The 66,587-nt window shown below is 33.8% G+C and overlaps 1 protein-coding gene and 1 pseudogene across 1 annotated transcript; both read right to left on the bottom strand.

The window, feature by feature from the left end:
- Positions 1 to 17,348: 17,348 nt before the first annotated feature.
- Positions 17,349 to 21,396, bottom strand: LOC120201046 (putative protein FAR1-RELATED SEQUENCE 10). Its single transcript, XM_039201737.1, has 5 exons — positions 21,303 to 21,396; positions 21,091 to 21,196; positions 18,745 to 19,832; positions 18,224 to 18,667; positions 17,349 to 18,137 (listed from the first exon to the last, which is right to left on the bottom strand). Exons 3-5 carry the CDS (start codon positions 19,771 to 19,773, stop codon positions 17,532 to 17,534), a joined length of 2,079 nt encoding a protein of 692 aa, XP_039057668.1. The 5' UTR covers positions 19,774 to 19,832; positions 21,091 to 21,196; positions 21,303 to 21,396; the 3' UTR covers positions 17,349 to 17,531.
- A 21,171-nt stretch (positions 21,397 to 42,567) lies between these two features.
- Positions 42,568 to 43,322, bottom strand: LOC120201017 (annotated as a pseudogene).
- Between the last annotated feature and the right edge of the window lie 23,265 nt (positions 43,323 to 66,587).

Raw genomic sequence — 66,587 nt, forward strand, 5'->3', positions numbered from 1 at the left:
AATTGCTTTCTTGAACACTCTCTGATCTTGAAACAGTTCTCTTAACAAACTTCTAGTATCCTTCACAAACTCTCATAGGATTAAAACCGGTTATCCATAATTTCCAAATAAAACTAACATTTCTTATACACATCAATATTTTTATCAGATCAATATGTCTGTAAAATCCTCTTATCTAACTTCCATATTCAAATATTGTCTTTTTATAACATAAGGGTATTTTCATAATTTTACCCTACAGGAGTATTCTCATAATTTCCCATCCAATTACCTTTAACATTTAACCTTTGATGAAATAAATTATAAGTTATAGATACAGGGCTGATTTCTTTATCACTAATCACAAACTTGTAATTTAATCTCACAATTCCTTAATCTCTTATATTAGTCATTCGATCCGTAATTAGTTATAGAATTTCTACCACATCATATCGAGTGTATAAATTATTCAACTCCACCAAAGTGACCAATATTATCTTGTTCATGCATTTATCAATATAAACATGTTCCATAAAGCATAAAAAGGTAGTAAAGTATTACCTCGATTTCCGTGCAATACTGATCGACCATAAAAATTCCATTCGAACGCCTTTGATCTTCAATTCAACTTCCAATAATTCCTTAGATACATATCAACATAAATTATATCAGAAACGGAGCTTAATTGCGATAAACGGATCGAATCGGGTGATAAATCAGTGAAAATAGCTTACCATGTTCGAATTTGGCGAAACGGACTTCGGATTCAGATTCAGGACGTCGAAAGCATAAAATATGACTTTTCGAAAATTTGGAATTTTTGGTCAAAATCAAAGTCAACGGGTTTGACCAGTAATTTCGAGGCCTTCGAGTTCGAATTTCGAAAAAAATACAGAGGAATCGGATTTGGAACGTCGAAAAATGTCAGGATAGGTATACTCGGTCGAAGTCAAAGGTCGTTTAATGCCCGGTCAAAGCCGGTCAAAGTTTTGGTCAACACCGGTCAACGGTCAACGGGTCGGGTAAACGGGTCGGGTCGGGTTATGACCAGTCAAACCGGTCAACTATGCACCAAAACCGGTCAAACCGGTCATTTTTTCTTCCTCACGCGCAGTGGCGGTGCGTGGGGGCGTGTGAACAGTGCCCTGATATCGGAAAATTCCCGGAAAAATTCCTAAAAATTATTTTTTGAACGGAGGAGAGCTCGATTTCAACGAATCGAAAACTTCGACCGCTTCACCTCCACACGGGCCGCCGCCGCCGGAGAAAAGGGAGGACACCGGTGGACTCGGAATGGCACAAGGAACATGATGGTGCGGGAGGTGTCGTAAACGGATGACCCGATCGTCGTGAATCGATGAAAAACCAACTAAAACCGAGTTATTACCGATGATACTTCCGACTGAAATTCACGACGAACGGCGATGATTCACGACGAAAGGTTTGAGGGGTTTTGTTCCTCGCTCGACAACGAACACGATGGTGGTTTCGGCTCATCGATCGGAGGTCGGACGGCGAGTAGATCGGAGTTGAAAGTTGGTTGATCGGAGAGGGAAAATCTGGAAAATTTTCCAGAAAACATACGGGAATGGGGGATTTATAATTCAACTCATAATAAAAATGGGTAAACTATGAGTCTAGTCACTGAACTTCCTGCACTTCTTAAAACGGTCTGGCAACTTTGAAATGTTACAATTTAATCCCTAATTCCTTCCAAAAATACCAATTAAATTCACCACTTTATAATTTCTTAAATTTAACCCCCTAAATTGGAGTGTTACAACAAAACTCTAATTAGGATGAACCCTTTAGATTTCCCTATGACAAGAGTAAAAACAATAAGGGTAAATTATACGTTTAATATCTAAATTATCAGTTTTAATTCGTTTTAGTATATTAATTTTTAATTTTTTAAAATTTATGCCTAACATTTAGTGTTTGTTTCATTTTACTACCTCAACGTTAAAAACTTAACGTGTTTAATACATAAAATATCAGTTTTAGTCTGTTTTAACACCTAAACTTTTGATTTTTCTCAAAAATTAGCGTTTAGTTTTTAACATGGTACTAAAATAAAATAAAAATTAAACATTAGTTATGATTTTCAAAAAATTGAAAGCTTAGGTATTAAAACGGATCAAAATTGATAGTTTAGGTATTAAACTCGTAATTTACCCAAAAAATTAATTAAATTAAATCATAGGGTTTATTTATAGTTTATAATTTTAATGTTTATATTTATTATAATTAAATTTATTTATAATTAGAATTTATTTATCGTAATGCAAAAATATTTTTTCACTTTAAATAATAAAAAATAATTTAAATTATTTTAAAAATATTTATTTTTTATTTATTTTTAAAATAATATTATTTATAGTTTTACCAGATAAATTTAAAAATTAATATTCAAAATAAATAATTAAATCGAAAAAAGTAGATTGAAAAAAATGTAAAATATTCAAAAAAAATCTGAATCTATATAAATTTAAGATAAAATGTATGGTTTCCAAGTACATACATCATTTCCATTTTTTTCACTAAAACTGTTTTATAAAATTAAAAAAAGGATTTTTAACTTAATAAATTGAGTATATTTTGAATCAATATAAAATGTAATAATATTGTTTTTCAAAATTAATTAGATATTTAAAATCTTTACCCTAATCTAAATTTATATAAATTTAATATTTTTTTATTTTATTTTTTCTTTATAGATTTTTAAGAGGTAATTCCATTCGACAATGTCGGTTTCATGCAAATTAGAATCAATGAACTTTGGGAAATAACTCCTATCTTTTGAGTATTTTCTTTGTTTATCATGGCTATTGACATGCTGAGGATGTAGACCCATGACTAAGTTGTAAATGAGTAGAGTCAAGTTTAAGTATTGTTAAGTTTGACTCGTTTTGAACATTTTAAATTTAAGTTCGATTTGATTCGAAAATTCGTAAGCTTAAATTCTTTAAGCTCTAAGCTCGACCTGAATTTAAAATAAGATATTGAAGCTCGTCTTGACTTGAAAGTTTACAAGCTTAAAATTTTTAAACTCCATTCGAAATAAAAAATTGAAGCTCAGATCTAAGCCTTAAGTACATGAAAGTCTTATATTGTATTTTTTTTAAATAAGTATAAATATTAATAATTTACTTTAAAAAATCTAAATTTTTAATATATTATTTTTTTAATTGTTCTTAAGATTTTCAAGTCAAGTCTATTTAATTCGAGTGTTGATTTAACTTTGACTGAATCGATCTCGAATACCTTACGATCTATCTCGTCTCATTTATAACCCCTACCCAAAACTTAGATATGATAAAGCATGTACGAATGTATTAAGTTATGGAGGGAAATAATTACATATATATTATTTTAAAGAAATTATTAAATTAAATTTTATATATTAAGAAGACGAACAAAAATAATATATATATATAACCATTTTTATATTTTTTTAAAGTTTTAAACTCTACTTTTAGGAAAATTCTACAACACATGTCGTACGATGTAATATACCATTAAAGTGACATATCAAAACATGCCACTAGAAAAATTATTCTTATTATTAAATATTAAAAAGTATAATAGTTTATTTAAAATTATTTATTTATTTTAATAAAATTATAATTGAATTATAATTTTTTTAAAAATAATAATTAATTTAAGAAGTTTGATTTATTTAAAATTAAAATTTCTAATTATATAAAATTAGGGTTCATGCCAAATTAACCAGCAACTGTCATCATTTATCGCTGACGATTATTGTGTCTAGCCGAAAAATCATTTTCTACAACAATCATAGTTATCGGAGAGTCATGTCAACCCAGTAAAATGAAACAACCCATTGAAATGAAAAACATATATATTTTTTATCTGACTGATTTTCTTTTTCAGAAAAAAACTGTGAAGGAGATGGTGTTTGCGGTGACGAAGAAGATGATCGAAAAAAAAATAAGCATGGGGTTTGCACGCAGGTGAGGAAGAAAAGCATATTATTAAAAAAGGTAAATTAAAATTTTATCTCTAAACTACTTTAAATTTAGAAGAAGACCTGTAATTAGTAGTTATATTAAAGTTCAGAGATTAAAATAAAAGTTAAACCATTATACTTATTAATATTTAATTACAATTATGTAAAAACTAAACTTTATATTATATGCTTATATACTTTAGTCTTTATAGTTATACTTTATATATATATAATATATACTTATATTTTATATTATTATATATGTACATACACTTTATACTAAAACTTTATATATATGTATATATACTTTATATTTAATACTTATATATTTTATATTATATACTTTATATTTTATGCTTATATACTTTAGTCTTTATAATTATACTTTATATATATATAATATACTCATACTTTATATTAATATATATGTTTATATACTTTATACTAAAACTTTATATATATATGTATACACTTTATAATTTATATATATACTTTTACTTTATAGTTTATATATATATATATATATATATATATATATATATATACTTATACTTTATAAGTATACTTATATACTTATATACTTTAGTCTTTATAATTATGCTTTATATGTATAATTACTTATATATATATTATATATGTATATAACTTTATATGTATACATATAATATAGTTTATATATATTGATACTATATTTATATATAAACTATATAATTTATATAATACATATAATTTATAGTTTATATTAATAACTATATAATTATACATAGTATATAATTTGTAATTATACATAATATATAATATAAGTTGTATATATTTAATATATTATATATAAACTATACAATTTATATTAATAAACTATATAGTTCATATAGTTCATATATAAAATCTATAGTTTATACATGGTTATATAGTTTATACATAATATATATCGTTTATATATATATTATGTATAAACTATATATACCATGTATAAACTATAGATTTTATATATTATATATATAGTTTATTAATATAATATATATACCTTATATATACGCTATATAGTTTATATTAATAAATTATATAGTTTATACATAATATATATAGTTTATATATAATTTATATATATTATATATATATACTATATATAGTTTATATATATATATAATAATTGTTTTAATTTTGTTATAATGAATGCAATTTATTTCATTTTACAAATTTTCTTCACATTTTATAATTATTTTGATTTGATCTCTTCGTGTTGTTTAATTTATTTAAATTTTTTTAATTTTAATTTCATATTTGTTCAATTTAGTTCTTAAAATTATATTTGCATCTTAAATTGACTCATACTTATTATTTATTTATATTTTTAAATTGACTCATAACTTTTTAAATGGGTATAATTTATGACTTATATTAATTTCAACCTCATATTTTAAAATTATTTTGATTTGGTCCCTCATCAATGCGTGTTGTTTAATTTATTTAAATTTTTAGTTGTAATTTTATATTTGTTCAATTTAGTCCTTAATTTTATAATTTTCATAAAATTTATCCATGATTATTTATATTCTTAGTAATTTACTCTAAATCATATACAATTACAAATTGCAATTCAACGTTCGCGAAAGACGAAAATAATTAATCCAAAAATAAAAATTAACCTGATTTGAACTCGATCTGTATCTGATAAAGATCCGACCTGAATTTTATCTGCCAATGATGTCACCTGATCTGAACGAGATCCGCCTGAAGTCCATCCAAACCTCAATTAACCTGGTCTTTATCTGCTCCGGACCTGAACTGACATCGATCCGAACTGAAAGTAACCCGACCTGAACCCGAAATGTACCTTGTGTCAAATCAACCTGAAAATGATTCGAACTGATTTGACCTGGACCCGACCTGATATGAGTCGAAGCATCAAATTTACCTGATTTGACCTGTATCCGATTTTACCTAACCTGACAGGATCCGACTAAAACTTGAACGATTACCCGATTTTACATCCTTAGTTTTGATGTGTAGTAGTGTAATGTGATGTGTGACTAGACATGCACAGAAGCCGGATTTCAATCCGATCCGGATCGGTTTTATCCGATCCGGTTTTTTCCCATAGACAACAAACCGGTTTATAAAATAACCGGTTCGATTCTAACCGGTTTGGAGGGCCGGATATCCTAACCGGTGTAACCGGTTTCGGTGTGAAAAAAACTGGTTTTTTAAAAAAACTAGTTATAAAAAACCGATTATAATATTATTAAAATTACATCGTCATCAATTGCAACAAAGTTTACGATAATTGAAATACTTAAATACTTCCAAGTTCGATAAATTCAAATACTTAAAAACTTCCAAGTTCGATAAATTCAAATACCTAAAAACTTCCAAGTTCGATAATTGAAACAAAGTTTACGATAATTGAAATAAAGTTTAAAAATAAACTACATTGCCATCTCTTCTTCATCATCTTCGCCTTCTTCGTTTGGAGGGGATATTCCAAGTTCGACTTCTTCAATGTGTAAGTTTGCTTCCAAATCGGCATCAATTGCATCTTCTAGGGTGGTGATATGTTGCTTCCGGGCCGCTCCATCCAAATAGTCCTTCAAACAAATGCATATTTCCACCGACTCGGGACTTAGTCTTGATCTCCGTTGCGATATAACCCTGCCACTAACAGAAAAAGCAACTTTAGACAAAGTTTACAACGCGCCCTCCTCGAGCCATTTGACATCTTGTTAAAAAACATTTTTGATATTTCGATATAACAAATTAAGTTAAATGAATTTTAAGATTTTTACAAATGATTTTACAATTTATATTCGATTCAATTTATCGATTATCAAATTATTACTCCAAGTCTTTGAAGATCAATTTTAATCCTTACTAAATGTGTAAAATTGTGATTTGTACTTAAACTATTTTTGAAACAATTTTCACAAAGTATTTTGAACCAAAATCAAGCCTTAAAACAATTATTCAAGGTGATGCACCGATGCATCAAACCATGCATCGATGCACCTATGATTTAATTGAACATCGAATGCATTTCATGCACTGATGCACTCTCCATGCATCGATGCACTCGGAATATTTTCAAACATCGAATGCATTTTATGCATCGATGCATCCTTAGTGCACCGATGCACTAAGTGTCCCAACGGTCAAAATATTTGAATTTTACACTGATGCACCGATGCATCCTTGATCATGCATCGATGCATGAGACGCTCCCACCCAGAAAATTAATTATTTTCACACAATAACGGCTCTATTGACTCCACTAATTATCACCAACGTTCAGAATTGATTCAAGGAGTATTTAAACAAGTTTAGAAGCCATTGATCAACAACAAGAAACATCAAGCAATTAGAATCAAGAGAGAATCAAAGAGAAAGCATCAAACCTCAAGTTTGAGCATTTCAAGCCTATTTTTCATTCAATATTCATTTTGCTTTCAAGAACACTTATTGTGCTCAATTGTATTTATTCTTGAGTGTTCTTTCTTTGTTCTAGAATTGTGCAAACACATTTGCCTTGTGAGGTTTTTCTTGTAAGTTTGCAAATTTGTATTTCTCTTTGAGAAAAGAGTGTTCTCAAGAATTGGGGTATATTCTTGAGGGAGTTGTAAGGTTATCTCTTTGGCCTCAAAAGAAAGAAAAAAATTAGTGAATTTGTTGGAAAATCCTTAGTGTGGATAGCTAAGGTAGTGGACGTAGACTTTGGTTGATAAATTCGAACCACTCTAAATCGCTGTGCAATTTCTTTCAATTTTCTGCAAAAGCTTCCACCAAAATTTTTATTGCAATTCACCCCCCTCTTAGCCGATTCAGTCAATCGATTAACTCAATAATTGGTATCAGATCCTAACTCATTTGAAGGTTTAATCACCTCTTGAGTCGATTCGGGAAGAGTTATATCGATAATCAAAGTCATCAATGGCCTCCGCTTCAAACTTCGACTCCGGTCTCGACTCGATGCCCGTCAATAAGCCTCCTTTCTTCAATGGAGCTAACTATGCCTATTGGAAGAATAGAATGATGTACTTCATTCAAGCAAGTGACATGGGAGCATGGAATGCTGTAGAAGAAGGATACATCAAACCTCTCACTCATCCAAGGTTGTGGAGTGAATGAGAGACAAGAATGTTCCAGCTCAACTCCAAAGCCATCCATATCATTTTTTGTGCTCTTGGACCAGATGAATACAGAAGAGTTTCATCGTGTACAACCGCTAAAGAAATATGGGACAAACTCCAAGTCACTCATGAAGGTACCGATGAGGTAAAGAAATCTAAAATTAGTATTCTAACGCATAGCTATGAAAATTTCAGGATGAAACCAAATGAAGATATCAAAGCTATGACGGATAGATTTTCAACGATTGTCAATGGTCTCAAATCATATGGAGAGATCATTTCAAATGAAAATCTTGGGAGGGAGTAGACTAAGGAAGTTAGTCTACTCCCTCCCAAAATTGTGGCAATCAAAGAAGAGACGGCAATCATCGAGTCTAAGGACTTAACGTCCTTAACTCTTGAAGAGCTAATTGGGTCACTCCTCACTCATGAAATGATGCTCGAAGATGAGGTGGACCTCGACAAGATTGACGAGACACCAAAGGAGAAGGAGAAGAAGAAAAACATTGGAGTTGCTCTCAAATCCACAAAAGATGAGAGTGATTCGAATAACGATGACGATGACGAGGAAATGGCATTGTTTGCCAAATGGTTCAGAAAAATGATGAGACATTATCGAGGAAGAAAATTCAAACGAAATGAAGGCCTCAAAAATGAACCGAAAGAGAATGACCCAATCATTTGATACGAATGCAAAAAAGCCAGGGCATGTCAAATATAATTGCCCACAATTGAAGAAAAAGGGTCAATCAAAGAATAAGCACAAGGATCATGTGGCTACATGGAGCGATGAAGAAAGTTCCGATGAAGAGGAACAAGAAGTAGCTAACTTGTGCTTGATGGCATTTGGGGAAGATTCCAAGGTAACCTCTAACTCATCCGATTTTGATGATTTATCCTATGATGAGTTATTAGAGGAATATAATGGGTTGGCTTCGGATTATGAGAAATTATTTTTAAAATATAAAAATGATGTTTCAAAATTGAAAAATGAAAACAAACTTATATCCAAAACCAACAACGATCTTGAAAGTAAAATCAAATATTTGCAAATCAAACTAGAAGAGTTTGAAAAGAAAAATTTAGATTTGCAAAATTTACTTTCAAAGATCAATGATGATCATCAAAAGAAAATTGATGATCTTAAAACTTCTTTTGATAAAGTTGGAACAAAACATTTTGAAAAAGGTGGAAATTCAAAATCCAACTTTGTTAGAAAAAGTTTTAGAAACTATAATCATAGAGGTCCCCAAAGAACCTCTAATAGAAAAATCGTTAGAAGTATGTGGGTTCCTAAAGAACTCATTACTACTAAAGATAAAAAATATCCTACACAAATGGATACCTAAGGGGACTAGGATTTTGGAAACTAATGAATATGGACCCAAAAGAATTTGGGTACCAAAAATCAAAAATTAATTTATGTTTGTAGGGAAAGGAGCATTGCTACAAGGCACGGGAAACAAATTCAAATTCATGGTACCTTGATAGTGGATGCTCAAGACACATGACCGGAGACAAAAGCCGATTCATTGAGCTTAACGCCAAAAATGGAGGAGAAGTGACTTTTGGAGACAATTCAAAATGTCACATTAAAGGTATTGGTACAATAGATAATACCTCTTCCATACAAATTAAAAATGTTTTATATGTGAATGGATTAAAGCATAATCTATTGAGTATTAGTCAATTATGAGATAAAGGATTCAATGTCTTATTTGAAATTAATGGTTGTAAAGTCATTGACATTGCATCTAATCGGATTATGCTTGTTGGCCATAGAATAGGAAACATATACATGGTGCATTTAGATTTTTTTGATATGACTAATTTATGCCTAGTTGCTAAGGATGAACATGATAGTTGGTTATGGCATAGGAGACTAGGACATGCTAGTATGAGTGTTTTGCAACGGTTAATTCAAGGAGACCTAGTAAGAGGGTTGCCTAAGCTTAAATTTGATAATGATAAAATCTGTGATGCTTGTGCTAAAGGAAAACAAAAGCGAGTTTCTTTTAAATCCATTAATGATGTATCAACTAGTATAGTTTTACAATTGATCCATTTAGATCTTTTTGGGCCAACTAGAACTACTAGCTTGGGTGGAAAACAATATGCATTTGTCTTGGTAGATGACTATTCTAGATATACTTGGGTTCTATTTTTAAATACTAAAGATGAAGCATTACAACAATTCATCACGTTTTCAAAAGTAATCCAAAATGAAAAAGGTTACTCTATAACTAGTGTTAGGAGTGATCATGGAACTGAATTTGAAAATCTTGGATTTACTGAATTTTGTAACTCTAACGGTATTAGCCATAATTTTTCAGCACCTAGAACCCCTCAACAAAATGGAGTTGTTGAGAGGAAAAATCGAACTTTAGAAGAAATGGTTAGAACCATGCTTTGTGAAAATAATTTGCCAAAATATTTTTGGGCGGAAGCCACAAATACCGCTTGTTATGTTGTAAATCGAGTAATGATTAGGCCAATTTTAAAGAAAACTCCATATGAAATTTTCAAAATAAAAGCCTAACATTAGTTATTTTCATCCTTTTGGATGTAAATGTTTTGTTTTAAACAACGGTAAAGAAAACCTTGGCAAATTTGATGCTAAAAGTGATGAAGGAATTTTTCTGGGTTATTCCTTAAATTCTAAAGCCTATCGTGTATTTAATAAAAGAACTTTAGTTGTAGAAGAGTCTATACATGTTGTTTTCGATGATAATCTCCTTCCGAGGAAGGATTCTTGTGTGAATGATGATGTAGGTGTTATAAATACAAATGAAGTTAGACATGACGTTGGAGAACCATCATCAAAGAAAGAAACGAAAAATGAGGAAACTCATGATCCTCTTGAGAATCCAACCATTGAAGAAAGGGAAGTATCTTATCCAAGAGAGTACAACTATGTCAAGGATGGTGAAATTATAGGTGATCCATCAAAAGGGGTAACAACTCGATCTTCTCTTAGAAATATTTGTAATTATGTTGCATTTATCTCATGCATAGAGCCTAAGAATATTAAAGAAGCATTAAATGATGAAAATTGGATTATGGCTATGCAAAAAGAGTTAAATCAATTTGAGAGAAGTAAAGTATGGACATTAGTTGAAAGGCCTAGTAATAAATCTACTATAGGTACTAGATGGGTATTTAGGAATAAGCTTGATGAGAGTGGTAATATAGTGAGAAACAAGGCTAGACTTGTTGCTCAAGGGTATACTCAGAAGAGGCATATATGATGAAACATACGCTCCGTAGCTAGGATGGAAGCAATTAGAATGTTATTAGCATTTGCATGTTTCAATGAATTTAAATTATATCAAATGGATGTTAAAAGTGCATTTTAAATGGTTTTATAAAAGAAGAAGTATATGTGGAACAACCTCCAGGTTTTGAAGATTCAAATTTTTCGGATCATGTTTTAAAATTGACAAAAGCTCTTTATGGTTTGAAGCAAGCTCCTAGAGCTTGGTATGAAAGATTGTCAAATTTTTTAATTGAAAAAGGTTTTTCAAAAGGGAAGGTTGACACTACATTGTTTTTGAAGCATAAAGGTAAAGATTTTAGTAGTTCAATTTATGTTGATGATATATATTTGGTTCTACTAATGATGTTCTTTGCCAAGAATTTTCTAAGCTAATGCAAAGTGAGTTTGAGATGAGCATGATGGGGGAGCTCTCATTTTTCTTGGGACTCCAAATCAAGCAAAGAAAAGATGACATCTTCATCAATCAAGCTAAATACGTCAAAGATATGCTCAAGAAGTTTAGACTGGAAAATGGGAAACCTCATGACACTCCAATGAGCTCTTCAACAAAGCTTGACTTAGATGAAGGAGGTAAATGTGTAGATGTTAAATTATATAGGTCAATGATTGGATCTCTACTTTATCTAACTGCAAGTAGACCGGACATTATGTTTAGTGTTTGCTTATGTGCTAGATTTCAATCATGTCCTAAGGAATCACATTTACTAGATGTTAAGAGAATCTTTAGATACCTTAAAGACACTCCTAGTTTAGGACTTTGGTATCCTAGAGACTCTAGCTTTAGCTTGCATGCTTTTTCTGATGCAGATTATGGAGGATGCAAATTAGATAGGAAAAGCACCTCCGGTACTTGCCAATTCCTTGGAAATATACTGATTTCTTGGTTTTCAAAGAAACAAAATTGTGTTGCATTATCTACTACTGAAGCCGAATACATTTCAGCTGGTAGTTGCTGTGCACAAGTTTTATGGATGAAACAACAACTTTTTGATTATGGAATTGAAGTTGGTACCATTCCTATCAAGTGTGACAATACTAGTGCTATTTGTCTCACTAAAAATCCCATCCAACACTCTAGAACTAAGCACATTGAAATAAGACATCACTTCATTAGAGACCATGTCACTAAGGAAGATGTAGTTCTAGAATTTGTTGATACTTTGCATGCGGATATCTTTACAAAACCTTTAGACAAAGAAAGATTTTGGACACTTAGGAGAGAATTAGGTTTAGCCAACCTATCTTCACTTAGTGTTTAAAATAATTTTTAGCACTTTTAAGAATAAATGAAAAATGCTTATAATAATAATTTTTGATTGCATTCTTGCTATTAGTTAGGGGGAGTTTGTGATTCTTAGTGAAAATTAATTTTATGTTCAAATAAAGTTGAAGATTAATTTGATTGATTGAACATAATTAATTTATGATATATGAGTTGCCAATACCATTAGAGCCAAATTATTTAGCATTTTAAGTGTTTAAAACGGATTTTTGATATTTTTGTGCTTCATGCACCGATGCATTTAACAATGCATCGATGCATCCCTTTGAATGTGCATCGATGCATCCGCATGATGCACCGATGCATGCCTTGAATATGCATCGATGCATAAGACCATGCACCGATGCATCTGTCGGGTTTTAGGTTAAATTGCTTCATCTTCTTCATTTTTCTAAAACCCCAAAACTCTCCAAACCAACCGTTCGACCCCTCTCTCCCTTAAATCTATATTTTTGCTCAAAATCTTCGGGAAATCATCGAATCTTCAAGATTTTCATCCTATAAACATGCTACAATCATTAAATCGCACAAAACAACTCCTCATTCCCCTCAATCCAAAATTTTCAAGGTATTTTTACAAAAACTCTATTTTATTAATTTTTGAACTTAAGACTAGTTTAGATTAGTTCTAGTTTGAAATTATTATCGGGCATTGGTTATATGATGATTCTAAATTAGTTTTAACAATCAATTTCATCAAAAACACACAATTTCTCATTTTTTTAAAATTTCGAATTAAAAAAATTAAAATTAGTGATAGTTTTTGATTCAATTGTGTTGTTTTCATGAAAACTATACATATTATGATTTATTTTAAAATAGTTTTCAAAACTTTGCCCATTAGGATTATGTTAGAACCTTGAATTATTGAGGACTCATTTGAGTTTTGGGATTGATTTTTGTGCATACATGTGTTTTAAAAATTGCAGGTGATATTCCTTTCCAATTTCCCTAACCATGTCTAATCCCAAACGCCCTAGGTCATCCTCGAGTCGGTCTCACCAAAACCGTCCTCCCGCTCCTAGACCCCAAAATCCATCCAATATTCCTTCATCCCCTATTAGTACTTGTTTTAACATGCTTGAAAACCGTAGGGATGAATTGTACTCTAGGTACATGAACTCCTTCCAATCCTATCGTATTAGGGAAGAGCGTATTCATTCACTACAAGCTATGATAAAACTTGACTTTGAATACCTCCCTATTCTTAGAAGATGGAAATTTGATAAACTATTTTCTCTCCAACCCATTGTCTTTCACCAACTTATCCGCATTTTTTTTCCAATGCGGTGTGTATTCAGAACACAACTCAGTGTGGTACTATAGCGATTAGATCCTATCTATTAGGACGATATGTTACTATTGACTCCCAAGCTATAGAAACACAATTTGGTTTAGATGATGATGGTTTGTATAATGAGAAGGAAGATGTGGAATATCCATATCTCCATAATGCTAGTGGCAGTACCCTTAGGTCTCACCACGATCGATTTCTTCACTTAATGATCTCTTGGTGGTTTAGACCATCCACAGGTCGGTACTCCACACTACGTACTAGAGACTTATGGTGGATGCACTGTATAAAGAACAAAAAGAAAATTAATTTTCCACATATTATCTTTAGCGCGCTTGTCGATATCATAAACATCATTCCTTCAAAGCATGTAGAAACCCTACCTTATGGTTGTCTGCTAAGCAATTTGTTTATCAAACTCGGCCTAGATGTCTCCCTCGACAATCCTATTCCGCTCCAAAACCCAATCAATATCACATCCTTAAAGAAATCAGATTGGAAATTGGATGAGGATCCCATATTATGGTCTTTTCGACCCGGTAAGCAAACCCCGGGAGCTAGTTCTTCACGAGCTGCTCCTAGCTCTTCTCGCGTTCCTCCTCCAGCACAAGATACGGACAACGATCCGGAACTTCAGAAGCTCATGCGAGACATTGATGAGGAAGTTCCCTACGATGCTCCTCCGGCTACGGAACCCGCTCGACAAGAGAAGACCCTGTGCCATCATATTTTCTATCTTTTATGGAGTCTTTTTCCTTGCATACGACATCCATGGAGTCTCGATTTTATTTCATTGAGTCCCACCTTACGTCCTTGGGAACTCAACAATGAGAGATGAACGAGCGTTTAGATGGTCTTTCTCTCGAGATGCGAGCTCAATATCCTCATCCTCCTCCCGATCCCGCTATGGATGGTTGAACTCTGTTTACTCATGTTTGGTTTTGAACTTTAAATACATGGATTGTTAAACATTTTGATTTGGATGTTTATGTTTGTTTGGATATTTTTTTGTTTTGGATGCTTGGACGTTTAAACTTATTTTAATATATTTGGTTTGAACTTTATTTATTTTTGCATCATTAGATATATGACCAATTATGCCATTTCACATTTTATTATGAATATTGATTTATGGAACTAATGGCTAACCTCTCTTTTGATTGTGATCTTAGCAGCTTATAATTAATAAATCAATTGGCTTAAGTTTTTCAAAACATTCTTGTTTAAAACGTTTTATAGAGTCTTTTTTATTTAACAAAAAGGGGGAGAAGATGTGTGTCATAGTAAGGGGGAGTAATTTCTCAAAAGCTGATTTCAAAAATAATTTTCTAAATCTTAAAATTTCCCAAGTATTTTGTTATATCAAAAAGGGTGAGATTGTTAAAAAACATTTTGATATTTCGATATAACAAATTAAGTTAAATGAATTTAAGATTTTTACAAATGATTTTACAATTTATATTCGATTCAATTTATCGAATATCAAATTATTACTCCAAGTCTTTGAAGATCAATTTTAATCCTTACTAAATGTGTAAAATTGTGATTTGTACTTAAACTATTTTTGAAACAATTTTCACAAAGTATTTTGAACCAAAATCAAGCCTTAAAACAATTATTCAAGGTGATGCACCAATGCATCAAACCATGCATCGATGCACCTATGATTTAATTGAACATCGAATGCATTTCATGCACCGATGCACTCTCCATGCATCGATGCACTCGGAATATTTTCAAACATCGAATGCATTTTATGCATCGATGCATCCTTAGTGCACCGATGCACTAAGTGTCCCAACGGTCAAAATATTTGAATTTTACACTGATGCACCGATGCATCCTTGATCATGCATCGATGCATGAGACGCTCCCACCCAGAAAATTAATTATTTTCACACAATAACGGCTCTATTGACTCCACTAATTATCACCAACGTTCAGAATTGATTCAAGGAGTATTTAAACAAGTTTAGAAGCCATTGATCAACAACAAGAAACATCAAGCAATTAGAATCAAGAGAGAATCAAAGAGAAAGCATCAAACCTCAAGTTTGAGCATTTCAAGCCTATTTTTCATTCAATATTCATTTTGCTTTCAGAACACTTATTGTGCTCAATTGTATTTATTCTTGAGTGTTCTTTCTTTGTTCTAGAATTGTGCAAACACATTTGCCTTGTGAGGTTTTTCTTGTAAGTTTGCAAATTTGTATTTCTCTTTGAGAAAAGAGTGTTATCAAGAATTGGGGTATATTCTTGAGGGAGTTGTAAGGTTATCTCTTTGGCCTCAAAAGAATGAACAAATTAGTGAATTTGTTGAAAAATCCTTAGTGTTGATAGCTAAGGTAGTGGACGTAGACTTTGGTTGATAAAGTCGAACCACTCTAAATCTCTGTGCAATTTCTTTCAATTTTCTGCAAAAGCTTCCACCAAAATTTTTATGGCCAATTCACCCCCTCTTGGCCGATTCAGTCAATCGATTAACTCAATACATCTCACATAAATCGTAGTGATCCCAAATATCTTTGTTTCGAGTGTGTTCGACCACTCTCACGACTTCAAGGTTTCCCCGGACGGAAGATTCAGCCGTGTTACTCATGATGAACAAAAAATTACAAAAAAAAGATTTGAGAGATGTTTAGGTGTTGTGTAATAACGTTTGAGAAAGTTGTAATCAACCAAATACATCTCCAACCTATTTATACATGTTTAGGGTGGTAAAATGGTAATTTTTTAAGAAAAAACGGTCACAAAACCCCCCCAACGGCTATATTAACAACTAGTTTTTTAAACCCATACCGGTTTTTTTTCCGGATAAAAACCGGTTTTTTTCAAACCGGTTTTTTATCCGGTAAAAAAACCGGTCTAGGTTTTTTTTCCAAAACCGGTTAAAATAACCGGTTAAAAAATCCTATCCGGTTAAAAAAAACCGGTTTTCCCCAAATCCGGTTTCGGATATTTTTTGCACAAAATCGGATATTCGAATTTTTTGTGCACCTCTATGTGTGACGTAGATTCATCCTTTAAATAAGATATTTTTTTTAATAATATTTTATTCATTAAATATTTTATTTAAACATATTTGAAATAATTATTATGTGAATCCAAAGTACGATCCCAATAGTAAGGAAAATATTATTTTTTTTCTAAGCACGCTATTTTGAGTAGGGGAGAAATTTATTCATCAAACACAGATACTAGTCGTACTTGTAATCATGTTTATTCAAAAGGAAATATTACCTTGTGTTACTATTTTGAAAAAGTAACTTTTTATTAGAACATATGAAAATATTAAACTTCTATTTTATTATTTTAAAAGATTAAATCATTATTCAATTAACTTTAAGCTTCATATTACACTTTCGGTTGGCCATTAAAACTTCCAAATGAGATATCAAATACATATTTATATCTGTTAAAAAGAAGTCTCTACTTTGTTTTGACGTCCAATATCTATCAAAAGCATTCATGGCCCGTAATTTCATCCTCCCAATTTCTGGCAATCTTTAGAGCGAGCAAGCTTCGCAGGTGACTCGATTTTCCACATGTATCGCCCGGAAATGTTCGATAAGAAAGCTTCAGTGGTCAATCTATTATCGTCAGGAAACCTATGTTTCACTGATGTTGTTAACCGCCGTATTTGAAGTAAAATCGTTTGAGAGCGGCATGTCTCTGACATGATCGAGGAGTCTCGCAAGTTCCTGATGAACGTGATTGAAACGTTCCTTCGTAAACAGCGATTCAGTCAACAGAGTTGCAGCTAAAGAATGGAAGGCTTGAGCACACTCATCACTGTTACATTGGCCATTCCCATCTTCCATAGGAACCAACGAACTCTCCAGTCGCCATCGGAACAGGACATATTTTTCCGGAATTTCAAAATAGTTTTTCATTGTAAGTACTCTGAGACAATGCCTGCACAAAATTCCAGAATGTTCGAATTCCTTACATGAGCAATGAATTTGCTCATCTTGTGATATCCAAATCACAAAATATTCGCTATCCATTTTCTTGTAGTGTCGCACAAGATACGATCCATTTGCCATTTCGGTTGTTGCATACTGCATCGACAGCACGATCTCATGCTGTAATGCATTGAATGCATAGGGTGTAAGAACACTTCTTGCGTTTTCTTCAATTGGTAAGCACGTCTTGATATGCATGTATTGCAACCATTCTCGGCTTTGGTTTCTTAAATCAGCGGCGACCCCGACCTGCCAAAAGCAAATATTTAAAAAGTAGTTCGAAACATACGAGATTTAATAAACAGGGAAAATATTTTCTTACATTCCAAACCAACCTGCTTGAAGAATAATTGTAAGCATGTTGGTCCACTCAAGATCCGTTTCAAAAATGCATCCATAGACTGATAAAACTCATCCGTCATTGAACGAGCAAGAAAGTGACCTCGGATGTGAGAAAGTGGCCACGATGATCGGTACGAAAATAACAAAGCTATGTGCTTATCTGAGGCAAGTCCGAACCGAGCAACAAAATGATTCCACTGCTGCTCAAACTCTTCCATGCCTTCTAAGTGACACAACACATCAAACTCGGCTCTGAATTCTTCATACTGTGATCCGAGTGGCAGAGAGAACCAACTCGATAATTTTGAAAGAACATGCCATGAACATATAACATGTTTCGTATTCGGCAATTCCCTTGCAATAGCATCTCTTAGGTTTGAATCAAAATCTGTTAAAATTGTTTGTGGACATCTACCTCTCATAAAACGAAGAAAAGTCTGTTCAAAAGAAGAGAAAACATAAATAGATGATAAGACAATTACAGATCGATAACAATTAATTAGCTTTGACAAACCTGTAAAGCCCAAGAGAAAGAATTCGAACTTTCATCTTGCAGTAAAACAGATCCTAAGAAAACTGGCTTTCCATGATTATCTATACCAAACCATACTCCGAGAAGCAATCCGTATGTGATAGAACGGTAAGTGGTGTCAAAGGTAACCACATCGCCAAATACTGTATATGCACGAACTGAATCTGCATAAGACCAGGAAATATTTTCAACCTTATTATTCTCATCTGTAGTATAATCGTAAACAAAATCGGCATCCCTCTCTTCCATAGCCTTGCAGGCCTCGAGAAGTTCCATCGTATCATTTTCTCGCTTCTCAGTAAGCAGAGCATCATTTTCTTGAATGGTCTTTTTACAAGTCCGTACAAAATTCCGAACATCCTTCTCGATAAAGGGCAATTGTCCGGGTTGAACTCCCTTTTCTAATTCCAACACCTTTACAATGCGGTTGACGGGAAACCCAGCTTTGGAGAGTAAAAGAATTCTTTCCTGATCTGCTTCCTGGATTTTCCGATATGCCGGAAGCAAACGTACTTGGTCATCTTCCAACAATTCATGGTTGTGGACATTACTGAATTGTGAAATGTACCATTGGGTAACACCATTGACGATTTCTTTCATCAAATACAATTTTGCATCGCATCCACATCGCACTGATTTCCGATCTCTCGGATGCTCCACATTGGCCTTTTTCCTAGGTTGATTAAACCCAGATCGATAACAGACGAAATCTCGTCGGTAGATCCCTAAATTCTGGCTTTCTGTGGACCGTGCTTTCCTTATTGAAAATCCATTCTTCCGTGCAAAATTGCTATAGTACTCGAAAGCATCATCATCGGTTTTGAATATTTGACCAACATATGGAATAAAGACAGCTTCCAATGATGATGGTGTTGATGTTGTCTCGTTTTTTATACGCTGAGAGATTACCGATGCCTGATCATCTCCTTCATACTTAACATAACACTTCCAATCTCCACAGGGACACTGTTGGCGTTGAATCCAAATGTTACTCGATGGTTTCATTGTCATTTTGAGCAAAAAACAAGTGCAACCTTCTTCTATCTCACCCTTGATGCTAGTCTTTGTACCTGAAGAAAGGGAAAGCTTTAAGAATTTTCACTATCTTAGATTTATTATTCGAGGTGATAGGAAACAAAGACATCCTATTCCTAAGTATATCAATCATCATTGTTTTGTTCTCACTATAATTCAGTCCTATCATGGATGAGAACATCGTTTCCCTTTCGCATAGAAGTCCGATACCAAATGTAAAACAATTTTGTACATGAAAAATCTTTTATTCGCCGAAATTTGAAACCAGAATCTTAATTGGAAAATAATCAATTGTACACCTAACTTTTGACTCCCATAAAACAGAAACAGAACTTATAAAGACCAGATACTTGAAAGCAATTGAATGGAAAACACGAAACTCACTCCACTCAATGGATGGACAAATAAAAATGTAACATGAAACGGAAACAGAAACAGAAAACACAAACAAAACATTAGAAGACCGGACACTTGAAAGCAATGAAATGGAAAACCTGGAAGACTCGCACCATTCAACAGATGGAAAAGGCAAAATGTACAATGAAATGGAAACAGAAAAGACGAACGGAACACATAAAGACTGAATACTTGAAAGCAATAAAATAGAAAACCAGAAAAAAGTCCATCCAATGGATGGACACTGCAAAATATACAATTGAATATATGATGATCATAAGTTAGCACTTCATAGAAAGCAACACTCTCCAACCATGTATTTCAATTCTCTTTTCTTTCCAAAATTCAATCCTCCAATTCTTCCCTATTCGAACAAGAGATACGAAACCTATGTTGTTTCCTAATCTAAAATTTTCTTGAAGTAATCATGTCTGATACTCATGTCGGACAGAGAAAAATTGAACATGCCAGTGTCAGAAACATATTCATATCTAATACTAACCCAAGTCTTGAGCAACATAGTGATGAACTGCAATAAACACTCTTTTGCTCAACAGCTTGCAACTGAATGACAAAATGAAAATTATGCGCCGTAATTGTGATAGAAAATATTACTTTGCGCTAAATAATTACTCAAAAATATTTTTTTTTCATTTGCACTAAATAATTAAATTCAAATCATAAGTTAAAACAGAACATACCCAACATAAAATAAAGCTTAAAGAACAATGATAACAGAAAAGGGAAAAAATTATCCCTGGATAAAAATAGAATCCTTCTACACAATGAAAGACTAAGAAACGTCAAAGAAAATGAAATTAAAAACAAGACAGTAACCAAAAACAGTTTAAACCCAAAATAAAAGAGAGAGAAAAGGTAAAAGGAGGAGAAAATTACCTGAAAAGAAAACTGTAAATAAATCCCAGAAAAAAAATAGTTAATTTACTCAGCTTCTGCCAATGTCAAAAACTAGCAGCCATTGTTCCACTTATCCAATTAATCACTGTAAAAACAAGAGATAGAATCAATAAAAAAAAACCAATTTTACAGTAAATTTTTTTATTTAAAATTGAAATTGGAACTAAAGCTGGGTGTAAGGAAATTATTACCTGGAAAAAAGAAAATAACTGATTAAGAGCCCATTTGAGTTAGCTTTTACACTGAATTGGTGTATCTGTTTCTTCAGTCAGTTCACGATTCTTAAAACTTGCCCAAATTGGGAACGGATGAAATCGTGTTCAACGCAGAAAAGTCGATGATAAAATCTCGATTTCGATATTAATGGCCTCAGCCCATTAAAAAATATGGTCTTTTTTAACCCAAAATGATTTAGCTTTGGATAGATATGCTCTAACAACAACGAATCCAATTAAAAACTAAGCTGATTTTTTTTCCTATTTTGTTATTTTTTTCAAATAGTATAGGATTATGTGGTAGTATTTGTTTATAAATTTTATTAATCATAAATAACACAAACTCACTCTACAAATGCAACTGGTCGAACTTAAAACTTCAAGAAAGAATAATACTTTTTTTAATTACTGAAATCACATAAGGGGTCTATAAAAAATTTATTAATCAAATGCTTACAATTTATAATTATTTTATTATTTTAAATTTATTTATTTTTTGAATAGTTAAATTTTAATTATTTTATTAGTATTTTTTATTTTCATCCTTTATACTAAGAAAAGCTTAAGATTGAACAAAGAGTTTAATTAACCAATTCCAAATCAATTTTAGTTATTTTTTCGGTTTATTTAGTTAGTTTATTCGGTTTTTTAAGTTTATTCTATTAAATTATCGATTCTAAAACTCTACATTGAATAAGGTTTTTTTCCGATTAATAACTTACATGTATTGTTTTATTAAATTAATCTAATTATTAAAATAAATATTTGAAAATGAAATTAATTAATTAATTATATAATATTTATTTTATAATACCATTCTTATTTAATAAATATTTTTAAAAAAAATAAAATTATCCGTCTATTTTATTTTTTTTTTGCTTAAAAAGAAATTCAGTTCAAGTATTTTAATTATAACAATAAAATCCATTTGCTTTTCATGGTTTAATTAACTTGTTCAATTGTTGATATATAAAAATTGAACTAATTGAATCGGACGAATATAATATGTAATCATGAGTTAATTAGACGTTAATTTAATTTAAAAGTTACTATAAATTATTAAATAATTATATCAATTGAATTTATTATTAAAAAACTTTAATAAGATATGATATTTAACTCTTTTCAAAATAATAAATACTTAATTAATTAAACTAACTCAATCGTCCATTTAAAATAACTATTCAGACTAAAAAGTAGGCAATAGAAAAATACAACTTACTTTATAAAGAATAATTACCATTTTTAAATATAATTTTTGTGACTCTACTTGTTATCTAATTATATTTAATGTTTAAAATAACTAATCTTTTAAGTCAGAACGCTAATTACTTTACTTCCTATTCAGTCTATCTACCTCAATGTTTTTAAAATCGGATCGGACATTGAACTGGTGAAGGTACTGGTTCACTAGTTCAATCAAGTTCAACCGTGATTGAACCGGATTTTATATAAAATAATATTTTTTTTAATTTTACATAATATTCAAAGCAATATTAATATATATGTAATATTTTTTTAAGTTTACAATATTAAAAGGTATAAAAATATCACAAGTCATAACATATATAAATTAAAAACCATAAAATCAAGTGAAACAAAATGATTCAAATCAACTACAACATAATATTTAAGGTATAACATATTAAATAATAAATATAATTATATAACTATAATCAAAAAAATAAAATTGAGGCTTAAAAAAATCATAACAAATGATGTCATTTGTTTTTTTTTAAACAATCTTACATGGCTAAGAAACATAGAAGAACATCCCAAAAGTTTAAAGAGTAAAATATGAGAACAAAACAATCTCACATGGCTAAGAAACATAGAAGAGCATCACAACTTACTTCTATAAATAATAGAGGTAATTTGACATTCAAAATCATGAAGCTTTTTGATGAGCACAGAGCGAACTATTCTTTCGCTTCAATTGAGCTCAAATTTTAGGCTTCAATTGAACTTCTAATTTTTTTTTTGAGTTCGAGCCTTTTCGAGTTTAAGTTTTAATATTATATTTCGAGTTCGAGTTGAACTTGATAATTTTAGCTCGTGAGTTTTTGAGTCGAGTTGAGCTTACTTTTAAAGTTTTCGAGTTCGAGTCGAGCTCAGCAATACTCGAATTTGACTTGGCTCGTTGAACAAACGCGTCGTTTGGTTTAATTTTTTTTAAAAAGAAAAAAGTGAACCGACGATTCAAACCGGTTTTGTCAATTTTTAGCCGGTTCACCCCGATTTTATCGGATTTCAGCTGGTTCTACCGGTTTTCAGCCGGTTCATTGCCAGACCGATTTTATGAGGTAACTGGACCGAACAGGCCACCGGTTCACGGTTCAACCGGTTGAACTGACCGATCCGGTCCGGTTTTGATAACCATGATCTACCTAGAATGAAATGTTGGAACAAAGAAAAAGTTAAACTACCTATTTAGTCATCCATCAATTTATGTTTTTATGTTTTGATCCCTAAACTATTATTTTTTTGAAATTCATACCTAATGTTGTGTCTTATTTCTATTTTAGTCACTCATTATTAGGTTTGACCGTTGACTTAACAAAAATAATATTGTAACATGGTATAAAAACAGTTTGTCCTTAAAATTTTACACATTCTATCTTTTTACCCCTGATTTTTGGGGTCTAAGTTTTAGCCCTAAAAGTTACGCATTCTATTATTTACACCTAAATTTTGGGGTTTCAATTTTAGCACTCAATAACAATTTAGGTTTTTAATCGGTTTTTGTGTGTGAAAATTTTGGGTTTTAGTTTAGGGTTTCAAGGGTTTGATTGGTGGGTACAGGATGTGAAGGCTTGAGTTTAAAGAGGAGGTGCATGAAAGATTAGGTGAGGCGTGATGTGGCATGCAGTGATTCGTTGTCGGGGTTCAAGTTGATCGGAGGTGGGGCAGAGGGGCACAATGGACTTGGCAGCGCAAAGGGATGTAATGGTATGGCTTGGATCTTTGTCGGGCTGATGTTTGGAGTGGTGGTAAGTCAATGTCGGTCAACTGAAGGTGTTCATCAATTTCTGGTTAGGGGTTGAGGTCGAAAAAGTTAGAAAGATATTTGTGAAGGGCGACGTCTGTTTTTGGTAAGGCAGCTTCTAGTTCAGTGATGTTGAATAACAAAGTAGTCAAGGTTATGCTCAATCACGAATTGCGAAGGGGGGAGGACGTGAAGACAACGACGTGATTGATCGAAAAAGTTGAGCGGAAGTTTTGAAATAAAAAGAATATGAGACATTCACAAAAGAAGTCTTTAAACTTTGACAGTTTTTAGAATAGATATGTATCCTCAAAAATATTAATAAAATAATATCTAATTGTTGCACTATTAATGAATTATTATTAAATTATTTCAAATAAAAATGAGAACCAAACTTATAGGATTTTTAAATATGAGGATTTACTGAATTATTTTGAATTATAACCAATTTGATAGAATATGTAAATTTTGAGGACTAAAACGGATATTATACTATGGTACATCACCATTTCTTTATGCCAATGGTCAAACCTAACGACATGTGACAAAAACATAAACAAAAAATAATATCAGTCATGATTTTGAAAAAATAAAAGTTGAGAGACCAAAACAGAAACATATGAATATGTGGGTGACTCAATAAGTAATTTACTATATTAATTATTGTCATATACGATTAATAATTGTTTTAGATATATAAATGTGATACTAGTATTTACAAACTATTCAAGTTCTATTTGAAAAATTGAATTTGATTCGATAATAACTTAGTCGAGTTTAAGCAGCTTAAACTCAAATAATTATATCTTAAGTAGAATTTAAACTTGTATTTTAATATTTGATTGAGCTCATGTTAAATATCAAGTGGAGCTTGAGCTAATCACTATTGGAGTTTAAATCGACTCGATTATATCGCTAGCACTTTAACTTGTATGATTTATTAATAAATCTTATACACATGGCTGACCTTGGGCCAGGACAAAAGGGATGTCTGCTTAGAGCCCACAAATTAAAAAAATTATTATAACTATAATATTTTATTTTAAATTTGATAAGAATTTTTTTAAAAAAATGTAAAATGAAATAATATTTAAAAGAAACTGTAAAATAAAATAATGAAGCTCATAAATTTATTAAAATGTCAATCGTAATTATTGAATTTTTATATTAATGTTAATAAATGGTTCCAACTTCCAAAAAAAACTCTAATTAAAATTTTATATTACATTTTTTTATTTTAAATTAGGTTGCTTACACATACAGTGATAATTCTTGATATGATAAAAATAATAATTAATAATCATAATATTGATTTAAATCAATATGGAGTTAAGCAGGCATTTGAAAAGATGAAGCAAAGTTGTCAACATTATTAGACTATACCAGTGCTTGATGTGCACGCTCATGTACCCTAATAGATCCAGTATCGGGTAGTTAGATTGGCGCCAATAATTGGTTAGTTTGTTAGCTGGTTTGTTACGTTAATAGACTGTGCATAGCAGCATATATAAATGATGTATCAGCTTGTATGAATGTAGAGTACAAATATTTTCTATCATAATTTTCTATCATATACATTTTTCATCATGGTATCTTTCGCCGTTGGTCTTGGGTTCCTTGTCTAGCGTTTGTTGCTGCTCGTTCTTGTTTGGTGGTCATGGAATCATCCACGGGTACGGGCTTCTCTCAAAAGAAAATAAATTTCATTCTTGATGAGATAAACTTTCTCCTATGGAAGCAGCAAATTCTGCTTACTGTCCGGAGTCACCGCCTGAAACGCTTATTGACTGGAGTTTTGAAGCCACCGTCGGAGACGGTTCTTGATGATACCGGTGAGGTACGTGCCAATGATGCCTTTGAGGACTTTGTGGCGCAGGATAGTGCACTTGATTTGTGGCTTCTTTCGACCATCAGTTCTCATCTTATTCCTCAGTTTGTGGGTACTGAATTGGCGGCTGCAGTATGAAACGTAGTGCAACAACTCTTTGCGAGCAGATCTACAAAGGCTGCTATGAGCCTACATTGTAAGCTGCAGTCGCTTAAGAAAGGAAGTGACAGTATGATACATGCACCACACGCCCTAAAGCTAACGACGATGAATTTACTATACCACTTGGCCCTATCACACGAGGTCAGACCAAACTTCTTAAAGACAAGCTTCAAATCGCAGTTCAAACATTCATCCGTAAGGATCTAATAGCAGCATATTTGCAACAACTTTTTGAAGGGGATACAACCGTCTGTCTCTTATCTTTCCAACGGTTCTTGAATCACATCAATTCGATATCGGGAACTCAAGATACATTCATTTTACTGAAGACAGCGTATGCAGAAATTCCTATACGAGATTAATACGCGATTATTGTAAATATTACGAATTTTCAATATTTATATTGATTATTTATAATATAATTTAATATAGGATGATGCATTATCTTTTAGGATTAGAGTTATTATTTTATTAGGAATTAAGGTTGAGTTAAAACATTATTTTTAGTTATTATTATTTTATTAGGAATAGAGTTTAGATAGGTTTAGTTTATTATTATTTTATTCATTAGTTATTTAGGACCTTTAGAACTCACCCCCTATATAAAGGAGGCTTCACCCAACTTTGTAAATCAGATTTCTTTGATTAATAATACAACGAGAGTTCGCTTTTTCAAGTGATGATTGTCTTGTGCCTTCGAAGCTTATTCTCCTTGAGTTCTTTCAAGTTCTTGTGAGGGAGATTAATATTCACACTCCAATTTTCATTTTCATTGTGACTAGGAGGGTTGGTTAGAGCCATATTATCGTGTTTGTCTTTTCATTGCGACTAGGAGGGCTCGATAGGACATTATCCATTGATTTTCCACATATCCATCCACGCCATCAATCATATTTACCGTTCACTTTCATAAGGGAAATCTTTTGATTTATTGATTATTTTACTTTATTTTCAATTCCTTTATCTTTTGTTTATCTTTTTTTAATCTTGTTTCTTACTTTATTTCCAATGCCAAAAAGAAACCCTAAAGAACCCTAGTTATTGCCGTCACCTTCCCTATTCATTCATTATTGTTCTTCATCGAGTCTAGAGCTTTCTAGGTTTGATTCTTCAACAAGAGCAACGTTCATTAACCCGCCACCGCTTCCCTATCAATTGATATCATATTTGGGCCGATTCTTTGAAAGAAGCAACCAATCTTGCTTGTTCTTGCACACAAAACCGTCAAGGTACCCCAACAGAGCTAGTTCACAAAAGATTCATCATTTCAGGTTCTTTTTATTTAATTTTAATTTAGATTCAAATCCTTCTTGTTAGTTTGCTATTTTTTTCAAAAAACAAAAAAAGCCAAAATTTCAAAAAAATTGCAAAAGAAGGTATTTAAGGCTTATTTTCTCCATATATCATATTAATCCTAAGAGTAATCTCCAGTCCAAATTTCACCCCAATCAGAGTTTATTAGAGCCTTCAAGTACATCATTCAAGTTTTATTGGCAGATTCGGTCTAGAATCTTGTCGAATTTCTTGAAAATTCTACAGGAGTAATTTCGTGGTGAAAATTTCCATATTGAAACTTCATATATTTAATATCATTCACACAAAAAATAAGAATTTTTTGAGATCAAGAACACCTTCAAACAAAGCGATCAAGAAAAATAGATTGTTTGAGGACTCACCGTTCAATAGAGTCTACTAGATGCTACTAAAGGTATTTGGTTATGAAATTTTATATAGGGTTTCTTGACGCATCAAAAGACATTCAAGAATTTTTTAAAAATTATTGGACACCGGTAACCCCCTCAAAAACGTTGCTCAAGTTGATCCAACGTTTTCTAGGTTTTCTGGTTTGGTTCCTTTTTTCTTTGACTCTTAGTGCTTTAGGTTTTTTTGTTTTTCCTTGTTATTGTTCTTTTGAATTATCTAACACATTATCTTCCTTGAGCTAGTAGGACTAAAGAGTTTGTATACTTCTTCCTTCTTTGCATTCTCGTTCTTTTGGAGTCTAACCCTTGTTTTGCCTCTTATTGCTTTTAGGTTTTTCTTATCGCCTTTGCTAGTAATCAAACTCCGATACGAACTGTGGAAGACTACTTGGTAAAGTGAGTTTTAAAGAGTACAAGATCGGCTTACTTGCCTCTTGTTGTGTTACTTTCTCAGAGTGACTTGTGAGGTTTCTTGCTTTGTTGAATTTACTTTCTTTTATTTTTATTCTACTTTAAAATCTTCTTTTGAGTGTTATAATTGCAGGATGGGCGACAATAACAATGAGACACTTACGACTATCTTAGTCGCACTTGAATGACTCACAACTCAATTTGATCAACTTAACAATTCCTTAAGAGAACGATAAGAACTACAATTGGATCTACCAAACCAGAATCCAAGGCCAAACAATGATGAACTTTTGGCCCCCATGAGAGCACAACCACATTTTCAAGCACCCGAACTCTTTGCAAAACCAAAGTTCACGATCCCGTATTTTAAAGGAGACTACGATCCAGACAAGTACATTGATTGGGAAGGAAAAGTTGATATCATGTTCGTATACCATGACTACCCCCAAACTGAACAAGTTCCCCTCATCACCTTGGAATTCGAAGGATATGCTCACACTTGGAGGATGCAAACAAGGAAAAAGATCGACAACTTCCAAATTCAACTAATCACTTCTTGGACCAAACTCAAACACGCCATGAGGAATCGATTCCTACTGACACATTATACACGAGAAGTTAAACAACGACTACACCGACTTCGATAAGGTAGAAGTTCAGTTGAAGATTACTACAAGGAGATGCAGTCCTTACTCAATAGGGCTAACATAACCAAAGAGGAAGAGGACACCATGTCAAGATTCGTCGTCGGCTTAATCTCAAACATCACTGATCTTCTTGATCTCCATGAATATGAAAACCTTGAAGATACACTAAAGAAAGCAATGACAATCGAAGCACAAATCCAAAGGAGATCCCGATTCAAAGAACATTACCTAGGTACTTCATTCTCTTACCAAGGTAATTCTTCAAATCCTTCCTCATCTTCTACTCCATATTCTCAAAAAAAAGTCGAGAGATGACAACTCGACAAGGAGAAACAATGACCAGCAAATAATGAGACACTTCCAGCCTCTAAAGATGACACCCGAGCAAGAGACATCAAGTGTTTTAAATGCTTAGGAAGAGGCCATATCAGTTATAATTGTCCAAACACGAGGACCCTAACCATACTAGGCGACAATCTTACAATTCTGACTCCGATGATGACATCTACGACATTCCAACACATGCCAAAGCCAAAAAAAGATAGTGATAACTATGGAAGCGATAAGTACAATGGCACAATCTTGGTGATCCGCCATACCTTGGACATCCAAGCATTCGACGAATCTGACATACAACGTTCCAACATCTTCCACACACGCTGCCTAATCAAGGAACAACCATTCTCCATCATCATTGACAATGGTAGTTGTGTTAACATCATTAGCTCCAATGTTGTTGAATCACTTAAACTTCCTTGCCAACGACATCCGAAACCTTATTGCTTACAATGGCTTAATGAGAGTGTTGAGATGAAGGTGGTTAAACAATGTCTGGTTAATATCAAGATGGGAAAGTATTGTGATGACGTATGGTGTGATGTAATTCCGATGCAAGCATCCCACATCCTCCTAAGATGTCCTTGGTAATACGACAATGATGTCACATATTATGACTGAAAGAACACTTACACAATTCCAATAAAAGGTAAACCATTCCGACTTAACCCTAACCCCCAAAAGAGATTCTCATAGATCAACAATGAATTCTCAAGGAGACAGGGAACTTGAAACAAAAGGCAAAAGAGGTCACAACCGATAAAAGCCAAACAAATGACCCACAAGTGGTGAATGACCCTCAATGTGAAAATAAAAGAGTGTCTCAAAACATTTATACGAGTGCAAAAGACATGAAAGAGACCATTTTCAAAATAGGCCATGTATTCTAGTCTGTTTTATCAACTATCACTAACATCATAGATTTTCCTAGTGTATTTTCTTCTCTATTGCAGGATTTTCAAGATGTCTTAAGCAACCCACCAGATGGTTTACCACTTATAAGAGGAATCGAATATCAAATCGACTTCATCCCTGGATCAGCCATACCAAACCGCCCCACTTACCGATGCAATCCTGAGGAAACGAAGGAATTGAACGACAAATAGATTTATTGTTACAAAAGGACACATCCGTGAGAGTCTTAGTCCTTGTGCGGTTCCCGTCATCATAGTTCCAAAGAAAGATGGTACATTCCGAATGTGAGTAGATTGTCAACCTATCAATCGGATAACAATCAAGTATAGGCATCATATTCCACGCCTAGATGATATGTTAGATGAACTACATGGTGCAAGTATCTTCACCAAAATTGACTTGAAGAGTGGTTACCATTAAATTCGAATAAAAATAAGGTGACGAATGGAAAACAACATTCAAGACAAAGTTCGGCTTGTATGAATGGCTTGTTATGCCCTTTGGACTCACAAACGCTCCAAGCACCTTCATGAGATTAATGAATCACGTTCTTAAAGAGTTTATAGGTAAATTTGTTGTCGTTTACTTTGATGACATTCTTATATACTCATCTTCTCTTGACTCTCATGTCATTCACGTTCGAATGGATCTCGAAGTTTTTCGACGATAACATTTATATGCTAACATAGATAAGTGTGTGTTTTGCAGTGATAAGCTTATGTTTTTAGGCTTTATAGTTAGTGTACAGGGTATCCATGTAGATAAAGAGAAGGTCAAGGCAATTCAAGAATGGCCCATGCCTACTTCTATCACCGAGGTAAGATCTTTTCATGGTTTGGCAAATTTCTACCGTCGCTTTGTCAAAGATTTCTCAACCATTGCTGCACCATTAACCGAGATCATCAAAAAGTCAATTGAATTTAAATGGGGATCACTACAACAAAAAGCTTTTAAACTTCTTAAAGATAAGTTATCTTCTGCCCCTATTCTTCGTCTTCCCAATTTTTCTAACACCTTTGAGCTAGAATGTGATGCTTCAGGCATAGGCATTGGTGTCGTCCTCATGCAAGAAAGACAACATATCACTTACTTTAGTGAAAAGTTAAAAGGTGCACAATTGAACTACTCTACCTACGAAAAGAAACTTCTTGCACTCGTCCGAGCACTCGAAGTATGGAAACACTATCTTCTCCCTAAAGAGTTTGTCATTCATACGACCATAAATTACTCAAATTGTTAAATGGACAAGATGACTTTCTTTTTCGCATGAACAGGTTGTGTATACCACAAGGCTCTTTGCGATAGTTGTTGGTTCACGAGTCACATGTCGGAGGACTCTTGGGACACTTTGGTGTTCACAAAACACTCGATATGGTCATGGAACACTTCTTTTGGCTGCACATGCATAAAATAGTGGAAAAGATTTGTGCATTATGCATCACGTGCAAACAAGCAAAGTCAAAGATTCGTGGATGAATCCTTTTAAGGAAGGGGGAGATGATACATGTACCACACGCCCTAAAGCTAATGACGATGAATTTACTATACCACTTGGCCCTATCACACGAGGCCGGACCAAACTTCTTAAAGACAAGCTTCAAATAACGGTTCAAGCATTCATCCGTAAGGGTCTAATAGCAGCAGATTTACAACAACTTTTTTAAGGGGATCCAGTTGTTATACAGTCAACATGTCTTCTTGAGATACAACCATTTGTCTCTTATCTTTCCAATGGTTCTTGAATCGTATCAATACAATATCGGGAACTCAAGATACATTCATTTCACTGAAGACAACACATGCAGAAATTCCTATACGAGATTAATATGTGATTATTGAAATTCTCTCGAGTGAGATAAAAATTTTTGTTTCAAGGGAAACAATCTCAAAGGTTGGTATTTCAAGAGAAACTGTCTCAAAGGTTAGTGTTTCAAGATAAACTGTCTCAAGAGAGATAAAACATGTTCCAAGGGAAACAATCTCAAAGATTTTGTGTCTCAAGGGAAACATTTTCAAAGTTTATGTTTCAAGAGAAACTGTCTCAATGGAGACAAAATTTTGTTTCAAGGGAAACTGTCTCAGAAACTTGTTTCAAGAGAAATTGTCTCAAGGGAAACAAAATTCGTTTCAAGGGGAACGTTCTCAAAGTTTTGTGTTTCAAGAGAAACTATCTCAAGGGAGATAAAATTTGTTTCAAGGGAAACTGTCTCAAGAGAGACAAAATTTGTTTCAAGGGAAACTATCTCAAGCGAGATAAAATCTTCTGTTTCGAGGGAAACTATCTCAAGCGAGATAAAATCTTCTGTTACGAGGGAAACTATATCAAGTGAGATAAAATCTTATGTTTCGAGGGAAACTATCTCAAGCGAGATAAAATCATTTGTTTCGAGGGAAACTATCTCAAGCGAGGTAAAATCTTTTGTTTCGAGGGAAACTACCTCAAGCGAGATAAAATCTTCTGTTTCAAGGGAAACTACCTCAAGCGAGATAAAATCTTCTGTTTCAAGGGAAACTACCTCAAGCGAGATAAAATCTTTTGTTTCAAGGGAAACTATCTCAAGTGAGACAAAATCTTCTGTAAAAACAATCTTGAGTAAAATGAAATGTCTTCTTTCGAGTAAAAATCGTCTCAAGCGAGACTAATCTTGTTTTAAGAAAAACAATCTTGAGTGAAATAAATCTTCTTGTTTCTTGTAAAAACTATCTCAAGTGAGACAAATTCTGTTTTAAGAAAAACAATCTTAAGTGAGATAAATCCTCTGTATTAAATGAGGTTGTCTCAAGCGAAATAAAATTTATATTGGAAATGTTGAATCTGAAGATGATTGTTCCCTCTTATTGAGGACGTCTTGCTGTCTTTTAATCTCCTCTTCTCCTGAAAGATCTGTAAAATGTATATGGATGTAACTATCCTGATGATGGATGTTTGATGCAAATATGCAAATTCATGTATGTATAATGCATGTTCTTCAGTGAAAAGGTGTTCAAGCAATCTTGGTTCTCTTCTTGATATGTTTGTCTTCATTCTTCTTTTACACCAAGGTGTACCATCGCATTTATTTGCAATCATCTGCTTTCCTGGCTTCATAACATTCAAATTCTTTGCCCCGATTTCTGATTCTGAGCTTCTAGGTCTGAGGGACCTCTGTCAATTTCCAGGATATACTCTCTAGAGAGATTGTCCTGTTTGAAAATGTTTTCGTTTTTTTATTTTCAAAATATGGAAAGTTCGTTTAAGAAAATGTCATTCTTTTAGGCTCACAATTGAAGCAAATCTCAGAACATGAGTTCAGTAAATATCAAGAGAATCAAAATCTCTTTTAATCTTTCAAAGTTATACCTCTTTGACAAGTGTCAAAATTGATAGGTTGGTTTCAAGTTAGCTCCTTTAAGTTTCTAAGGTTTCAGACATCGAAATGTTATCTCTTCTTCGGTCCTTGTGAACCTTGCGACATGCCCTTCTTCTTTGGCTTGGCATTTTAATCGGATGCGGACAAAATGGTGCAACTAGCATAATCAATCACTAGACTTTCTAGAATACTTATGTTTCGGTTCTCTGAAATCTTTCATTTGTTCAAGCTTCATAGACTTTCTTTAACAAAGGTAGTGCAGGGACATCAGTCTAAACATGAAATTCATGCGTACTTGTGTGAGGTTAACTATAACAAGTGTTCCTCGATTCACTTAGTCCATTTTCATCGAAACTCATTATTAGATCAATTTGATTTAATTTGCCATTATCAGGTAGCTGAATTCAACTTTATTGTGTATACCTTATAATCACCCTCATTGGGCTAGCTGAAGGATTCATGTCGTCACAAAGTCTTTGACCTGACAATCATAGTGGAGCAAACACCGAACTGCCAAGTATTCGATCAATGTCATGGTTTAAATGTAATCTATTCATAAAGCCAGGGCTTTTGAGTTGCCTCTATAACCAATTGCTTTAGCGGAATAGCTCAGCTCTATAGTAATAATTTATTAGCCTTCCGAGCATTCAGATTTAGAATTTCTTAAGCTCATCGAATAACTTGTTATAGTTTAGGTGTCTTTGATAGTCAGGAAATTCCATATTTAGAGCTCAGTTCCCAAACTAAATTCATCCACTTCACCATTCCATTTATGAAGATTATGATCATCACTGAACGTCTTCAACAGAAGTGTAGTCTTGGAAGTTTTGCAATGTCATACACAAGAGATGCCCCATGTTGTCCACTCCTATTCATACCTAAATGTCAAGCCTTTAGTTGTTTCCTCATGAGAGGAGAAGGCTATAGTGGTCCCTACAAGAGAAGGGTATGGGTTCGAGTGTATCATCTGTGGTAAGGTCAAGGGTCTTTGTTTTATCAGTTTTCAAAATTGTTAATTTATCAAAGATCTATAACTCTGATTCTTAGAAGAGCTTTTAATCCAGTGGATATTTAAAGAATTTCGAGTCTGAAAATTATTCTTTGCTCATAACCTCAGAATATAGCATTTTACTTAAAATGTTCGATTGTCAACTAACTTACCAACTTTTTAATGAAAAGATAAAGAAAAAAAATTCAAACAAGACAACATGCAAGTGCATCAAAAGTTCGTAATGGTTGCAATTATTTTTTCTCAGTTTGTATCAGAATGCCCTATCATCCTTCGAACGTCCATGCCCCTGAATCGATTAAATGTTAAACCTTGCGCTTCAATGCCCCACAATTCTCAGTAATATGCCCCGAGCTTCCCATGTGGTAGCTACATACTGCATTAGCATCATGCCCCTCAAGAAATGGAGGCTCTTTCGATTTAGACCTAACTGGAGTCACGAGATTCTTTTCAACTAGTAATGGGAGCAGCTCTTCATATGTCACTGGAATTTCACTAATAGGGGTCTTCTCTCGGGTCATTTTATAAGGTTTGGCCCCACGATTAGCTGAATAAGAACTCACTGTATTGACATCGACTCCTTTCTTAACGTTTGTGCTATCAGAACATCCTATCTTACCATTCCTAATGGTGTTCTCGATTAATTCCCCAGAAATAACTAGGTCGGCAAAGTTCTTGGTAACATTTCCTACCAGATGCCCCAGATATGGAGCCTTCAAGGTATTCACAAAGATAATTGTACCCTCCTTCTCCAGCAATGGGGGTTGTACTTGTGATGCCACATCGCGTCATCTTTGGGCGTATTGCCTGAAGGTTTCACTGTGTCGCTTTTCCATGTTTTGCAACGTCCACCTGTCAGGTACCAAGTTAGTGACGTGACGATATTGTTCTAAAAATGCTCGTGCCAAGTCCCTCCATGTTTGATATGGGATCTGGTCAACTGATTGTACTATTTGACCGCCGATCCAGTCAGACTATCCTGGAAGCAATGTATTAGAAGCTTCTCATTTTCAGTATAACCTGTCATTCTCCTACAGAACATGGTGATGTGGGCCGATGGGTAAGTGGTCCTATTGTATTTTTCAAAATCTGGAGTTTTGAACTTTGGTGGAAGGACCAGATCGGGAACCAAACTTAACTCTTTGGCGTCGCACCCGTAGAATGACTCGAACGTCTCCTTAGATTTTACCACCTCCTCTAAATCCTTCATTCTTTGAATAATCTCTTCATTTTCAGCTAATTCATTTAGGTTAAGGACCTCAATATTAGCACAACATTCACCTGGCTTCAGCCCAGAAGCAGCAGGACAGTCAATGGGGAATGAAGCTCCAACATTATATTATGGGTTCGAGATAGTGAAGCAAACTGGTGATTGGATTCCTTGATGCGCAGAGACGTGCTCAGGAACGTGAACAGATGTGAAACCCGAAGGATGTGTGGGGTCTCCCACAGTGGTCTTTCCAGTGGTCAAATGTCTCCTAAACATTTCTTCCACCTTGTTCAACAGATCTAGATCAGAGTTTACGATATTAGCCTCAAGTTGTGCTAACTTGTTCTTCATTTCTTCTTGCATATCTTTCTGTTATCTCTCAATTTTGTCTAACTTATCCTCTATTTCTGTAGGCATTTTCTTTCGTCAATGAGGATAAGCACTCTTGCTACCAGTGTGAACCCGAATCACTACGATCGGAAACCTTAACTTATTATCATTATTTTAATGAATCAATATTTCAATGCATGATTCGAAAATGTATTCATGGATGCAAGCGTTATGCAAAATGAATGTATGCAAAAGAAATTAATCCCAAAATAATTGTTCCTAGAACAATTCTCGAAAAAACTGACAATGTCTCGGTACACTGGGATGAAAATCTGGTCCATCTGTAAGTCGCCTAGCTTCTGCGAGCATCTGGGTACTGCATCATCTTCAAAGCTTCTACTGCATCTTCTACCTTCAGAAATCTTTCGAGCTGGTTTGCAATCTTCAAATGTTGGCTTCAACATTGAATTGTCTCGATTCCAACTTGTTACCTCAGCAGGAAAATGTATGGCTTGTCTCATTGGTAGGTGGACTCCATCTAGCTCCTACGTCATCTCTTATTTCCAGAAATTTTTTGAGTTGGTTTGTGACCTTCAACTGTTAGCTTCAGCATCGAATCGTCTCGAGTCCAATCTTGCTACCTCAGCATGCATGTGTCTGGCTCGTCTCCTTGGTAGGTAAACTCCCTCTTGACGCTTCTCGATCTACGTAGAGCATCTTCGAAATCCTATCGATCCCAGAGAAAGACATTGATGTGGTATTGTTTTTCAAGAACCTTCTATATGAACAATCATTTAGGGATTAATACCTTTGAATGATATGTTATGTTCATGCAAAAATGCAATAAGAGCAGACAAAAGGAAACCAATGTTAGTAGAAACAAGACCACAAGAATCAAGTTAGTTGAAAAGATTAGTCAGAAATGTAGTCTTAGAAAAAATAAATAAATATGACTCAAAGTTGAGACTGAAAAAAGGCATACAAAGAAAATTAATAATCCTAACCGCATGCGTTCTAGTTCTCCTATACTATCCACATGACTCTAGCGGGGTAGGCTTACTAAATTCTCTATATGAGGTTGGGTTTTAGCAAAGGGTTCCCAAACCATTTTTACAACCTGCTAAGGTTGCCCCCGATTCTGGCCCATTACAAACTTATGAATCGATTTCAGCTCATGGGATCACACCACTAAAAGCGTACCTCGTATCTGATATCCGGATAGGCAACTTGGGATGCTTTCCAGAGATACTTTATCAGACCCACATAAGGAAGCCCAATGCTCCTCGTGAGGTGTGACGTTTCTCTCTACTTAGGTAAATCGGGTTGAAGCTCGGCTTCAGAGCTGTGATATGCAACTATATTAAATAATTCCACAAAAGTGTAAGCATTAACCAAAAAGAAATCTATTTTTTCTTTTTTTTGAAAGAACATAATGAACCGTAATTTTCAAAATAGTAAATACAGGGTAACTAACTCGTGGCTCGACTCTCAATTTGTTTTTTTTAAACAAAAATCCCCAGCAGAGTCGCCAAGCTGTCGACACCATTTTTCGCCCGGGCGGGGAAAGACCGATACCGACTCGAGGGTTCTCTCTTTGAAAATCGTTTCAAAATGTAAGGAGTCGCCACCAATCATTTAAGGTGAGATTGGAACACCGTAAAAACTGGGTGATTTTACTAAAATTTTTATTTTAATAAAATATTGAGTTTTGGGGTCTACGAAAATCTAGAAATCAGGTTCAGGAGTCAGTTACACGTGGAGAAGGATTAGCACCCCCACAAGCGCCCAAAAATTGGTACCTAGTTGATTACCCTATATTTAAAATCGAAAATTTTGAGTTCGATCTTTATTTAATTTAAAAATCATTAAGGATGCAAAGTTGAAAATGATATTCGTTTATCGAGACCGATAGCATTCGCCCCCGAGCATAAATGCGAGAGATCAACTATTGTGTCTAATAACCGAACATTGTCTCGTTTTTAGAAAAACATGATGTGGTTTTGAAAAGGATGTCGACTTATTTAGGGAATTATCAGCAATCACCCCCTAAGCGCGATCGCGGATGATATACTATTAACTCCTAAATAAGTTAACAGTGCTTTAAGTTTTTTTAAAAAACAATGCAATCAAACAAAATTTTATTTAATCCTAATTATACTAAAAATAAATTAAGGCTTTTTATAACCTAAGGTGTCAAATTATGAAAATTAAAGAACCTATGGGCTCAAACCTAAGAACGTAGGTTCTAATATTAATCATATTTAATTTTATTTAATTTATTGAATCGAATAACCGAGTTGGTCCCTCGAGCGCTTACGCGAGGGCCAACTCAAATTATCCCCTAGATTAAAAGACTAGTTTGAAATCCAAGCTAAAATGGAGGCTCTATTTAACCTATTTAATTATGTCAATATTAAAACTCTAATTGAAATTAAAGAAATTCGGGACTAAAATGTAAAATATCTAAATTTGAGGACTAACTCTAAAAAAACTAAGTTTAAAGATTAAACCTAAAATCTAAATATATTTAATAGAGACTAAATTAAAGAAATAATGCACTAAATTATAAATTACAAGAAAATAAAAAGTATAAAAATAAACAAACAATTTCTAATTTATGAAATATAAAAAAAACATATTCAAGTTAAAATAAACAAAGAATAATAGTGATTAAAATGGAGTAAACATAAAAAACATATTAAAATAAAAACAAACAAAAAAGAAAGGTACAATGCCAAAACAGAAAAACACGGCAAATATAAGGGGCCTAAATTAAAATAACTCATAAATTTATTCTTAACTACTTAATGAAAATAAAAATGTAAAATAGCAACACAAAGACATGTATTTCGAATTAAAGCTAAAAGAAAGACAAATCGGATGACCAAATTGGAAGAAAACAAAACAGAGAATCATATAAGACAATACATGAAACTTCAAGGATGCATATGCTGATTTCACCCAAAAAAATCCCCAAAGCACAAATACTATTGTTCACGCATGAAATCTCATTCTCCACTTCTGTGTTCTTTTTCAATCGTGCTCCTCCTTTCTTTTCTCCCTTTCTTTTCCATTTTCTTCTCTTACATTTCAATCTTTAAAGCAAAATCTATTTCCATATTTAAACCCAAAAAATGAATCCATTTTATATTCTAATCACACTACCCTCCTCAATATTTGATTTTTTATTAAAACCATAAGAAAGTTAAACCCCTTCATCTTCTTCTCAAACCAAAACCCATATCATTCTCTCTCTTTTTTAACCGTAAACGAATATTTAAGAAAAACAAGCTACATGCAAGCCCAAAAGCGAGAAGTTACCTTCTCAACAACGATTTACAAGACTGGAAACGATAGTAACGTTAGTAAATTCTCATTCTCTTTCTCTATTTTTTTATGCTTTGAAAAAATAGAAATTAGTTGCTGGAAATAAAAATAAGATCATAATACCTTCAAATGCTTTTGATTTCTATTGTTTTCTAAATAGGGTCGAGCCCTTTACAAATTTTCTCTCCAATCCCCCTCTTTTTTATCATCGACAGCCCCCCTATTACACTCATTTTTGGGTTCTTATATAACCCATAAAAATAAATAACAATGTTGTTAGTGGATAAGTTGGAGCAGGGCACTAGCATGGGTAGCTCGGCATGGGTCCTCTCGTGGGTGGCCGACAAGTACGGGCTGGTGCTCAGGCGTTGTGTTGGTGTGCAGGAGCTGCTACTCAGTTGGGGCGCTTCACGTGGGAAGCATGGCATGGGGTCTTCACGTGGGTAGCATGTTGTGGGGTATGGGGCTTTAAAATACGGTGCTCACAACAAGCAATAGCTTAAGTTTGGGGGGTGATAACTCCGTAAAAAGACTAATTTTAAGGCCTTTTTACTTAAGTTATTGTTTGTCTAAGGGTTCATTTAGGTCATTTTAGTTGCATGTAACTGCATATAATTACAATTGTGGTGGTTATATTATTTTATTTTGTTAAGATGTTGTATGAGGAGGAAGGTGTGGATGTTAGTGATGTGCAGGAAATAACGAGAAAAATGGTGAGCATGTTGATAAAGTAGACTGCAATGCCTTGGCATTTCTGGCGCAGAAAATGACAAATATATTTTTACAAAAGGACAGCTGGTAAGGCATGTCTTTGATGCTTGTAATCGCCTGCTAGGGACCACTACCACCTGTGGAGATAGACCTCACGCACAAGAAATGACTCTAGGGGTATGATGGGTATTTTGAGTACAAAATCCCAAGAATACCCTTATATATTTTTATTATTAAAAGATGCCACATAGGAGTAAAAGATGCCACATAGGAGAGAGAGAGAAAAAAATGCTTACACCAACTTAGAAATCATCTTCTTCTTCATCTCTCCACCGTTTTTCTCCCTCCGTCTTTTTGTGGTGTTCCTCCATTAGCAAGCTCTAAGGAGTGGTGAGCTAGGCGTCCGAGAAGAGCTAACTAGCTAAGGCGGTTTGTAGTGGCCGAGGAGAGCTCCGACAGTGAACGTCAAAGGGTTTTTCCTCATTCCCTTTGTTGTTCTTTCTCGCTTATCATATTTGGGTTAAAAGGAACGAATGGATTTTATGATTTATTTCATGGATTATTCGAACCCCACATAAACTAGCTTTATTTGATGGGAGTTCACTATGGATGTTTAAGTTTTTTCTTTAATGGATGATTGTTCTTTTTCTATGATTATATTTGTTTTGTTTATGGTGCTTAATGACTTAAGGTTGTAAGAGCTATGAGAGTAGTCATTCCTTAGGAAAATACTTAGTGTTCGAGAGAAACTAAGGAAGATCAACATAAGCAATGAGTTTTAGATAATAACTAGACCTAATCCACCCTTAAAACATAAGGCTAGTATTTCAATCGACTAAATGAAGTAGTGCTCGATCGAGAGTGCTAATGTTGAGTGGGATTACCGTGACATATTATGTTGAACTGATGGGATCCATGCACCTGCTAATGCCAAGAGGTATTACCATGTCATTTTCATCCTGTTGAGTCCCTTGACTAGAGATAGCATAGGGCACCTTTAGTAAACTCTATCGGGCAAGTAAAACATATAAGTGAGACCATCATGAGAATATTAACTCAAGTTTCCTAAGTGACTCCTATCATTCATTCCCACAGTAACTTGTTGTGCGAGGATTATCAAGTCATTTTATTCAAATTCAGTGTTTACATTTTGTTTTGCCTTTACATTCTCATTTGATTACACTACACACAATCTATTTTGCCATAACATCTCCATTTGCTGTCACATCACACTATTCCATCCCCACCAACATACATTTTACCTTGCCTCAACATTCTCATTGGTACATACCATCACACTAACTATACTAGATAAAGTAGTTATTTTCTTTGGTTAAAATCATAATTTTCATCAATCTCTTTGGAGACGATACTCACTCATCATTATATTACTTGTTTGATTGTGTATACTTGCATATATTTTGTGTCCATATTTAATACTCACAAAAACGTGAACAGTATCCCATGCACAAAGGTAGGAAGTTGGTGGTTCTTCGTTTCCTGACTAAAAAATCGTAAAAAGCTTTGAGTCCACCGCTCTTGGCGCTGTTACATGTTTTAGAAAGAAAGGTTTCGGAGGGCTGATTTTGGATACGAAGATTTCAATGTTTGAAGATTTTTGGATTATGGAGAGCGAAGGGTTTTAGATATGAAGGTGGTGTATTGTGTTCATGCTCACCGTACCAATTGTTGACATGTGAAGTGGTCAACAATCGTGAAAGATGGTGTTAGGAGGGAGAAGGGTATCTCCGGTTGTAGTTCTGATAGTTTTAGAGAGGAGGATTGTTCCAGATAAAATAAGAGGCATACTTCATGCTATTCATGGAGTGAGTATTTATAATGCCAAGAATATGCATCAATTAGGAGTTGTCATGTTTCTGATCGTGAATACATGTCGTAGGGGTTGAGGGCTCAAACTACGAAGTTACGAGTGCCAACACGTGGTGGACGGTGATATAACATGAGTGTGTTCGCAAGAATAATGGACGCTTGACACATGATTGTTTGAAAAAGGCACTATGCAAGTCCGAGAGTTAGCATGGCTTTACATTCATGTCCCCTAAGGTTCATACGAAGAGGAGATTCGCATATACGGAAAGATCACAAAAGGAGAGGTTCGGAGATAAGTAGTAACAAATACATATATTTTTAGAAAAAGTAACTACATGAAACCCAATCTTACATTTAATATAAAAACTAAGATATTGATTAATAAAAGAATCCAATTAAAATAATATTTTAATTTAAAAAAATCAATTCAAATATTTGAAGTTCGATTGGTTTAAAATTTAGCTAATAGTCTAGGGATGGATATACAATACAATTAAATTTATTTTTAAATTAGTAAAATGAAATAAATAAAAAATACCTGAGCAGCAACAAGACCACTAACGTGAGCCATATCACACAACAAGAGAGCGCCACACTTATCAGCAACGGCTCTGAGCCTGGCGTAATCCCACTCCCTCGGGTACCCACCGCCACCGCATATGATAAGCTTCGGCCTGAATTCCATTGCCATCTCTTCCAACATATCGTAATCAATATACCCACTTCTCGGATTCACCTTATAAGCTAAGCTCTCAAAGTAAATCGAGCTTGCAGAGATCTTATTCCCGCCGGCGGTACAATACCCATGCGTCAAGTGACCGCCGGAAGGTAAATCAAGTCCCATGGTCCGGTCATGTGGCTTAAGAACCGCCGTGTAAACGGCGAAGTTAGCCGACGAACCAGATTAAGGTTGAACGTTGACACCCCATTTGGCGGGATCGAGATTGAAAGCTCGCAAAGCGCGGGATCTGCCCAGATTCTCGATCTGGTCGATGAATTGATTTCCGCCGTAGTAACGGTTCCCCGGCATGCCTTCGGAGTATTTGTTCGTTAGAGCACTGCCAAGGGCCTCGAGTACGGCGGAGGAAGTGAAGTTCTCGGAGGCTATGAGCTCGATGCCGCATCATTGTCGGCGTTTCTCCTATTCAATTAGGTTGTGGATTTCGGGATCGATGGATTCTAATGAGGCGTTTCCCCAACCGTTCACTGGCTCCATGTTTGTTGCAGAGAGAAATGAAGTTGGCGGCGAAGGTGTGAAAAATGCAATTTTTTTTTGGGATAACTGAAAAAAAAAATGCAAATTTATCCTTTGGTACTTGTAGAGTTTTTCTTTTCTTTTTTCCCTGACATAATAAAGAGTTTAAATGTTTAACGAAATGTTTAATGTTAACTGTGTTCCGTTTTGGTTATTCAAATATTATATTTTTAAAATTATTATATTTTAATTTTAATTATTCGTTGTTAAGAATTAGTAATAATATGGATATGTCACCGTGATAATATTATGTTATTATTGAAAAATAAAAATTTTATTATGTTAATAGTTTTTTTTTATTTTTTAACGACGAGTGATCAATACAGAACAAAAATGTAATATTAGGTATGTTTTTGAAAAAAATAGTTAAATGACTAAAATAAAACCATATAAATAGATGAGTGACTAAATATTTAGTTTATCCATTAATTTATTGTAAGAACACATACAATGACCATAATATATTCTCTAGCAGCTGACAAAAGTGGACCGCAATAATATACTTTACTTATTTTATAATAAAATTTATTTAATTTTATGTTGTATTTATGTATTATGGTCTAATTTTAATTGGCAAAATCAACGAGATAATGCTCTCAAAAAATTTTTTTCACGAAATAATGTTCTCGTCAGATTAATTGTTGAGATAGGGTGAACTCTACAGTCCCCATACAGGTCGCCAAGTGCTCCGGCGACGTAGTTGTGTTGATGTCAAGGTCGCCATGCACGTCGTTGGGTAGGTCGTCATGCACTCCCAACGACATGTATGTCGCCATGCACACCCGTTCTAGGTAGATTTCAATTCGCAGAGTTGATTCTTTCCCATTTCTTTTGTTTTCTTTCGCAGGGTGATAACTGTGAATATGCACATTTGTCATGACAATGCGGTTCCAGATATGCTGATTGGCTGGATGGAACAATTGTACAAATACCAGGATTAATTGATTACCTAAAAGCAAACTTGGCCCCTCTGGAAGAATAAAATAATGAGCAGAACAAACATATTTCTGCTGGGAGTTGGTTTCCAAAGACCACCACAGTGGGAGTGCATGGCGACCTCCCACATGCAGAACGGCGTGCATGGCGACCTTGACATCAACACAACTACGTCGCCCGGAGCACTTGGCGACCTGCATGGGGACTGTAGAGTTTACCCTATCTCAACAATTAATCTGACGAGAACATTATTTCGTGAAAAAAAAAATTGAGTGCATTATCTCGTTGATTTTGCCCAGTGAAATCACTGGAAAACGTACACATCGCTTTCTTTTTTTCCCATTATTCTTACAATTTGTTTTGACCAACAAATATCCAATTCACCATTGTGGGATGGGATCACGTGTATGGAATAAGGTCGCGCGGCATACTTGGCGACCTCCGTTGTGCAGCTTCAGCAACGCACAAAGGACGCTCGGACTGCTTGGCGACCTCCTTGGTCGCCTAGAACACCTGGCGACCAATGCTCTTCCTGTAGCAAACACCCTATCTCAACAATTAATTTTCCAATAACATCATCTCACGAATTTTTTTTATCCACACCATTATCTGACGAGTTTAGCCAATTTTAATTAGTATTTAATTAGTTATTTAATTGTAAATATATTACCACTAAAAAGAGCAGCATTTATAGGAAACTTCTTCGTGGAGAAATACACTCTTCTTCTACCTAAGATTGTGATGTTCATGGACTGGTATTTTGGAAAAATATAAAATAAAAGACAATGGTGGTAGGTTTCCCCTATTTTATATCACACAATTTATAAACAGCAACAAACCTAGAATTTCATATTGGGGACGAAATTCTAAAATTTTAGAAAGGGATAAACTTATAAAATTTTATGAGACAAAAATATATTTTTAATATAAAATATGTAGAAAAATTACATAATATGTAATATCTCAATTATCAGGTCAATGACTTTATTAAAAAGATTTAATATTTGAGGATTTAATTGAATAAAGGATAAGAAAATGATTTAGTAATTTTTATTTAGACCAATTAGTAATAATGGATTAATGAAAGGGTATTTTGGTCCTTTAAGGGAAAATTAATTTAAAATTCATTTCTTATTAGGGATTTAAGAAGAGAAAGAAAAAGGGAAAAGTTATATCTAAACTAAGTTATTTCTCTTCTTCTTCCCGTGAAAGTGCTTTCCTCCATAGAAAAAGGTAAGATTCATCTAACTAGTTTTTCCTTTCGTTTTTGGTTTGCTATTGACATCTTGAGGGTTATAGAGGCTTAAGGAAGGGTTAAAGATGATTAAAACTAAGGGATGAATGTTTTATTAGTGATTTAAGAAAATGGTTTTTTGAATAATATGTTGATATATGAGTTTTTATTGAAGTTTATTAGTATATTTGACTTGTCAAAGAAGTAAATAAGATATTAGAAGCCTTGGATGTGATTAGAAACATGTTAGAAAAAGTAGTATGATTCTTAGTTTGAGATGTTCATTGGAGATTTTAGATGTTGTAAGAAGCTAAATTTAGTAGGGATAAGTACAGAATAGTTTAATAGTATTGTTGGGTGTAAACATAAGGAAATTTGACCCAAATTTGGGTAAAAATCGAGCTGAAAAATGCAAAATATGGGTAAAGGTATCAGTACTGATAGAACAGTATTGATACTATAGGCTTAAAATTTGAAAGAATCAGATGAACAGTATCGATATTGATGCAATTGGTATCGATACTGAGAGGGGGTATCGATACTATAGAGAAGGTATCAATACCATTGATTACAGAATACAGAAATGGTATCACTATTGTAAGGGAGTATTGGTACCACAGTATAATAGAATCGATACCATGGTAGGGGTACCGATACTATTGAGACATAAATTATAAGATAAGCTGAAATTGGTATAGAAATTTAAATAATAGTACTTGTGAATATTATTAAAGTATAAATGTTAGGGAATATACTAACATGTAGTGTGGTATATGTCTTTAATGAATGCTTATGTAGATCGTAACCAAACTCCCGAGTCAAGCAAAACGAAAGGCAAAGATAAAGTAGTTGAGTAGTCATATTTGCGTTTTGGATATATTAACGAGACAAACCAGGTGAGTGCATTTATTATGTACCTATATGTTATTGTGGTTATAGATGTATGATTGCTTAATATATGTATGGTGATTACCAAATGGCACTGTGTGAGCAAAACTAAGAAATTCATAATAAGTTTATGAATTTTTTTATGGGCACTGTGTGTGCAAAAACTAAGAAATTCATAATAAGTTTATGAATTTTCGTATGGGCACTGTGTGTGCAAAAAACTAAGAAATTCATAATAAGTTTATGAATTTCCGTATGGGCACTGCGTGTGTAAAAACTAAGAAATTCATAATAAGTTTATGAATTTTCGTATTGGTAGTAGGTGTGCAACCTACGTAAATTATAATAAGTTTGTTAATTACCGTATTGGCACTACGTGTGCAACTATAAAGCTTAAAATGAATTGAAAAGTTAATTGATATTATGAATAATTATTAGAGTAGAAATTGTTCCAAAATAAAAGACTAATTGCATAACTGTGCATTTGGCAGAAATGTACCATTAATACAAGTTAGAAGAAAGGTTAGATGCCTAACGGAGCATTTTGGCAAAAAGGTTCCACTAATACAAGTTAGATGTATGCCAGTGCATAACTGGCATGAAAGGATGTCACAAATGAAAATGCATAACGTTGTATTAACGGTATATAAGGTGTCGATCATGATAATTATAAAAGATAAAGTGCCATTGGGCACTTCGGTGCAATACATGTATATTACTTTCTTATTTAAAGTACATAGGGAAAATAAAGAATAAATGGAAAAAATATACAAAAGGATAAGTATGCTAGGCCTACTAAGAATAATTTCAATGATTATATGAAAGAAATTTGGTTTAATGGAGAAGGATTTATCTGATCCTTATGGAGTATGCGATTTAATTCGTCATTAAATAGTCATGAGATACTTATGTATAAATTGTCGTTTCTTTACAATATTATGTCTCACTAAGTATATACTTAACGTGTGTTGATTTCACGCGTAGGTAACAACAAAGACTAGTCAGGTACTGGAGCAGGAGCAGATATCATCAATCTAAGGTTGACTCTCATCAGTAATAATATGAAAATCATGTTATTTTGAAAAATTATTGGCAAGTAATCGAAATTAAGAAAAATTTCTCTATAATGTATTCAAAGTGATAACTTTGGTAATAAGTTTCAACGACTGTTTTATTATTGTATTAAAATATTTTTGGTTTTAAATTTCAAAACAAAATCATATGGGTTTTACAAATGGGTGAATGTTTTTAAAAGTCATGTGACACTTATGACTTGTGTACGGAAATGTATACGGGAAATGGGTGTTACATAATAATTTTAAATTTTTAGGGATGTTAAAGTAAGCTAGTTGTAGCTGATCACTGCTCACGTGGTTGTTGCAGTTAGGTTGTTACTTGGTTAGGGTTGTTAACAGCTATGTGTAATCTATGAATGTATGAATCTTGTTATATAATGCATGTAAGGGAAGTGTTGATAAATAAGAAAGAAAGCATTCTTTTCTGTCATTCGTTGATGTATCCTATGGTTTGCTTTCGTTGTTCGTGCTTTTATGGATCAAAGAGCTTCTTCCACAGCTACTTCAATGGAGTTTTCTTCAAGAAACACCAAAGTCTTCACCAAAAAAAGGGTGAACTTGATTCTTGATGAAACAAATTTCTTTCTTTGGAAGCAACAAGTGTTACTCACTGTGAGGAGCAATAGTCTTAAGTGAATGTTGATTGGAACGATGTTGCCTCCTCCAAAAACGGTGGTTAGTGAAGAGGGAGTTTCAGTTATCAATGAAGAATATGAAGAGTTCCTAGCCCAAGATAGTGATTTAGCTTCTTGGTTGTTATCAACGGTTAGCCCTCACTTACTCCCTCAGTTTGTTGGTGCTGAAACATCAGCTCAGGTATGGAAAAAAGTATTGTAATTCTTTGCTAATCGGCCTGCCACTGCTGTAATGAGTTTACATTACAAGCTTCAATCCCTCAAAAAAGGAGAAGATAGCATGCGAGTATATCTTACAAAGGTGAAACAAGTTATTGATACATTAACTTCATGTGGAAGTCAAGTTCTTGTATCTGAACATGTTGCAAGCATCCTTAAAGGTCTTACAAGGGAGTATCAACCCTTCATTGCAGTCATATCTGCTATATGTGACTCACTATCACTTGACAGCATCTGCACCATGTTTATTGATGCTGAAACATAGCTTGAGGACTTCAATTACCATCCTGAATCTCTGTTTATTAGTGCTAATCTTACACAAGGAAAGGTCGAGTCTGATTCTAACAAGAATCGGGAAAAACAACAATATCGATCTAATCATCCATCCTACTCGTGTGGTAGATCTCGTGGCAGAGAAAGAGGATGATCTAGGGTTCAGTGTCAGTTGTGTGGCAAGAATGAATATCTAGTCATTCAGTGATGGCATCGATTCGATGAGGACTTCTCTGGTATAACGCTTGATGATCATACCTCTGGTCCTGAAACTTCAAAAGTTTAGTATGTTATAAATGGAACTAGTGACAATGCATGTGGTTGATGTAGTCACAATAGCAAGTATCTTGATGATAACAGGACTGCTGGGCAAAATCAGGCACATGTTGTTACTGTTAGCCAAGACCAATGGGTGGTTCATCACACGTATTGTAGCAATATTGGTAGTTAATGGTAGGGAATGGTGATTCTTTTCCTGTTCATATGCTTGGCAAGGTTGAGTTACCTGCTTCATCACGTACTTTGTCTTTAAGTAACATTCTCCATGTTCCCTCTATAACTAAGAACCTACTTTTTATATCTACGTTTGCTAGGGATAACCATGTGTTTCTTACGTTTTATGCCAAAACCTGTTGTATTTGAGATGAAGTCACCAAAGATGTTTTACTGTGAGGTAAAGCGTGTGATGGGTTATATTCTTTCAAAGCTAGCAGTTCTTAAAATGTAGAAGGTGTGGCTAAAGTGCATGCTGTTATGACATCCTCCAAGGCATCTGAAATCTAAAATAGGCAACTTAGCCATCCTGCCTATGATACTCTTGTTAAAGTTTGTAAACAAATTGATGTAAAAACTCTTCATGATGTCAATAAAAATTGTGTTGCTTGTCATTTGGGTAAAAGCCCTAAGTTGTCATTTCCTCAATCTGATAGTGTGTATACTGAACCATTCTAACTTGTATATTCTGATCTATGGGGGCCTCCACACATTTCCTTAAATGGTTTTCGATTTTATGTGTCATTTGTTGATGCTACCACTCGGTTTACGTGGTTTTATCTGTTAAAGACAAAGGTTAAAGCTTTTACAGCATTTAGGTTATTTCATAAGTTGGTTGCTACTTAGTTTGGTGGAACAATTAAAGTTTTTCAAACCGATTAGGGAGGAGAGTTTCGACTATTGATAGATGAATTAAGCAAGGCTGGTGTTCTTCATCGCCTTACATGTCCTCATACTTTTGAACAAAATGGAGTGATTGAACGAAAGCATAGGAATCTTGTTGAAATGGCCCTAGTATTGCTTGCTCAAGCTTTCATGCCCATTAAGTTCTGGTCCTATGTTGTTCAAACCACTGTGCACCTTGTTAATAGGTTACCATCGAGAGTGTTACAGGATAAGTCTTCATATGAGCTGTTGCATGGAAAAATTCCAGATTACAATGGGTTGCGAGTGTTTGGTTGCAGATGTTTTCCACACCTAAGACCGTTTTTACATCACAAGCTTGAGTTTCGGTCTTAATTGTGTATGCTTTTATGATACAATATGCAGCACAAAGGATTCCAGTGTTGAGCAAGTGATGGATGTGTTTACATTTCCAAGCACGTAGTGTTTAATGAGGATATGTTTCCTTTTGTAGATAATTCTGGCAGGAGTTCTGCGACAACCACGAGTGGAAAGCAATCTTGATCGCTTGAGTTTGTTACTGATGTCACTAGGTCTAGGACTTAACAACCAAAAAATTACAAGTTGTCCATAAATATAAGCAGTAGTTCATCAGGTAGCTTCCAAATATCAGATGATGCTCATGGTATGGGAGGAACTGAGGTTGCTCCTGTCACTGATGAAGAGTTACAAGAAGATGCTACTTATGGTAGTGATAAAAGTGTAGAGCACGAGATGGGCTCAGAACAACATTTTGATAACATGGCTATAAGTTATGGTGCAAGAAATGAAGTAAGTAATGGCAATACTTACCCTATGATGACCCGCAGCAAATACGGGGTGTTTAAACCCAAAGTTTATATCAGGTCAATTGTTGATAATGTTACATGTAATATGCATGAAACACTTAAGTCTTCAGAGAGGAAGGTAACGACTCATGAGGAATATAATGTTGTAACCCCCTCAGACTGATGCGGGTAACCCGATCCGATCTGGAGTGTCACATTAGGGCCACCGGAGTGACCCTCCGTAAAAATAGTAGAAAATTTAAAAACTTTTTATCAGAACATGTAAACTCATAAAATCATTTATCAGTATATAGAAATAAATCAAATTTTCAGACTCGTATATAAAACAAAATACAATTGCATGCCCCCTAATCACATATACCATACTCTGCAAACAAAGTCGTAAGAACTCCCTTATTGATAAGGATAGTTGCACTAGTACAATTCTTTTAACCTGCAATGGTGAGTAATAGAGTGAGCTTCGAAAACCTCAGTAATACAGAACTACCAGATGATGCTACATGACATGCAGATAAATATAAAGCCTTATAATTTCCTTACTGAATCAGCCGTATACAAATTTTCTGTATAATCTGGGGTTCCATTGGTAGTTCATCGAATAGAAGCCATGAATATCTCAATTCATAGAAAGCATTCATAGAATGACATTTTTAGGAGATCAAACAGGATGTCTAGTGTGTTCCAACAATACGATAAAATCATAATAGGTACACTAATCAAATGATAGTTCAGAAAATCTCAGAAATCATACTGTAGTGGAGTTTTTTTTTAACTCGTAGTTTAAAGCCATTGTACAAAGAGTTAACCTAAGGGAATATCTTAGGGCTTGAGAGCCTACCCAAGAAAGTTTGGGGCCACAGGGCATACCTAAGAACACATCTTAGTGTCGTACGGCCTACCCGAGAATGATCTCAGGGTCGTAGAGCCTACCTAGGAGTCATATTAGGTCTATAAAAATTTTCCAGCTTGATCAGAGTTGTACTTTACAAATCTATATCTCCAAGATACAATTTATACAGTGATACAATTCCATAAACCATCACCGCTAAGTCGGTGTATCCATAAATCAGTAACCATAGATTTCAGTGTACCACATGTTAAAATAATAAAATAATTTATTAATATATAGGGAACACACTAGAGAATCCAAGTACTTTTCAGAGGCATTTTGTAGTTATTAGTATGGATAACATGAAACTTGTGCAATTTGATCGGATTCCAGGAACAAGATCCTATTGAAGAGAATCGATTACTAACTGATTTAATCAGACATTTAAGGTTGATACTTTATAATTCCACTATGATTCATGTGCATCAGGAAAACGTTCGGGAATGACCGAAGTGATTAAGTTGAAAATGTAGAAACGAAGATCATTTCCAATTTATGTTGATCGAACGGATTATCAAACAACTCGAGTTACGCAACTCCCAGACTAATGCATATCGACAAGTCCATTCAATGCCCTTCCAAGGTATTCACTCTTTAATACTAACAATTTTTTCCATTGATCACCTTTATAATAATCACTGAATAGATCTTTCAACGGTCTTTATTTCATTTCCACTTTTCAACGATATCAGGAAATACATACGTACTTGATTCATGATTCATGACCCATAAGAATAATTCATCATGTAAGTTCAACAGTGTTTCCAGACTCATCCAATCCCTTATTTAATCCTCAGTAATTGAAGTAACTTAGTTCATTTAACAATCAATTTTATCCCGGTTACTTCAGAGTTTTCCACAGTAATTCAGACATTTCTAAATTTTAAATACATATTGTATTTATGTTCAGTTCAATTTGGTCTTCGTAGTTGATTTGTCTAACGAATATCCACTTCTTAGTACTGAATGCGATCTAGAGTTGAGCTGAGCTGAATACTTCCAAAATTATCATCTAGCCAAACTTGAGAATTCGAACACGCATTCAAGTGACATCTATGTCATTCTGGTACTGATATAACACTAGCATTGGTTGTTAGGCTTAATATGTGATCCATAACTTTTAAGAGCAGTACGACACACATGTTTATTTGGATTTCCTTAATTAATCCAAGACATCTACTTAGTCTAATCCATAAGGGTATTTTGGTCATTTGGTGCTCAATGTTTTTCTATTCATTTCAAAGTTTGAGGATAAACAATCATTCCTAAGCTTGGTGATATTCTTGAGTCATTTCCATTCCAGGGGTATTTTTATCATTTACAAATCCAGTGTATTTCAATCCTTTCCTTCCGTCCGATCTTATTATTAAATTCAAACTTATCATTTATTTCAATTCTTTCAAACAATTCTGACAAAAGAACACCCCCGATAAATTGTTCTTCAGGTATTTACTCATAACTCGGATATTTTCGGGTCAAGTGCATTCTCAGATTTTACAAAAAAAATATCATGGATTTGTCTGCACAAAGACATGATCTTAATAATCAAATCCGTAATTTTCGATTCAAGTACAAATCCTTAAAATACTTTCTCATTCAGGGTCAACTCAGACTATTTTTATCTCTCAAGGGCATTTTCGTAATTTCTTAACCAGATAATTTCGATATTAACTCTTAACGAAAATAATTATAATTTCGAGATCCTATCGTTAATTGTTTTCCCGAACATTCTCTGATCTTGAAATGATTCCTTAACAGACTTCTAGTATCTTGCACAAACCCTCTTGGGGTTAAAAATCGGTTATCCTAATTTTCTAAGCAAACTAGCATTTCTTATGCACATTTGTAGTTTTATCAGATCAATAAGTCTTTTCAAAGTTATTAATCAACTTTCAAGAAAAATTCTTGCCATTTTATAACATAAGGGTAATTTTGTACTTTTACTAAACCGGAGTATTCACATAATTTATCATCCAAGTACCTTTAATAAGATAAATTATAATTCACATATTCAGGACTAATTCCTTTATCACTCAATCATAGAACTTAACAAATTTATCACTTAAACCGTATTCGGTTTGAATCAATCCATAATCAAACAGACATAATAGACCAATCACATATACGTCCATTCATTTATCCATTATCAATATGTTTCATAAAGCATAAAGAGGTAGTAATGTATTACCTCGACTTTTGTGCCATATCAATCGACCGTTTAAATTCCATTCTAATGCCCTCACTCTTTAATTTAACTTCCAATAATTCCTCGGATATAAAGCAATCGAAATTACATCAGAAATGGAGCTTAATTGCAAAAAACATATCGAATCGGATGATTAATCAGTGAAAAACAACTTATCAAATTTGAATTTGGTAAAACTAACTTCAGACCATCAAATATACGAACTCGAATCCAAAATAATTTCCTTCGTCATAAAAATAACTTATTAAAAATCCTTTTTATAATAGAAGGACATAATTGATAAAATTAAGAACTCAAAGGGCCAATTTAATACTTAACTACCAAGGTAAGTGACCAAAATAATTTTATTCAAACTATTAGGCAACACTCATAACTATATAGAAACTGGAAGACAAGGTCAGAATCTTACCAAAAATGGAGGACTGAAATTATGGTTTGCTCATCTCTCATTCCAAACACCACAAAACTACATAGTTTTGATTATTCATTTAAAATTGTTTTTGTTCTTTCACGCATCACCCTTTGTACTTCTTTAATTTCATTTTTTTTCTTGAGCACTCCCCACCGAGTGCTCTGTAAATGAAACAAGAAGTTTGGTCGGCCAACAGTAAGACGCTGATGATCACCACGTCGGTCGTCGTCATCATTCATTTTTCAAGATCAAATTTTCATCTTTTGAAGCGCCTCTGTCTCCTCTCTATAAACCCGTCATCTGTTCGTAGAGAAACCTCGTGAATGATCGTCGATCTACCAAAAACCATTCAGTTTTCTTGAAATAAAATACATCGATTTAACTCTGGTGACTGTCCGATGGTTCCAAGACCAATATATGTTGTTCTGATCATAGCCCTCTCCAGCAAAAGAAGCCCTATCGCATTAACGCACCCATATTCTATTCCAGTTGTAAAAACCATGATTTTCTTCAGGTTTATAGCTCAAGATTCCAGGAATATTTAATTGCTTCTGCTTTATTTGGTTCACCAAGGTTGCCATTGAATCATAACTGATGATGAAGGGTTCGATATTCCCGAGAGTTGGGTGGATTGAATTTTAGTTTTGTTTTGCTCCTTCTTGTTGTTCGTTTCATGATTCTTTTTCTCTGGTGCACTATTCTGATAAACCAAGGATTTGGATTCTTGAGTCAGATAAAGGCTTGAAAACGGTCAATTATGACTGCCATAGGATAACCAAATTATTTTCCCGGTTCCCTGATTTAAAACTGAATATTATATAAAAAAATATCTCCTCAAGTTGTGGTTCTAAATATTTGAAATAGATTATTAATAGAAAAATATTATATTTTCTCTCTCTGTATTCAATTATTCACTCCCCCATTATCTTAAAATATATAAAAACAAATCAATCTATGTATTTAATCAATCACTCATCCACTATCTTTAAATATATATATAAAATAAACAAGTCATAACTTTAGTAATAATTGTATATGAAATTTCTAGAATTATTTATCAATTGTTTGATTGTATTCGAATATAAAATACCTTAGCTTTATAAATCAAATACATATATTTATCTATGTGATAAAACATTTCACTTTCTTAATTTATATACTAATAAAAATATTTAGTAATTTAAAAACGATTTTTTTTAAAATATTCATTCGATAAAAAATACTATATAAAATTCTCAATACAAAGTAGTTTATAACTAATTCAGTACCATATTTAATATATAAGAAACATAACCCCTAAATTGGGGTGTGACAATTCTCTCCTCCTTAAAAGAATTTCGTCTTCGAAATTCATTCATGTCGTAGATTGCAGAAATGAAATTTCCATTAGTTCTTGCATATCTTCAAGTAGCTTTTACAGAAGTACAAATCATCCACTAATCATTAACCAGTTGAGTATACATTCTTATCAGAACTCTTCCTCATTCCAATAAAAGAATCAGAACGGAAATATAATTGTGGAATGAATTTAGCCTTGGTTACGAAAATAGGCTTATAGAGCGGTAACATATCTCAAACTCATTTATGGAGTCGGATCGGAATTTCTCAGATGAGTAACTCTCATATGGCTCTTAAGGTACTTTACAGAGTTTAGACAGACGTTATTATATTCCTTTTTGTAAAAGTAGAGCCTTAATGGATAGATATTTCGGTTTGCTCGTTACAGATAGAGACTCAACCTTGGAGTTCTGGCTCAAAGAAGTACGATTGTAGTCTAAGGGTATGTACTGATCAGACATCTTTTGACCTTCGACCGGTCGGTCTATCATGAAAATTTTAACTCAAACCAAGGCTTTGATACCACTAAATGTAACCCCCCCTCAGACTGATGCGGGTAACCTAATCTGATCTAGAGTGTCACATTAGGGCCATCGGAGCGACCCTCCGTAAAAATAGTAGAAAATTTAAAAACTTTTTATCAGAACATGTAAACTCATAAAATCATTTATCAGTATTTAGAAATAAATCAAATTTTCAGACTCGTATATAAAACAAAATACAATTGCATGCCCCCTAATCACATGTATCATACTCTACAAACAAAGCCGTAAGAACTCCCTTATTGATATCGATAGCTGCACTAATACAATTCTTTTAACCTGTAATGGTGAGTAATAGAGTGAGCTTCGGAAAGCTCAATAATACAGAACAACCAGATGATGCTACATGACATGCAGATAAATGTAAAGCCTTATAATTTCCTTATTGAATCAGCCGTATACAAATTTTCTGTATAATCTGGGGTTCCATTGGTAGTTCATCAAATATAAGCCATGAATATCTCAGTTCATAGAAAGCATTCATAGAATGACATTTTTATAAGATCAAACAGGATGTCTAGTGTGTTCCAACAATACGATAAAATCATAATAGGTACACTAATCAAATTATAGTTCAGAAAATCTCAGAAATCATACTGTAGTGGAGTTTTTTTAAACTCATAGTTTAAAACCATTGTACAAAGAGTTAACCTAAGGGAACATCTTAGGGCCTGAAAGCCTACCCAAGAAAGTTTGGGGCCACGGGGCCTACCTAAGAACACATCTTAGTGTCGTAGGGCCTACCCGAGAATGATCTCAGGGCTGTAGAGCCTACCTAGGAGTCACATTAGGTCCATACAAATTTTCCATCTTGATCATAGATGTACTTTACAAATCTGTATCTCCAAGATACAATTTATATAGTGATAAAATTCTATAAACCATCACCGATAAGTCGATGCATCCATAAATTAGTAACCATAGATTTCAGTGTACCACATGTTAAAATAATAAAATAATTTATTAATATATAGGGAACACACTAGAGAATCCAAGTACTTTTCAGAGCCATTTTGTAGTTATCAGTATGGATAACATGAAACTTGTACAATTTGATCGGATTCCAGGAACAAGATCCTATTGAAGAGAATCGATTACTAACTGATCTAATCAGACATTTAAGGTTGATACTTTAGAATTCCACTATGATTCATGTGCATCAGAAAGACGTTTGGGAATGACCGAAGTGATTAAGTTGAAAATATAGAAACGAAGATCATTTACAATTTATATCAATCGAACGGATTATCAAACAACTCGAGTTACACAACTCCCAGACTAATGCATATCGACAAGTCCATTCAATGCCCTTCCAGGGTATTCACTCTTTAATACTAACAATTTTTTTCCATTGATCACCTTCATAATAATCAATGAATAGATCTTCCAACGGTCTTTATTTCATTTCCACGTTTCAACGATATCAGGAAATACAGACGTACTTGATTCATGATTCATTACCCATAAGAATAATTCATCATGTAAGTTCAATAGTGTTTCCAAACTCATCTAATCCCTTATTTAATCCTCAGTAATTGAAGTAACTTAGTTCATTTAACAATCAATTTTATCCCGGTTACTTTAGAGTTTTCCAAAGTAATTCAGACATTTCTAAATTTCAAATACATATTATATTTATGTTCAGTTCAATTTGGTCTTCGTAGTTGATTTGTCTAACGAATATACATTTCCTAGAACTGAATGTGATCTAGAGTTTAGCTGGGCTGAATACTTCCAAAATTATCATCTAGTCAAACTTGAGAATTCGAACACGAATTCTAGTGACATCTATGTCGTTCTGGTACTGATATAACACTAGCAATGGTTGCTAGGCTTAATATGTGATCCATAACTTTTAAAAGTAGTACCACACACATGTTTAATTGGATTTCCTTAATTAATCCAAGACATCTACTTAGTCTAAGCCATAAGGGTAGTTTGGTCATTTGGGTTCTCAATGTTTTTTCATTCATTTCAAAGTTTGAGGATAAACAGTCATTCCTAAGCTTGGTGATATTCTAGAGTCATTTCCATTCTAGGGGTATTTTCGTCATTTATAAATCCAATGTATTTCAATCATTTCCTTCCGTCCGATCTTATTATTAAATTAAAACTTATCATTTATTTCAGTTCTTTCAAACAATTCTGAAAAAAGAACACCCCCGATAAATTATTCTTCAGGTATTTACTCATAACTCGGATATTTTCGGGTCAAGTGCCTTCTCAGATTTTACAACCAAAATATCAGGGATTTGTCTGCACAAAGACATGATCTTAACAATCAAATCCGTAATTTATCGATTTAAGTACAAATCCTCAAAATACTTTCTCATTCAAGGTCAACTCGGACTATTTTTATCTCTCAAGGGCATTTTCATAATTTCTTAATCATATAATTTCGATATTAACTCTTAACGAAAATAATTATAATTTAGAGATCCTATCGTTAATTTTTTTCTCAAACATTCTCTGATCTTGAAATGATTCCTTAACAGACTTCTAGTATCTTGCACAAACCGTCTTGGGGTTAAAAACCGGTTATCCAAATTTTCTAAGCAAACTAGCATTTATTATGCACATCTGTAGTTTTATCAGATAATAAGTCTTTTCAAAGTTATTAATCAAATTCCAAGGACAATTCTTGTCATTTTATAACATAAGAGTATTTTCGTAATTTTACCAAACCGGAGTATTCACATAATTTATCATCCAAGTACCTTTGATGAGATAAATTATAATTCACATATTAAAGACTGATTCCTTTATCACTCAATCATAGAACTTGTAGTTCAATAGAGTCTTAACTAATTTATCACTTAAATCGTATTCGGTTCGAATCAATCCATAATCAAACAGACATAATAGACCAATCATATATATGTCCTTGCATTTATCCATTATCAATATGTTTCATAAAGCATAAAGAGGTAGTAATGTATTACCACAACTTTCGTGCCATATCAATCGACGGTTTAAATTCCATTCGAACGCCCTCGCTCTTTAATTTAACTTCCAATAATTCCTCGGATATAAAGCAATCGAAATTACATCAGAAACGAGGCTTAATTGTGAAAAACATATCGAATCGGGTGATTAATCAGTGAAAAACAACTTATCAAGTTTGAATTTGGTAAAACTAACTTCAGACCATCAAATATACGAACTCAAATCCAAAATAATTTCCTTCATCATAAAAATAACTTATTAAAAATTCTTTTTATAATAGAAGGACATAATTGATAAAATTAAGAAATCAAAGGGCCAATTTAATACTTAACTACCAAGGTAAGTGACCATAATAATTTTATTCAAACTATTAGGCAACACTCATATCTATATAGAAGCTGGAAGACAATGTCAGAATCTTACCAAAAATGGAGGACTGAAATTATGGTTTGCTCATCTCACATTCGAAACACCACAAAACTACGTAGTTTTGATTATTCATTTAAAAATGTTTTTGTTCTTTCACGCATCACCATTTGTAGTTCTTTAATTTCATTTTTTTTCTTGAGTAATCCCCACTGAGTGCTCTATAAATTAAACAAGAAGCTTGGCCGGCCAACAGTAAGACGTTGATAACCACCACGTCAGTCGCCGTCATCATTCATTGTTCAAGATCAAATTTTCATCTTTTGAAGCGCCTCTGTCTCCTCTCTATAAACCCGTCATCTGTTCATCGAGAAACCTCGTGAATGATCGTCGATCTACCAAAAACCATTCGGTTTTCTTGAAATAAAATACGTCGATTTAACTCTGGTGATTGTACGATGGTTCCAAGACCAATCTATGTTGTTCTCATCATAGCCCTCTCCAGAAAAAGAAGCCCCATTGCAGTAACGCACCCTTACTCTATTCCAGTTGTAAAAACCATGATTTTCTTCAGGTTTATAGCACAAGATTCCAGGAATATTTAATTGCTTCTGCTTTATTTGGTTCACCAAGGATGCCATTGAATCATAACTGATGATGAAGGATTCGATATTACCGAGAGTTGGGTGGATGGAATTTTAGTTTTGCTTTGCTCCTTCTTGTTGTTCGTTTCATGATTCTTCTTATGTGGTGCACTATTCCAATAAACCAAGGATTTTGATTCTTGAGTCAGATCTTGAAAATGGTCAATTATGACTGCCATAGGATAACCAAATTGTTTTCCCCGGTTTCCTGATTTAAAATTGAATATTATATAAAAAATATCTCCTCAAGTTGTGGTTCCAAATATTTGAAATATATTATTAATACAAAAATATTATATTTTCTATCCCTGTATTCAATCATTCACTCCCCCATTATCTTAAAATATATAAAAACAAATCAATCTATGTATTTAATCAATCACTCATCCACTATCTTTAAATATATATATATAAAATAAAAAAATCATAACTTTAGTAATAATTGTATACGAAATTTCTAGAATTATTTATCAATTGTTCGATTGTATTCGAATATAAAATACCATAGCTTTATAAATCAAATACACATATTTATCTATGTGATAAAACATTTCACTTTCTTAATTTATGTACTAATAAAAATATTTAATAATTCAAAAACGGATTTTTTTTTTAAATATTCATTCGATAAAAAAATACTATATAAAATTCTCAATACAAAGTAGTTTATAACTAATTCAGTATCATATTTAATATAGAAGAAACATAACCCCTAAATTGGGGTGTGAAAAATGCACTTCAACGCAATGGGACTTGGAAGCTCACTAGGTTACCAGATGGAAGGAATGTGGTAGGCTATAAATGGTTGTTTAGACTCAAGAAAAACCCTGATGGTTCGATTCACCGTTACAAGGCACGCTTGGTTACTGAAGGTTTCTCACAAGTTCCTGGCTATGACTTTAGAGACACGTTTAACCATGTGGTTAAATTCACCACCTTGAATGTCATTCTTTCACTGGCAGTAACGAACATCTGGGCTCTACAACAAGTATATGTAAACAATGCATTTTTGAATGGTGACTTTTATGAGGTGGTCTTCATGCAACAGCCACCAGGTTTTAAACAAGCTGCTTCTGATGAAAGTAAGTTGGTATGTTGATTGAAGAAGACACTCTATGGGCTACGACAGGCACCCAAAAGTTGGCACAACAAACTTTGAGATAGTTTTTTGGGTATTAGTTTTAAAGAATCACAAGTTGATATGTCCTTGTTTATCAAGAAAAGGGTGTGCACTACATATATATGTTGGTGTATGTTGATGATATAATCATCACAGGGCATTCGAGTGTCAAGATAGATGAAGTAGTTCAGTTGCTGAGTGATAGATTTTCACTGAAGGATCTCAGCCAACTTTCATATTTCCTGGGAATTGAAGTCAAACGAACCAGTAAGTGTCTTATCTTGTCACAAAAGAAGTTTGTCCTGGAGCTCTAGGAGAAAGCTAACACGTTGACATCTTCTCCTACACCGACTCCCATGGTAGCAACCACCAAGTTACGTTGCGATGATGGGGAACTTATTGTTGATACACACAACTATCGCAACATTGTTGGAGGGTTACTTTATGTGTGCCACACAAGGCCTAATATTGCGTTCTGTGTAAACAAAGTTGCTCAGTATATGCATGCACCACGTCAGCCGCATATGGTTGCAGTCAAACGGATTTTGCGTTACTTGGTTGGCACAGTGAACTTTGGTATGGTATTTATTGCTGCTAGAACTGGAGTAAAGGTTAATGCCTTTGCAGATGCAGATTGGGGCGGTACTCTTTATGACAGAAGATCGGTGTCTGGGCACAGTGTTTTTGTTGGTAACAATTTGGTTACTTGGAGCTCAAAGAAACAGAAATTTGTATCTCGCTCTACAATGGAGGTTGAATACAAGAGTGTTGTTGACACTGCAACAGATGTGGTCTGGATTGGAGCTTGCTTGCAGAGCTTGGTGTCTGTCAGAAAGAAGAGTCAGTCATATGGTGCGACAACACTAGTGATGTGGCTATGAGCGCAAACCCTGTCTACCATGCTCATACCAAGCACGTTAACCTTGACATACATTATATTCAAGAGAAAATTGCAGGAAAACAAATACGTGTCAATTATGTGTCTGCTACTCATCAGATTGCTGATGGCTTAACCAAGCCACTGGCTCGAAATACCTTTGAAGAGTTTTGTGAAAAGTTGTGTGTGAAGATGTATTGAAGATCAGGAGAGGAGAGAAAATAGGAAGAATGTTGAAGTAAGCTTGAAGTAAGCTAGTTGCAGTTACAGCTTATCACTACTCATGTGGTTGCTACAGTTAGGTTGTTAACAGCTATGTGTAACCGTATGAATGTTGCTATATAATGCATGTAAGGGAAGTTTTAATCAATAAGAAAGAAAACATTATTTTCTGGTTTTGTTGAGTTTAGTTGCTTCACTTTCTCTCAACAAGGGAGCGATTGTCCCCGATTCTTCGGTCCATCCCTGTTTATAAATATTTTTAACTGGTACCTTAATATTTTATAGGTAACTTGGAGATCATATATGTAGGTGTAATTTTTGTTGGAAGTGGTTAACGTAATGCTTAGTTTTGTAAACGCAACTAATAGAAAATAAAAAGAATTAAATAAAGAATATATGTAATTGTTTATGCAATTTAAATCTATGATCTTACATATGTGGTCATAGATAAATTTACCATATCGACATAGTATAATGATTTTACATAAGATATGTAACATCTCTAATTTGATTTAGTTAAGAACTAATTTGGTTATATCATATTGATTAACCAAAACTTAATTTATTCGAATCGGATCTAAAATGGAGAATGAATCTTTCAAACTATTGGAATTCTAATAATCATGGGCCAATTTGCATATATAAGAAACATATGAAACTTAAAATAGAGAATTTCATCAAAAGGAGTCAGATTGAGAGATCTGAAACTTGAGGTAAAGTTTCGAGACTAGCAGACTCCTTATAATGAAAAGTTTCCAAACTTGCCCACTGAATTTCAAAATTATGAGTTTAGAAAGTCTTTGCTCATTTTCTGCTAATTGACTCTCTTAAATCCCAAGGAACCCTTATTTTTATACCTTATTCACCAGCTACCTTTTATACATGTTTTTGAACACAAAATATGTAACACATTGAATTTTAAAATCCGAACTCGACCAATCGAATATGATTTATTGATTAATTATTTTTTTAATTGATAATAAATTATTTCTGAAATTTTAAAGTACTTGAATAATCTTTCGTGAAATTCAACTTTTTGAGCATGTTATTGAATAATTCTATGGAATTATTTTATACTGAATAATGACGTTGAATATCGAGTGATTATTCCAAAAATGATTTTGAATATTGAATCGAGCTTTAAAGATGTTTATTTTTTAAGTACTCGATTTTATATTGAGGCGGATTTATCGATATATTTATATATACATATATCTTTGCAAAGTACGATATATAGAGTAAGTGCCTTGTAATTATTCTGTAATATCAAAGTACGAAATTGATGCAATTATTTATTTAAGTATATATGTGCTTAGTTAATTTTACGAACTTAATATATTTTTTATACAAATATATGTAATGTGTCCGATTTGTAAATTACGATGTTGCTTTTAAATAAAATAATATTATTTTGAGTGCGTTTGTATCCCATTGTTTTGGGGCTGAATGTCCAAATATGTGGGAGTGTTTCAAATCGTGAGTCTTTGTGTGGGTTTCTAGTATGCTTCTGGAGTCTGCTTGTGTTAGTTAAAACTGTATACAACATGTTTGTGTAAAAGCCACAGTGAACCAGTTTATTGCTATTTTGATAAATTGATGTAGATCAAACATTTAGAGCCTGCTTTTCTCCCATTTTCCGCCGTCGCCCTGGTTGATTGCCCAGGTGCTTCTCCCATTTTCGGTTAAAGAAGAGTTCATGGAGTTGGGTTCAGTGTTGTTCGTGTTTCACTGCTTTTGGAAGTAGTAGGATACTTTGTGTTGGAGCTTTGTTGTGTTTGTTAGGTTCAGTAGCAAATATGAAGCCAGTCGTGCGGTTCAGAGGGCTGATAGGAGGTTATTCCAGGTCTTTCAAGGGTGTTTTGGGTGGTCGAAATGTCATTGGTGGTCAGTCTCATAAACGCGTTTCAACGTATCAGCAATACATGATAGTAGTTGCGAGTGTTTTGTTCCGTAAGATTGTATTAAGGTGGAGAGAGTGTAGTCTGGTTATGATAAGCTTTAGGTTGTTTTTCAAGGATGTCTTTCACATAGTTTTTCAAGCAGAAGGGTTAGATGTAAGGGGTCGTTTTAGGCTCGTTTTGTTGGTGGTTATCTAGTTTATTGGGGCTTTGGAGCGTATGGCGTGATGGAGCAGTTGAGGTATCTGGTTTTGAACCTGGTTTCTTTTTTAGCAGGTTTTGAGCTGAGATTCAAAAAGTAAATACGGGTTTTTTCATTGTTATTCCATTGTTAGTGTGATTTAGGGATCTTGTGGGTTCTGTCCTTTCTATACGTGATGAATCAAGTTTTAGTGTATGTTTCGTTGAAGTCAGATTGCTTCTAGTAGAGCAGTGGGCTCTGGTGGTTCCAGTGCATTGCTACGTTATATTAAAGGGAAGGGTTTTTTCCATTTTTTCTTTCGGAGCTTCATTCAGAAGATGGAGAGTGTTGTGATGGCTCTTGGGCTGGTGGTGGAGCGGTGTTCTCAGCTGATGTCAGTGATGGGTTGTCTTCTTGGTTGCAGAAGGGGTCTGTTGCTTTTGTCTTTACTGAATATAGTTTCATTGTTGCATTAAGCAAGTGGTGTGATGTGGGTGCTCTGACATGCAGATTCCCACATGTTATTCCTTGTGTGGGAAATAGGAAGTTGTCGAAGATAGTTTATTCGTTGTTCCCATACTGTTTTGGTTGGGACTTTTTATCTGTGGGTGGATGTTTGCATCGATTTTGCTGGTTTTATTTTTTATTAGAGAGACATACCATAGTGGCTTGCCCCATGTCTGTTTCCAGTAGCTTTTGGTTTCTAGAAGTTCCATTAGTAATAGTTCTGCGTTTTCGAGGAAGAGTTGAAGGATGTCGGGTTGGAACTTCTTCGACTTTTTTCTGGATGTTCAGTTTGGAGCTACTAGGATTAGGGTGCTTGTGAGTTTGGTGTTCTCTTTTTTCTGGGATCTAAAGTTTATGTGGTTTCCTATTTGAGCAAGATGGTCAGTATTGAGAAGTACTCGATCCATGGTGGTGTGTTCCGGTCCTTGTCCGAGCCTTCTACAAGTGAGTATCCATTTCTAAGTGGTGTGCCTCTGGTCAAGCTCAGGGGGTCGGTGCTGGTTGTTTTAGTGCTAAGGTTCTTTCCTATGGTTTGTTGTAGGAGTATATTTCTCAGTGTGTCATCTATTCTTATTGTTGGTTGTCTGTGTTGTTTTTTCTGTGTGTTTGTTATTTACCACCACAAGGTACACTCTTTTTCCTCCATTTAAGATTAGGGAGATTTTTTAATGAGGTCCTTGGGGTGATGTACTTTGTTACTCATCTTAATACAAAGTACATGTTGAAAACATTTTGATATTATGATATAACAAATTAAGTTAAATGAATTTTATGATTTTTCCAAATGATTTTCCAAGTATATTCGATATAACTATTCGAATATCAAAACATTACTCCAAATCTTTCAAAGATCATTTTTAATCCTTACTCAAGTGTAAAATTAAGTTTTAATCTTAAAACAATCTCAAAATAATTTTACAAAGTATTTCGAACCATTTCAAAGCCAAAAATTCCAGATTGCTCAGAGGGAACTGATTCCCTCCCAAGGGGGTACCGATTCCCCCTGAATGGTTTGGCTCCGAGAATTCCAGTATGCTCGGAGGGAACTGATTCCCCCCCAGGGGGTACCGATTCCCCCTTGTATAACGGTCGAAATATTTGAATTTTACACTTAGGAAACCGATTCCCCATAGGGGGTACCGATTCCCCCCACGCTCCAAGATGTTTTATTAATTGTTTTCACACTAAAACGGCTATATGATCTTCACTAATCATCTCCAACGTTCAAAAGTGATTCAAGGTGTATTTAAACAAGTTCTGAAGCCTTTGATCAATAAGAAATTATAGAAAAACAAGAGTGAAAGCATCAAACACCAAGTTTGTGCAAATCAAGTCAATTTTCCTTTCAATATTCATTTTGCTTTCAAAGAACACCATTTGTGCTCATTTGTAATTATTTGTGAGTGTTCTTTTCTTGTTCTAGAGTTGTGCAAACATCTTACCTTGTGAGATTTTCCTTGTAAGTTTGCAAATTTGTAATCTTCTCTTTGGGAAAGAGTGTTCTCAAGAATTGGGGTATATTCTTGAGGGTGTTGTAAGGTTATCTCTTTGGCCTCAAAAGAAAGAACAAATTAGTGAATTTTTTGGAAAATCCTTAGTTTGGATAGCTAAGGTAGTGGACGTAGACTTTGATTGAGAAAGTCGAACCACTCTAAATCGTTGTGCAATTACTTTTAATTTTCTGCAAAAGCTTCCACTAAATTTTTAATTGCCAATTCACCCCCCTCTTGGCCAATTTCGTCAATCGATTAACTCAACAATTGGTATTAGAGCCTCACTCATTTGAAGGTTTAATCGCCTCTTGAGTCGATTGTGAAGAGTTAAATCGATAAAGATGGCGTCTACTTCCGGTTCATTCTCTATGGAAGAATCCAGACC

The sequence above is a fragment of the Hibiscus syriacus genome, unplaced genomic scaffold, assembly GCF_006381635.1.
Source record: "Hibiscus syriacus cultivar Baekdansim isolate YM2019G1 unplaced genomic scaffold, ASM638163v2 tig00006753_pilon, whole genome shotgun sequence".
Taxonomy (NCBI): Eukaryota; Viridiplantae; Streptophyta; class Magnoliopsida; order Malvales; family Malvaceae; genus Hibiscus; species Hibiscus syriacus.

Bases quoted from the DNA above. Each gene is read 5' to 3' on its own strand.
- LOC120201046 (XM_039201737.1), bottom strand. From the start codon at position 19,773: ATGACAATGAAACCATCGAGTAACATTTGGATTCAACGCCAACAGTGT. The intron at 18,668-18,744 runs GTTTGTCAAAGC...TCTTTTGAACAG, and splicing joins CTTTCTCTTGGGCTTTACAG to ACTTTTCTTCGTTTTATGAG. The intron at 18,138-18,223 runs GTTGGTTTGGAA...TGCTTTTGGCAG, and splicing joins TACAATTATTCTTCAAGCAG to GTCGGGGTCGCCGCTGATTT.